The 72,089-nt window shown below is 41.9% G+C and overlaps 1 protein-coding gene across 1 annotated transcript; it reads left to right on the top strand.

Moving 5' to 3' along the window:
- The first annotated feature begins 9,934 nt into the window (after positions 1-9,934).
- MRPL18 (mitochondrial ribosomal protein L18) lies at positions 9,935-33,984 on the top strand. The gene is made up of 4 exons (XM_088443533.1): positions 9,935-10,140; positions 17,433-17,619; positions 18,639-18,870; positions 33,719-33,984. Exons 1-4 carry the CDS (start codon positions 10,104-10,106, stop codon positions 33,788-33,790), a joined length of 528 nt encoding a protein of 175 aa, XP_088299659.1. The 5' UTR covers positions 9,935-10,103; the 3' UTR covers positions 33,791-33,984.
- The last annotated feature ends 38,105 nt before the right edge of the window (positions 33,985-72,089 follow it).

Below are 72,089 nucleotides of genomic sequence, written 5' to 3' on the forward strand. Positions count from 1 at the left end.
GGTGCCTAACCCTAACCCCCACCTTCCCGCACCCTAAACCTAACCCTCCCGGGGGGTGCCTAACGCTAATCTCCCCCTGGGGGTGCCTAAACCTAACCCCCCCTTCCCCGGGGATAGAGCAGCTACAGTACTTACCCGTCCGGACGATCGGGATTCCTGCTCTTCGAGATGCCAATGTCAGTATCCTGTTCACTTTTAGGATATCGGTATCGTCATATTGCCGGGCGGCGGTATATCGACGCCTGGCATTCCGTCTGCCGGCAATCAGATTACATCCCCCCTAGTGTATATGTGTATATATGTAGTAGGGAATAAGCTCTGCTGGGGTAAGGACTGATGTGAATGACTAAATAGTCTCTGTTAAATACAGCATAATATGTATTCACTACATAAATATTAATAAAAATGAACAGTGTGGGCTCACTGCAATAGCCTCTACCAGCAAAAGACTGGGCTGGTTAAACTATACGCTATGACAGGGAAGCCTGCACTATAGGGCTACAATTTGCGAGTGGAATCTGGCATGCAAAAAACAAATACTCTCCTAGAAAAAAGCAGCTCTGGAGGGCTCCTCTTATCACCTATTGTAGACCTACAAGTGACAGCACACCATACTTGCCAACTCCCACTGATTGTCAGGGAGACTCCATTAAATAGTAGCAATCTCCCTGATTTCACCTTGCCCCTATTATGAAGCCGTTATATATAAATAAAACAGAGATATATACATTGAAATGGGATAATTAGTATCATTTCCCTGCATTGGTTATATGGCACAATGATCAATATGGCTACATACATTTTCTGAAAAGTATCAGTGTGTTCTCATCAAAAAATAGATCTTACTAACTGCTTTAGGTCTCATTTGCATTTGGATGTAAGTCAATTTTATGGTACGCCTCTCAGATGTAGCAGTGCTGCTTTCACAATCTCCCTGAAATGCTTTTTCAAAAGTAGGCAAGTGTGCAGAATACCCTGGAACACAGATGTTGGTAGGAATCTTTGTACGCTCAACACAGGGCATTTTAAGCTTAGGTGGCCCTGTATTTTTTTTTTTAGCCAGGGGATAGATGTACTAAGCTCTGGAAAGAAGCTTAGTACATCTATCCCCTGACAGGAGGTGATTAGTGGGTCGTTTATCACTCTCCAATTTATCATTTTCCAGAAATTTAGTACATCAGCCTCAGAGCCGGCCCTAGGTATAGACATTCTAAGCATATGCCTAGTGCGACTGGAATTCCTAGGGGCATTCCAGGGCTCTGCCGCTGCCCCCCAGAGCTGGATTAAGGGGAGAGCGCTGGGGGTAAGTATCCCATGCCCCCCTCTCTGATGGGGCCCCCTGCCACAGATCGGATCTCTATACTGATCCGATCTCCGGCGCCGCGCACGCACACCTCGTTGGAGCCGGTTCACTTCGGCTCCACCAACATAACATAAAAGCCACACGCCGCGGCCCGGACCCTTGTTATGAGTAACACTTCTGGATAGACACAGAAATTGTTTGATTAGGAAAATTCACATTTTGCCCTGCACAAAAACTTCTGTTACTATAAATTATCTAGTTATGATGATGACATTGGTTATATTTCTACGTAAACAGGCATCTTCCAGACAGTGTGATCTACATGAATAGTGTATATCGGCTGAAGACACTGCTCAGTGAGGCTTAGATTCTCCATGGCAGAGAAACCACCATATACTGTAGGTAAGAAAAGACTTCCAAACTGACTAGCCTGTACCTAGTGCAGAGGGATGGACGGTGAATCATTCACCAAGATTTCTGTTGCCAACCCTGCTTGCAAAAGCACTTCCAGGCCCTAAGAGGAGGGAGTATACTGCCCTCTTTAACAGACCCACCCCCTCAACAGACCCGCCCCCATAAGGGCTGCTTCAAGGGCAGGTTTTCCATCCCAATATGACCCTGGCATTGGGGTTGCTGTGCAAAGTGTGATAAAAAGGCTGGAGGGAGATGATGCGGTTTGAGGTGGTGAAAAAAAGACTGCAGCAGAGGGGGTTCTGGGGAATGTTGCAGTGTGATGAGGTGGTGAATAAAAGGCTGGGCAGCGGGGCGGGATGCTGCGGTGTGAGGTGGTAAAAAAAAGGCTGCGTTGTGGAGGGGGGAAGGCTCTGGGAGATGTGAAGAGGTGGTGAAAAAAAGGCAGCACAGGGGGGAGTGTAGCAGTGTGTGGTGGTGAAAAAACAAGGCTGGGTAGCAGGACTCAGGACAGACTGAATTTAAGACTGGGGGCAGTGAAAAAACAAGGCTGGGCAGCAGGAAAGACACTAGATTTAATTACTGGGGCGGGGGGGAGTGAGGAGTGGTGAAAAAATGTTGGGGTGCCAGGAATGGGCGAGGGGCCCAAAGCATATTCTTGCACCTGGGCCCACCACTCTCTAGTTTCGCCACTGGCTCAGCTGTCCAATGGCTTGTGAAGCTGCAGCCTGTGTCTCAGTGACTGGCAGGCTGCAGGGAAGGAGGAGATGGCAGGAAGGGAGGGTACAGCCGCAGCCCGGCCTCTAACCATGGAGGTGGATGACATTTGGTTTCTGAAGAGAGGAACGTGTAGTCTGTCAGCTAGGAAAGGTAAGACAGGCAGTTTATTCATTTACTCGTATTAATTCTACTAGTTATATTTAAAGGCACTGGGTCCTATGTGTACAATATATATATATATGTGTAGATTTATTGGATGTATATTAGGGGTGAGCGGGTTCGGATTTCTGAAATCCGAACCCCCCCGATCCAAGTCAGGCTCGACTTTTCCCACCTGACTCGGATCTGAAATCGAGGCAAAACGTCATCATCCCGCCTTCCGGGTCTCGCGGGTTTTGGATCCTATATAAGGTACCCGCGTCGGTGCCATTTTCTCACTCAGCTGTGGACAGTGAAGAGGGAGGGTGGGAGTTAGGGCTGGCTGGGCTGTGTAGTGTAGTGTTGTGCTGCTGTTGTCCATAGGGGCTGTGTCCACTCCTCCAAAGTCCATAGGGTCTGGCTGTGTTGTGCTGCTGTTGTCCATAGGGGCTGTGTCCACTCCTCCAAAGTCCATAGGGGCTGGCAGGACTGTGTTGTGCAGTCAGTTGTCCATAGGGGCTGTGTCCACTCCAAAGTCCTGTGCAGTGTCCCAGTCCTAAAGGGGTGCTGTAGTGTTGTCCAGGGGGTGCTCTGTCCATCAGGGGTGCTCCCCCCAAGTGCAAAAAAAATAAATATTTTTCTGTGTTTGTGAATTGTGTGCACTGTGGCTGCACGTGCATCAACAAAGGAGCAGCGCCAAGCGTGCGCCTGTGTCCCATAAGTAAGGGGCCGGATGGCTCATTTCTTAAAGGGTGGTGTAACCCACAAAGTGCACTAGTCTCCAACAAAAATAAAAAATTATTTTCTGTGTTTGTGTGCGCCTTAGCCGCACGTATATATCAATATAACATAAATGGAGGACCAAACTTTCTCCGATAAAAATAAAATAGGGAAAGATCAAGAACCACTTCCTCCTAGTGCTGTTGCTGCTGCTGGGAGTTGTTCATCATCCCAGAGAGGAAGTAGGAACACCACTACTTTTACTAAACAATTGACCCTCCAACAGTCCTTAGCGAGGAGGATGAAGTACGACAGCAGTCATCCTCAAGCAAAACGTATAACTGAGTCCTTGACTGCTATGTTGGTGTTAGACGTGCGTCCGGTATCCACCATTAGTGCAGTGGGATTTAGACAATTGATGGAGGTAGTGTGTCCCCGGTTTCAAATCCCATCTAGATTACACTTCACTAGGCAGGCGATACCGAGACTGTACAGAAACGTCAGAAAAAGTGTCCTGTGTCCTGAAAAATGCGGTTGTACCCAATGTCCACTTAACCACGGACATGTGGAACAGGGCAGACTAAGGACTATATGACTGTGACAGCCCACTGGGTAAATGTATCACCTTAAGCAGCAACAACAGCAGCGTCACCAGTAGCAGCATCTCAGACACGCCAGCTCGTTCCAAGGCAGGCTACGCTGTGTATCACCGGTTTCAGTAAGAGGTACACCACCGACAACCTCTTAGAGAAACTGAGGGAAATCATCGCCCAGTGGCTTACCCCACTTAGACTCTCCTGGGGATTTGTGATATCTGACAACGCCACCAATATTGTGCGGGCATTACATCTGGGCAAATTCCAGCACGTCCCATGTTTTGCTCACACAATAAACTTGGTGGTGCAGAATTTTCTGTAAAGCGACAGGGGCGTGCAGGAGACGCTTTGGGTGGCCCGAAAAATTTCTGCCCAAGTTTGCCATTCAGCGACTGCGTGCGCCTGTGTCATAAGTAAAGGGCCGGCTGGCTTGTCCGTTAAATGGTGCTGTAACCCCCAAAGTGCACTCCAAACTAGGGATGTGCAGGCTCGGATAGGTTCGAGTTTACACGTTGAGTTCGGATTTTTCCCTCCAAAAAAACGGAACTCAGAAAGAAGCTAAACGTCATCTTACATGGACGAACATGGACAACCTATCCGAGCCTGCACATCCCTACTCCAAACAAAATAAAAAATTCTTCTTTTTTTTCTGTCTTTGTGAATTGTGTGGGCTGTAGCCGCACCTGAATCCTCAAAGCAGCAGCGACAAGCGTGCGTCTGTCTGTTAAAGGGTGGTGTAACCCTCAAAGTGCGCTCCACAAACAATAAAAAAATTATTTTTTTATTCTGTCTTTGTGAATTGTGTGGGCTGTAGCCGCACCTGCATCCTCAAAGCAGCAGCGACAAGCATGCGTCTGTCTGTTAAAGGATTACATCAGTGACAGCATCCAAGTAGGCATGTCAGACAGTCCGTACCTGTACTGGCAGGAAAAAGAGGCAATTTGGAGGCCCCTGTACAAACTGGCTCGGCCCCTGTACAAACTGGCTCTATTTTACCTGAGTTGCCCCCCTCCAGTGTGTACTCCGAAAGAGTGTTTAGTGCAGCCGGGAACCTTGTCAGCAAAAGGCGTAGGAGGTTGCTTCCACAAAATGTGGAGATGATGTTCATAAAAATGAATTATCAACTCTTACAGGGAGACCAGCCTCCAGAACGTACAGAGGGACCTGTGGTGATGGATTCCAGCAGGGACGAGTTAATACTCTGTGAGGATGAACACAACACTGAAGAGGGTGAGGAATCGGTGGATGAGGACAACATCTTGCGTCCGTAGAGCCAGTTTGTGCAGGGACAGATTAATTGCCAGCTTGTTTTGTGGGGGCCCAAACGAACCAATCATTTCAGCCACAGTCATGTAGCAGACCCTGGCGCTGAAATGATTGGTTTGTTAAAGTGTGCATGTCCTGTTTATACAACATAAGGGTGGGTGGGAGGGCCCAAGGACAATTCCATCTTGCACCTCTTTTTTTTCTTTGCATTTGCATTATGTACTGTTTGGGGCCTAGTTTTTCAAACTGCCATCCTGTCTGCCACTGCAGTGTCACTCCTAGATGGGCCACGTGTTTGTGCCGGCCACTCGTGTCGCTTAGCATAGTCATCCAGCTAACTCGGTGCAACCTTTTGGACATAAAAACACTATTGTGAGGTGTTCAGAATAGACTGGAAATGAGTGGAAATTAAGGTTATTGAGGTTAATAATAGCATAGGAGCAGAAAAACCCACAAATTCTGTGATTATAGCTGTTTTTATGCTTTTTTAAAAAAAAAATACAGATCCAAAACACAAAACCCAGAACCCAAAACACAGAAGGGTGGTTTTGGCAGAACCAATTCAGATCCAAAACACGAAGAAAGATCCAGATCCAAAACACAAAAAGTGGCCGGTGCACACCCCTAATGTATATGTATGTATGTGTTATGTGTACAAAATATATGTGTGCGTGTATATATGTGTAAATATATATACATATATACACAAACACACACATACATATATATGAGCAGTAGGATATGCCGGCGGCTGAACAGACGGAAGCACGATCTCTAAAGATCCGGACGGGGGAAGTACCCTAACCCTCCCCCCCAACCCTCTCTTAGTGGTGACTAACCCTAACCTCCCCCAGTGGTGCCTAACCCTAACCCCCCTCTTCGAAGCCCAACCCTAATCCTCCCCGGAGGGTGCCTATCCCTAATCTCCCCCCGGGAGTGCCTAAACCTAACCCCCCCATCCCGGGGAAACCAACATACTTACCCGGGTCTGGACCTTAGGGAGTTTGGCGTTCGGGATGCCGATGCCAGTATCCTGATCTCCTTCGGGATATCGGTGTCAGCATTGCGGGCGGCGGGATTCTGGCGTTGGTATATGGACGGACGGCGGTGCCCCGTCCGACGGCAATATAACTACATACACGTATAATAACAGATTGCTGGTGGGATTATCTGCTAGGGGGCACCATCAAAATTTTGCCTAAGGCACCAAATTGGCTAGGGCCAGCTCTGATCTGCCTCCTGGTACTTCTAGGCAATTCAGCACAGGCACAGGCTAGGGATGCGTCACATTATGACATGTTGACTGAATGTTGCATACAGTGGGTCTGATTCCGCAAGGAATGCAGTTGCTTATACGCACGCAATCGGATGATTATTTCACACTGCGCATGTATATACATCACAGTGCGCAAACCAGACGCTGCGATCGGAACTGCGATCACAGTGGCGACGCAGGGTCATCACAGAGTGATTAAAAAAGGAAGTGCCGTTTGTGCGTGGTGCCAAAGTATACGGATGTGAGTAAGGGGAAGTGGACATCCTTATGTTAGGTTGCGATCACAATGCGAATGTAAACATTTGAATATCACCACTGATATTAGCAACTGCATTGCATGCGTATAAGCAGAATAGCGATCCTTGCTGAATCAGGCCCAATGTCACCAGTCCAACTTGCCAAAGCATAGTGCTGGCAGTGTTTCTTATAAAAACATAAAAAATGTGTATATATATAAATATATATAAACAACAAATCCTCAATGCGCTGATAAACTATGTACAACTAATTAACAACATGCTGTTGCTCCTTTACAAACCCTCCCAGCAGTGGATCTAAATGAGAAACATTAAATAAGACAATAAGGCGCTCATAGTGTAGTATGTACCAAAAACCAATTTTTGGATATTGAATAAATATTAAGTGTACTTATGGAAATAAAATCATGCACGCTCTGTATGTATAGCCACGTGGGGGTAGAATAATAAAAAGTCCTTCTCTCTGGGTACTTTTTCGTCCAGGGAAGTGGATATTCAATTACTGAAACTCCTCTTGGAATTGATGGGGGTTCTCAAATAGGCAACAATCCTTCATAATGTTTTCGTATCTCAAAGAAAGCGTGTTGGAGGTTCCTGTTTTTCATGTAGTCACCATGTATTCTTTGTAAAGCACTGCAGAATGTGTGCACTATATAAATAAAATGTAGCTGCAAATGTGTTGCAGAATTAGTACTGGGCCATCGACCCGCTTACGAGCGGGTCTGAATCAGGCCCAGAGTCTGAAAAATTTACTTTCTGTACCAAACATATTTTTCTCATATAAATAACAAGTGGTTAGGAAAAGATTAAACATCCCATAATAAATACACATACTTTACATAGTATAACCAATAGGAGGCAGAAATGAGCTTTCTAAACACACATTCCCCCACCTCAGGTTTAGATGTCTGTCTCTTCTTTCTGGTGGCTGCTCTTTGGGCATACGCAGCAACTCCATTGTGTGCCTTATACTGCATGATGTTGACGCTGTCCAGGCAGAGGCGAGGGAAGTATACAGGACACCACCCCCCTTCTCCCGGCGGTGGCCTATGCAGTTATACTAATTTTTCAACACTATATCTGATTAATTTCCCAAATTATTTAACAGACCATTGGGTTTATTTATTAAGCATCTTTCTACTGGAATTCATATGGATATAGCATAATTACCATTTAATAAAAGCTGAATGCAGGAAAATGATCTTCTGTGTTCACCAAAGTAGGTTAGAACAGTCCCATTTTTTTAGTTCAGAGGCTGCAGTCTTGTCCAATTTATCCGAATGCTTGATTCCTCAATAGCTAACACCAGTGTAAGATGGCATTAGCCACTGTAGCTTATAGGCTACAATATCACAGTATTGTATAGACAAGGATATTCGGAGCCCTCATCTGTAGTATATGCTTGCACTTTTGCGGCCCGATGGAAGTGGAGACTCAGTAGGCAAGCCTGGTCCGAACCAGACAATAAATTGATAGCTTAGGTTTTGCCATGACAGGCTGTTATCTGAGCCACTATCCTGACAAAATATATTTATTAGGACTGAAAAGGCATTCCTTATTGAAGCAATATTATTATTATGCGTTATTTATACGAGACCACAAGGGGTCCGCAGCACTTAACAAAGTACAAAAACAGAAACAATTTGAATAAAAGACAAAAATGAAAGTGATATACAATACAGAACATGGACATTGCTTATAATCATTGCTGCATTAGCAGTCATAAAACTCAGGGCCCCATTTATAAACAAACGTAAATATCACCGGCATTTTTCGTTTAGTATCAAAGTGATACAAACGAAAATAGCACTAATATTTATCAATACTTACCTCTCCGGCGAGGTCCAGTGAAGTCCACCTTGTCTGCAAGGTCCTCCGCTGGGCTGCTGGCAGCCTAACGCTGCCAGCGACGGGGTCTTGTGTAACGCGCATGCGCAATGGGAACCCAGCAGTACCTGGAAGGCTTTGCTGAAGCCGGTATGGCTGCTGCCGAGTCCCCATTGCCATCAATGGGGACCACATCGCTCTCACCATCTAAAAATAGCGAGAACAATGCAGTGACAAACAGCAGTAATCTAATACCCCTTTTACACCTAAATTCCGGGTCTGACCCGGAGTTGGAACAAAGTTCCTATCCGGATCAGACCCGGAATTTTGCCGGCGCTGACTCGGGATATTCCCGAGTCAGCGCCGCTCACACCGCAGTCGGGTCTGCATAGACCCGGCTTTTGCGGAGTGAAAGTGGACGCTTGGAGATGACGTAATCTCCAAGCGCCACTGAAGCCGGGCCAATCGGCCGGCTATCAGCGCACTCCAGGTCTTCGTGACCCGAAGTGCGCTGTTCCCATGGCAGGGTTTCACGGGCTACGCCCGTGTTAAACCCTGCTAGTTACCTAGGTTGGATTGCCGGGTCACTCAACCCGGCGATCCAACCCTCTCCCCTTTTACACCAGGGAGCTGCCCGGGTTAACCCTTCAAAAACCCGGGTTTTAGCTCCGATGTAAAAGGGGTATTAGATTACCGCTGTTTATTATATACAGAAAGGATGTCATATCCCCTTTAGCGAGCGCTAAAGGGGTTATGCTTAATTTACATATTGGGCCCTCAAGTAGGAGTGGCAGAACCCAAAGGTTGGGTGCAGTAGGCAGTGAGGATACGGTGGTAGAAGCAACAGAAGTAATAGCTATAAGAGGATAAGGAATGGTAATTATCATGACTATAACAGGAGTGTAAATAGACTACAGTATGTACTTAATAAGTTCTTGTAAGCAGATGAGTGATCATGAGCATAATTTATAGAAACTATAGTTTTCACCAGTTCCGATAGACACCTGATCAGTTGTTGATAAAAACTACTAGTTACATTGCCCTAACAAAATGACACAAGTTTGTCCAAATCACTGCAACAACTTGCAGCTGCCATATATGTAATTCTGTATTATTTACATCTGACCTCGATAATAGCAACTGCAGCCACTCGTCATCTTTATGTTTAATAAAAAAGCTAACTAAACTGTTTTCCAATAAAAGGACTGTCTGCTTGTACAACCTGCAGGTGATGATCTCATATAACTACACACTTTGCGTATTTTCAAATTGCGTCTAGTGTAGATGTTGCTCCATTATAATTACATAGTAAATACAATGACTGACGCCGCCATCATTTCCGTCATCACTCATCAGAAGCCGCTTGTATTTGTTGTTTATATAAGCATGAGCGGAAGCCGAAAGATGCCCATAACAAATATGGCCGTTTGTTACCTCTACGTAGTAAGGGCAGCGGAAGTTTCCCACATGAAATATGTCTGCGTCCTGTGTTGTCCCCGTGTCCTGTGAGCTACACTAATCCAGGCAGAAAGCACCAAATAACGTAACACCGATATCATATTTATGTTGAACGAAATTTTTATGTAACCATGTCCATGCTTAGGCGAAGCAGAAATTTCATTTTAGGTAAGAGGGCTCTATGCTGTTCATCATGGATTGCAAGTGTGTGTGTATAAGGTGGCAGTCGATACTTCTGTAGATGTAGCATTTTACAGTAGTTACCGTGTTTGCTACTTACTAAGGTTGTGTGTTTGTGTAAATAAATATATGGCAAAGGTCCGGCACTCAAACTGTGTCGTAAGTCAGCTGCCCGGGTGCTAGCGTAACTTGTAGTATAATGGTCGTAGGTGTTAGACCAGGCTTTCCTGCACCACACTGCACTCCAGGGACTTGATGAAAAATTGTTTATTGATGCAACTTTTGGAGCGTCATAGAAGCATGACGACGGGGCGTTAGTTGCTCCGAAGCGTTGAAACAATAATTTTTTTTTTTAGCAAGGTCCCTAGAGTGCAGTGTGGTGCAGGAAAGCCTGGTCGAACACCTACGACCATTATATATGTATGTATATATACACAAAGATAGATCCGGCACTCACTGACTTATAAAGCTTAGGACGGGTGCCCTCTGAAGAAGGTCAGTATTGCGCTGACCATCCACAAGATAATTATGTTGCTTGAAAAAAGCGCAATAAAGCGCTGAAACATTGCATCTAACAACATAAAGTAAGCGTCATTTGTACAGGAGTGCCGCCGTACTGGAAATATATATATATATATATATATATATATATATATATATATATATATATTCATTCCTCTAATGGTGGCACTCAGTGCAGAAATGATCCACTCCGGACAAATGAGATTGCTAAAGTGTTGATGCTCTTTAAAGCATTTTTGCCAGGGATATCCTACTCTCTAACACAGAGGTTCTCAAACTCTGTCCTCAGGACTCCACACAGTTCACATTTTCCAGGTCACCCAGCAGGTGCACAGGTATATTCATTACTCACTGACACATTTTAAAAGATCCACGGGTGGAGCTAATTATTTCACTTGTGATTCTGTGAAGAGACAAGGAAAACATGCACTGTTTGGGGACTTGAGGACCGAGTTTGAGAACCTGTGCTCTAACATGACCCATTCCATTGGGTACAAATTACTCCGCTCCTGGACTTCCCACCTAATGTATGATTGCAGACACCTGTGTTGAACTAGTTACAGTAGTTATTGACACAGGTGTTTCAGCACAGGTGTCTGCAATCCTAAATTAAGAGGGAAGTCCAGGAGCAGAGCATTTGTACTTAATGGAACGGGTCATGTTGGAGGGTCTGCTATAATATATATATATATATATATATATATATATATATATATATACACACACACGACAGGCTTAAACCACGGCACTCAACCATCTGGGGTGCCCTTGGCATGTGACTACACCATCTACATAAAAAATATCATACAAACTCTGCACTCACATGCTTTTCAAACTGCAACTCCTTTGAACATAGGGAATGTTGGTTCCAAAATATTGCAATAATTTGTTAAGCTGTCCACCGCTTTTTCTTTTTTTTTCTTTTTCCAGGTGCTTATTAACTGATAGCCCTGGGTGTGGTCTTGTCTCTTTAAGGCAGGACCCAGTTTCATGTTTAAAGTGTATGCAGCTTGAGCCAAAGGTGGCAGATCAAGTTCATTTATCTGAGAATCAGTGTAGGGACTTGCCCGATGGGAATGACCGTGAAGCGGTGGTCAACTTAACAAATTATTGCAATATTTTGGAACCAACATTCCCTATGTTCAAAGGAGTTGCAGTTTGAAAAGCATGTGAGGGCCGAGTTTCTATGATATTTTTTTATATATATATTTTATTTATTTATTTATTTTTTCAAGTTAAGCTCTTCTGTATTCAGGAGCATTCCCTCAGAATAGATGGACAGGAGACCACCCTCCAGGATCCTGCCCACTTAACTATGGCAGTTTTTGGGGCCTTGATGCGTTTTTTTACTCTTCCCACACTTACTCTTTGGACCTCACTTTGGGGATCTCCTGGAGTGGAGGTCCAAAATAAAAAAAATTTAAAAAGTAATGCTGGGTATACACTATACAATTATCTGTCCAATCTGGCTGGTTGGAATGAAAACCTGGTAATGTATGGGAGCAAATGACAGTCGATCATATGATTTTAAACACTGCAAAATGGTCAAAAAACAATTGTTCAAACTGGTAAAATTTGTGAGTTTTAACCAATTTGTCTGAACAACCATTTTTGTCTGTTTTCCAGTGTTAGTGAGCAAATAGTCGATTGCCATTTGCTCCCATGCTTTACCAGATATTCATTTCAACCAGTCAGATTGGACAGATATCTGACATATAATTGTATAGAGTATGCCCAGCATAAAGGTGCGTATCCACTTACAGACATAGAAACGAGTGCACGATTATGACATTGTAATCGTGCAGTCGTTTCTGTCTGTGATGTGCGGCTCATCAATCATCCCCGAACATGGGCAACCTGACGGCGTCGTCAGGTTGACCAGCATGTTCAGGTGATGATAGATGTAAAAAATGACCAGCAGGCGCGCATCCCTGGTCGTTTTTGACATTTACATGGCCGATTTGCGAGTGATTAACAAACGATTGCCGTTATCATTCAATCGGCCTGTTTATTCGCTAAGTGGATACGCACCATTAGGATTCATTATTGATCTTTTGTTACCCAAACAAAATTGTGCTTTGCTCTCACAGGCACTAACAGCAGCGCAGAATAGCAATGTGACTAGTCGCTGGTATCAGTGGGAACCAGGTCTAGTACTTCCCTAACAAGTGCATTGGGGCATAGGCTGTGATTCACATACTCCAGTCACCAGGGTGCAACATGGAAACCTGGCAATGGAAATTTGTCCAGACTTGGATTAAAAATATATTTGGCTTCACACATTTGGCTGAAAACATAGGAGTTCTGCCAAAGTAGATTGTGAAAAGTCTATAAAAATTGTCAAACAATTATGGTAGTTTTGATATTCTATAATTTCATGTGAACCTGAAATGCCCCACCACATTAAATCTATATTTGGCATTGCAAATTAAAGCCAAGTGTGTCATCCATGCATTTAACCTTCTCATGATCGTAAATGTTTTACTATGACCAGTCGTCAGCATTGAGATAATATGTGCACTTTTATTGAAGTTGTTAGGGGTCCAGAACATGGATATTTAATCTTAACTTTCCATTTTTACATTTCACAATTTGTATTTTTTTTGTATTTCTTTATAATCACAGGAGACCACCAGAAATCATAAGGAACTCATATATATCTCCATATGTTTTTCCCTAATATATTTGATGCAGACTGAATATAAAATTTTGCGCAAAAGTCTGGCACGCACACTACTGAGTCTGGCAGAGAGGCATCCTAAAGACCCTCTCCCCTGGCATTTTTTTTAAGCCTATAGGCTACAATGGCTAACACTGTCTGCAGATGATGTTCACTAATGGGACCAATCTACGAAAAGCTAAGGTTTTCAGAGTTTGGTAAATGGCTCCAGACAGCAGTCCCCATTGTGAATAATAGGGACAGCAGTATCTTGTGTTACTTAGCTGAACACCATTCCTGCATTCAGCCTTTGCAGTGATACTTAAAGCAATGGGGTCAGGTCAGTTTCTGCCACATGCCCCCAATTCAAAATAATATCATGCAATAGTGCCCCCTATTCATATTATGCCACACAGTAGGGTCCAAATTCATATTATGCCCCACAATAGGGCCCAAATTCATATTATGCCACACAGTAAGACCCAAAATTCATATTATTCCGCACACTGAGAATGGTAGAGTGTAAAGAAAAAACCACAGAGCTGGACTGATCAAAAGTTTAGATGTAAACACACACTAGGGCCATTTTGTCACGGGGAGAAAATATAACGTCCACACAGAGTGCCTTTTTCAGAATTGCATGCATGGCCCCAATGCTTCGAGACGCTACAACTCGTGTGTGGTGGGCAATATAAATTGCAAGCTCCAACAAAACAGTGACTGATGTGAAGGATTAAACACTATTATTAAAGTGCTTTGTAATATGTAGGCACTATATATATATATATATATATATATATATATATATATATATAATGTCTGTCTGTTTGTCCTTTATGCACGGCCATAGTTTTGGACCTAGCTCCACCAAATTTGGCAGGGTGGTGTAGTTTGACCAGGATAGCTTTTTGGCTAGGTTTGAACATCGTCAGAGTCACACAATCCCTAAAAATGGGGACACTCTTCAATTACACAGGTTGCAGGGCTGGTTCCAGTGGAAATTGACAGTCTGCCAAAAACTTGTGTGAAAGCTACAAAAGTTTCCTTTTAACCTCACAGTCAAACTTTGAGTCATTCAAGTTCATATTAAATATAGAATTAGTCCTTTTTAAAGTGACCATATACTGTATATTAGTCAGCCCTCTGTGTTTGCATGCACACTACACACTAATACCCCTTACACTTTATACCACACAGTAATGCCATTTAAAGATTATGCCACCTAGTAGTAGTGCCCCATATAACACATTATTCCACACAGTAGTAATGCCTCTTATAACATTATGCCACACAGTAATGCCCCTTACACATTATGCAACTCCCCGCCCAGTCTCCCTCCAGCAGCCTTTTGCCTCCCCCTGTGTACCATCTGCAGCCAGCAGTTGTGGATATGGGGCTGGGCTGCCAGCTAATTACAGCTGGTACATTGGCAGGCAGCTAATTACAGCTGATGCATCGGCAGACATGCACAGACAGAGCCGGCACAATTTGAATGTGGCATCGGTCGCCAGCCAATCGGAGCTCAGCTCACGAACCGGCAGCCATTCAGGAGCCGCCACTGCTGATTGGCTGCCAGTCCACGAGCTCTGATTGCTTTGCAACCGGTGGCACTGTTGTAGTGTTAGCTGTAATCAGCTGGTGGGCCAGCACCAAATCAACAGCCCTGATTGGACCGACCCACCTTGTGTGCGTGACTGGGTGCAGGGATAGCGGCGGGCCACAGAGACATCTCGAGCACCATAGAAGCCGCACCCCTTGCACCCACGGTAGTTACGCCACTGCTTGCATGTATGTTGGGGGTTACAGGCGAGGATAATGTAAACAAGTAAAGGCTGCAGGTCTACTTCAGGGTCCAGTCTTCAACCCGGGCAACGTCAGGTATCAAAACTCGTAAATAATTTTACTCAACAATTTGACTCTAAAATTTAGTGACATACTGAGATCAGTAGGTGGCAGCATTACACAAAAACTGTGAAGGTCATGTATTTAATTGTAGCAGGTAAACGTGTTTGAGTATGTGATGAAGGAAACCCTGCACTACTTGGATGTAGTCTTGTATATTTGACCAATATAATTTTTTCACCGCATAATGAGGGAGAAAAAAGTGCAACATAATTTTAGTAGCCATGTAAATAAGGAATTACAACTGGTGTTCAAGAAACAAAACTCATTAAGGCTACATAAAATGATCTCCCAGCTATGGCCACTGCATTCCTGCTGGTTCTCCCATATAGCCTATTCTACCTTTTGGAGAAACTTCTGCTTCAGAATGTCCAACTTATGTTTCCATTGCAGTAGTGCAAACTAATTTAATTAATGGTTAAAAAAATGTAAAAAAATAAAATAAAATTTTCTTAGTAAATGCGGTTGTTCACTCTTGTATTTGGACATCCTCCAGTCTCTTTTATGTTCTGCCAATAGCAGCCTGCAATGTTTCAAGTTGGAGACGGGGGTGCTGTTATTATCTGGGAGTCAGACCATGCTTTAAAGGTCAAAACCCTCCTGGGGTGTGGCAGCTGCCTTCTTCCGTCCAGTCGGATTCCATGGTGCAGACGTGAAGCATTCTGTTCTGTGGATTTGGGCTGGAAGTACTATATTGAGTATTCCTGTAATTTCATATAATCAGTACAGTCCAGCTCACAGCATTGGGCCATAGTGTGGATCTTCTGAGAGGGATCACAGGCTCCACGCTTCTGGCATATTGAGAAGGCATGCAGGGCATAAAAGCAGTAGTTTGCCCAGAAGTTGTCAAACTTAGATAACTTAAATGTGTGGTTGGTGTCCCCTCACAATATCCAGCTTTATTCTGCTGTGGACCATGACCTAGATGAATATGTCCGACTATTTTCAGCTATGGTCCATTAAGGTGAATATGTTTTTGTTTATTGGCTGGCTGACGCATTTGACTCTTTGTAGTTTTCCCATACATATCAGGTATGATGCATAATTTAAATGAGTGCCTATGAGGAAGGTGTTTCTCCATCACCAACACGCCCGCCGGGCCGATACTCCTTGAAGTCTAATATAATGGCTTATTAAGTACTTTTTTATACATTTTAATGTCACAATAAAATATTTTCTATTTAAAGCAGAGCGCTATCTCTCTGGTATATAGTCATATACTGGACTGTGTTGCTGGATTTTTGGTTATGACCAGGCGCCTGCGGATTCATGTGCGTTTGTGAGTGCAGAGCTTAGTGATAGGTCATCTTGAGATTGGAAAAATAGATTAAAGGGACTCCCCCCAAGTATAAACCGGGAAAGGGGGGTAAATCCAATAGTGTAATGCTGATTTAAAAAATATACAAATACACAAAATTTGGACATCCAGTATAATATACAATAGATCATAGTTTATTTATTATTTATTTATTAACAGTTTCTTATATAGCACAGCATATTCCATTGTGCTTTACAATTGTAAAAATTAATAGAACAAAACTGGGTAATAACAGACAGATATATAGGTAGGAAGGCCCTGCTCGCAAGCTTACAATCTATAGGGAAATAGGCACTGATACACAAGGATAGGTGCTATATATTGCATTTTGGTCCAGCCAGAATGCACAGTTTCTTGGTGGGCTGCCTGATCCAGTCACACAGGAATGTCGGCCAAATGTCATGAGAATGTGTGAGATTGTGTGTGGACTGTAAAAAGGGGATGTAATTAGATATGGAAGCTATGAAGGTTATGTGGGAGGTTCTGGAATTTGATAAGCTTGCCTGAAGAGGTGACTCCTACCAGATGTAAAATGTACTTCTAACAAGTAGACCTAAAAGGCATGGGTAGAATGGAACCAAGCGTCCCTCAATAAAGCTCCATGTCCAACCAGGTAGGTACCAAGTCCCACAGATATCTGAAAACTCTGCCTCGAGTTGCTGCACTTCGCCGGGCTAGAGGGGGTCCTACACGACACAAGGCATGTATCACATGACTTCTAGCACTTCAGTATGTATTATTGTGTCTATATTATACTTTCTATTTAAAGGAATAACTTTAGTTACCACATATTTCATGATTTGACTATGTTGATAGTAATTTTGTCATGTGGATTTTTGCATATTTACTAATGATTTTTGTTTGGCTTTTATTTAATAGCCATCCGTCCTGCAAGTACCTCTACCAGTGTTCAGACTTCACAAGTGCATGAAGTAGACACAGAAGAGAATGCAATTGTAAATCCAGATTTCACCAATAGGAACCCTCGTAATTTAGAGCGCCTTGCGCTGGCACTTAAAGATCGGGGTTGGGACACTGTGTGGCCAACAAGACAGTATTGGCATAGGTAAGAAATGAATGTCCCAAGTGTTAATCCACTTACAATTCCAAATGCAATTTATTTGATATTTAATTTGGAAAAAAGGTAAGCAACACAATATACCTTTTTCTTAGAACTTCTGAATCTTCTAAGTCTTTCAAAAACATGCTGCTGGATACAGTTGTACATGTAAATATGTACACTGGAGCCTTGTTGTATGGAGAAAAGTCTCAGAATTTCCAAAATGGATTTTTACCATCAATAGTGAAAGCAGAAATTCTGGGAACCAATGTAAGACGCTTTTCAAATTGCATGCAGTCACAAATCTGTCAGTGTGTTTCTGTACAGAACTAGAGCGATAGCTGGGCATGCATTGTCAGATGAAATGTCTAACAGACATTTTAGCTGACAGGTTGAAACCCATAAGATGTTGAGGACATATGCTGTGAGATATTTTACTGTGTGTGGCCACATGATATCCCCTTTCCTTCTGGGGAGAAAACCTTTCCCTGTTCCTCCCCTGTGAAGGAATAGGGGAAATGTCAGACGGCAGCGCATACAGTACTAAATGCGTCTGACCAATGATCGGATCAAACAAGGATGCAAGGAAAGAAAAAGGTTATGTCCTTTGAGTGGGGCACATAGAAATGATCGTATTGGATATAATAATAAAACTAAACATTTATTAGGTATGCTTTAAAAATGTCCTTTTATGTTTAGGACAAGAGCCAGCGAAATAATGGTTAAAAAATAGAGAGATAGTGATAAAGAATATAATGAAGAATTAAAATAAAATTAACCCTGCTGTGTCTGTTTTTATTTGGCTACGTGGTATATAAAGGGATATTAAGGTTAGACTCTAGGTCACATAGGTAATGGAAGAAGTAAAGATATATATTCCACTTGTTGTAGATATCGCTATTGAATTTTAGCGTTTATTAGGATTCAGTGTATTAATTAATCCTATTATAGTCTAACAGCATCTGCCATGCTGATTGTGAAGATCCAAGTACCATAGTTTTATTTGTTTTTTTTTTCCTTTTAAGGCTACGTCTGGAACGCAGTGGGCATCATGTAACTGCATTGGTGGAACATGCTAATGGCAATGTCGTGCTCTCTGCCTCCACCCGAGAGTGGGCAGTGAAGAAACATCTTTACAGCACGAAAGATGCCATGGCCTGCGAGAATATAGGTAGAATCTTGTCTCAACGCTGCCTAGAGGCCGGAATACATTACATGCTTTTTCGGGAGAACCCCTCGGTTTTCCGCTGTGAATCGGTAAGCTAGAAGCCCAGCTAATATAATTTCACAGAACAGCTGCCCTTTCCTAACTCTTAAATCATTATTAGCTGGGTAGTAAATGTTTATATAATGGTTCTGAAATAGTCCCCTGTGAAATAGTCTTATCATTATGGGTGACTATTCATGTCTCCGGAATAAAAGCAGAAGAGGGGTCTTTACTTTGCAGACAACAGTTGGAAAAGCTTCCGATCCGTCATTCACGACTGCTCTCTAGAGAAATGCCGGCACACTAACTGATCCATGCCTGCTCTCACTCCAGTTGTGCTTCATGTCTCCCTCAAAAATGGAAAATGCCTATAGCTGTAAGTTCAAAGCTTTGAAGTGTTACACAGAAAACATAATTTGTTTTAACAATTATATATTTTCTTAATTGTCACTGATGATACGATTTCTAATTAAATACAGAAATACATAGAAGACCTTATTTCATTATTTCACTGTTACAGAACTCCCTGTCAAATCAGTGACAAACATTCTTCTTAAATGGACCAGATCTGAATTTATAGGTCGTGGTGTATCTCAGGGGAATAAGATGGATTTCTTCCAACTATATATATGTTTATCTGGGTATAACATAGCATAGATGATGTGAAGATCGCAAAGCTTTACTACATTGCTGAAAGATCTGTGCAGAAGTTGTATCAGGGTGGAAAAGTCTAGGGAAAAACAAGTTGATATCCCAATACTGCATCCAGCCTCATTCCTGCATAAGGATTTTCTCCCAGTCTCTAAATGAGACAGCCAATGAAAGCTCTTAGGGGAGTGGTTAGGGGAATGCTTCTGGTTTTGCTGCTTAGGCCCGTATTCAATTTGAGAGGAAAAGCCGAGATCGGCGAAAAAGTTTCACCGATGACGTAATTTCGCCAGGCGAAAAAGTATCGCCGTATTCAATTTGAAATACTTTCCGCCTAGTTGGAAAGTCAATGCAATGTAATAGCAGGCGGAAAAAGTGCAGAATTGCGGTTTTGGGGTGCAACATTGCGGGAACCCCCGTGCAGTCTTAAGACAGTCCCTGATAAGTAAACTGTGTCAACATTTTTAAAAAAAGACTTTCAATTTGGGGGCGGAAAAATCAAAGTTGTGGGAAAAAGTTAAAAACTAGCGAAATAGGCTCCAGGGGGTCCCCAAGTATGCCCCAGGTGTCTTTTCGATTGCAGGTGCTTGCGAAAGGTGGATTTTTCACAATTTTTTTAACTACACATTAGCAACTTTTAAATATGCTCCCGCCATTTGCAAGTGCCCCAAATTAGCTGGGACTAGTTATTTTCTTCAAAAAACACTGCTAAATGGTATTCTTCACCACGTCTGCAAAAGCGCTAAATAGCACCTATTGAGACCATTTATAGTGGCCAAATACCTTCAGCAGGGCTATTCGGGGATACCCAGAGTGATCCCGATATCTGTGCATCTTTTGTGGGGTGTCAGGCTGAATTCCCCAAATCTGACAGCACTTTTCGCCTGTTTGTTTTGCCGGGTGCCGTTTTCGCGTCCTTTCAAATTGAATACTGGGATAAGCGGGGACACACACGATACCTTTTCGCCTACATCGCGTGTTTTGCAGGCGAAAAAATATCGCGACCGCAAAAAATATTGAATACAGGTTTTATTTGGAATTTTCTAAGACTGTCTCCATCGCAAGTAATTTAGAAGAGGCCCCAGAGTCTAATATTTCCACCAGTATAGACTCCATATCATCCTCAGACTCTTGACCGTCTGCTCTCTTGGGTAGTCTCCCTAAAGAGAGATTGTTTCTGCACTGCCTGCTGTCCATGTCTTCTAATTAGTTATGTATGGCATGGACCTGACTGACATACAGAATGTCACTAGGCTGGTCTCCTCTCGTGTCTGAGGTGGTGTGCACTTTGTCAGTAATACCTCTTTTCCACCAAAAACCCAGGTCCGACCTGGGTTTTTGGACATGGTTCCAACCCTTGTCAGACCCATTTACACTGCACCTTTGATCTGGGTTACTCCCAGGTCAGCCCTGTTCACACTGAACTCAGGTCTGCTCTGCTAAACCTGTGAGGTCATAAAAAGTGGGAGGTGAATGCTCCACAACCACCAATCAGCTAATTTTAGGCATGACCAAGGTCGGATAACCCGGGTTGCACCGTTTACACTGCACCATTACCTGGGTCCATCCTGGGTCCAACCCTGGTAGCTACCTAGGTTGGATTGCAGGGTCACTTGACCCAGGTTATTTTTCAGGGACCCTTTTACACTGAGCTGCGACCCGGGTAAACCCAGCAAAAACCCAGGTTTTTGCTCTGGTGTAAAAGGGGTATTACAGTAGGCCTCAGAAACTATTTGACTCCCCATTGGGTTGTGTTTTTAATCTGAGCTGACTGTCTGCTTTTTACATTTGAAAGCTCTACTCGCTTCCTCCGTTTCAGCAGTTCTCATTTAGGAAAATTGATTAATCGTTTACATTAAAATGCAAAACAGAAACAATTTAATTAGAAAATGGGAACATTTAGAAAGATTTCAAACCCTATGCTTCTAGGAATCATTGTTAGTCAATGTTTTTGAAACACCGTGTTTGACTAAATTGCTCAGGCTTATCCACAATATCTGTATGTGTTTTTATATGGATTAATGAGGATAATTATTCTCATGGTCTCTTGCATATAACCCACTATGGTTGTCACAGCGTTTTCATTTACTTTGGGTGCACAAACAAGCAGAGGACATTGCCATGTCAATATACACACAGGAGTGCCCATATTGTTTTGTCATGTTACCATTCATTTGTAGGCCTCTTTATTTGCTCTATTTCAGCTTAAAAGCATCTTTATTTATCTTGGAAGTAAAGAGTAGCAGTTCATAAATGTATTCATCAGTCTGACAGGCTTAGTTTGCGCTGATGATGAAGGCTATCTAAATAGTGTGGTTATATTGAAAGCTCATGTGTGCATTTGGAACTTGCATGGTCTGTGTTTGTTCCCGTTCTGTGATTAGGTAATTAAGGGAGGGTCGTGTAAGATCAGCTGTTTTCATCTTGTAAAGAGCAGCAATAATCCAAAACAGAAGAAAGCTACAGATGTTTCCTCATACATCTAGGCTCAATACGCCACGCAGCGTGACTTACCTGGCGTGAGTGAGCTCCCAGGTCCTGTGCAACTCTGCTAGCGTCAGGGCGTATTTTTTTGTGGAAAATGCGTCTTATGTCGCAATGCGATGTGAGTGGCACGCACCAGCAGACTGTGCACATGAGTCTGTATATGAACCACAACGGAACTTGGAATGAAAAATGCTGTGGCCGCTAATTCAGGGACTCGATCGCACTCTGATATACAAGTGTCGCATATCAAATTAACCAGCACAGTTTGCTGATGTGTATTTGTTGCATAGCATTGCAAATGATACCCCTTTTCCACCAAAATTCCGGGTCTGAGCCGGAGTTGGAACAAAGTTCCTATCCGGATCAGACCCGGAGTTTAGCTGGCGCCGACTCGGGATATTCCCGAGTCGGCTCCGCTCACACCGGAGTCGGGTCTGCATAGACCCGGCTTTCCCGGCGTGAAAGTAGACGCTTGGCAATTAAGTCATCTCCAAGCACCACTGAAGCCGGACCAATCGGCCGGCTTGCAGCGCACTTCAGGTCATCATGACCTGGAGGGCGCTGTTCTCACAGCAGGGTTTCACGGGCTATGCCCGTGTTAAACCCTGCTATTTTTACCTGGGTTGGATTGCTGGGTCACCAGACCTGGTGATCCAGCTCTCTCCCCTTTTACACCAGGGAGCTGCCCGGGTTAACCCTGCAATAACCCGGGTTTTAGCTCCGGTGTAAAAGGGGTATTAGATGCATTTTCGTCAAAAAAGACGCCAGGTGCTAACAGTCTCATGGGACCTGGCGCGCCAAGATGGACTTTTTAGCACGATTACAGCACAGATGTGTTAGGAAACATCTGTATTTCTATAATTTACTATAGTAAACATCTGCTATTTATTCTAATAAGCATAGTTTTCATTAAATCTCTAAAAACATAGAGGAATGTCAAAAGCCAATTTGCATTAATAAAATAATGCGCTGATTCAAGGCTAAATGTACTTGTATTACATTTAGATGTGTACACATTATCCTTTTTGTGCCATACTGTATGACGCAATTTCTGTGCTGTGCATTTTTGCCTCAATTTTGCATCTTATGCGGGCCATACATCTAAACACCAATTCCCCATAATAGCAATCGGATCAGTGGAAAAAACCATGTTAGCAATCCCTGACTCGCCAATTCCAAACATTGGGTAATTGATATTGTACAAAATGTTGGATTTTCACAGTCCCCTGGCCCAGGCATTGGCAGAAACGGGAATTGCCCCGATAGAAGCTAGATGTATGGGCCCCATAAGTTTGTATATGTACGTACACGCATGTATGTGCTAACTACGTAGGATTAGTTTTTTTTAGGGATGTGCAGGCTCGGTTCTACTCGGTTCTGTTCGGTTCTTTTTACCTAATCTTATTGGCTATCCAAAACTCGTGACAGCTGAAACCCAATAAGATTCGGTAAAAAGAACCGAACGGAACCGAGTAGAACCGAGCCTGCACATCCCTAGTTTTTTTTGTTGCAAAGGAATTTGTATAAAGTCACAGATAAAACAATAAAGATGCATGGCGCCAGTCACTCTTATTAGACCCGTCTTTTGCCTTTTTACAGACTTTACTTTTTTCTCAGTTTTGCATCCTACTTTGTTTATAGTGTACTATGTACAGTCAGGTGCATAAATATTGGGACATTGACAGAATTTTCATAATTTGGCCTCTATTCACCCCCACAATGGTTTTGAAATGAAACAAACAAGATGTGCTTTAACTTTAACTTTCAGATTTAATTTGAGGGTAATTACATCCAAATCAGGTGAACAGTGTAGGAATTACAACGGTTTCTATATGCGCCTCCCACTTTTTAAGGGGCCAAAAGTAATGGGACAAACTAAACAATCCTATATCTAACTTTCACTTTTTAATACTTTGTTGCAAATCCTTTGCAGGCAATTACAGCCTGAAGTCTGGAACGCATAGACATCACCAGGCGGCTGAGTTTCATCCCTGGTGATGCTCTGCCAGGCCTCTACTGCAAATGTCTTCAGTTCCTGCTTGTTCTTGGGGCATTTTCCCTTCAGTTTTGTCTTCATCAAGTGAAATGCATGCTCAATCAGATTCAGATAAGGGGATTGACTTGGCCATTGCATAACATTCCACTTTTTAGCCTTAAAAAACTCTTTGGTTGCTTTTGCAGTATGCTTGGGGTCATTGTCCATCTGCACTATGAAGTGCCGTCCAATGAGTTCTGAAGCATTTGACTAAATATGATCATATAATATTGCCCGAAACACTTCAGAATTCATTCTGCTGCTTATGTCAGCAGTCACATCATCAATAAATACAAGGGAACCAGTTCCATTGGCAGCCATACATGCCCACGCCATGACACTACCACCACCATGCTTCACTGATGAGGTGGTATGTTTTGGATCATGAACAGTTCCTTTCCTTCTCCATACTCTTCTCTTCACATCACTCTGGTACAAGTTAATCTTTGTCTCATCTGTCCATAGGATGTTGTTCCAGAACTGTAATGGCTTTTTTAGATGTTGTTTGGCAAACTCTATTCTGGTCTTCCTGTTTTTGTGGCTCACCAATGGTTTACATCTTGTGAACCCTCTATATTCACTCTTGTGAAGTCTTCTCTTGATTGTTGACTTTGACACATATACACCTACCTCCTGGAGAGTGTTCTTGATTTGGCCAAGTGTTGTGAAGGGGTTTTTCTTCACTAGGGAAATAATTCTTCTGTCATCCACCACAGTTGTTTTCCATGGTCTTCCAGGTCTTTTGGTGTTGCTGAACTCTCCGGTGCGTTCTTTCTTTTTAAGAATGTTCCAAACAGATGATTTGGCCACACCTAATGTTTTTGCTATCTCTCTGATGGGTTTGTTTTGATTTTTCAGCCTAATGATGGCTTGCTTCACTGATAGTGACAGCTCTTTGGATCTCATATTGAGAGTCGAGAGCAACTGATTCCAAATGCAAATGTCACACCTAGAATCAACTCCAGACCTTTTACCTGCTTAATTGATAATGAAATAACGAGGGAATAGCCCACACCTGTCCATGAAAAAGCTTTTGAGTTGATAGTCCCATTACTTTTGGTCCCTTAAAAAGTGGGAGGCACATGTAGAAACAGTTGTAATTCCTACACCGTTCACCTGATTTGGATGTAATTACCCTCAAATTAAATCTGAAAGTCTGCAGTTAAAGCACATCTTGTTTGTTTAATTTCAAAGCCATTGTGGTGGTGAATAGAGGCCAAAATAAGAAAATTCTGTCAATGTCCCAATATTTATGCACCTGACTGTATGTAGGATAGTATTTTTGTAGCAGAGTAATTGGTATAAAGTTGCATGGGTTACTCATATCGGACCTGTCTTTTGCCTTTTCACTGTAGATTGTCTACTTTTTCCGGCATTGTGCTACTTTTTCCTCAAATTTGCATCTAGTTTGATTATAGTGTACTAGGTACTTTAGCATTAGTGTTTTTGTGCAGCTAAGTCTCAATTCCATGGCTCGGTAAAATTGGCTGTTTGGCAGATATGTGTTAGGTGTATGTCGACGCATTTGTATATTCATATAAAAGTGGGTCTTTCATAACAAAATTAACCTATCAATTACTATGTAGTTCCCACACTTATATTTGAAAATATATAACTGGGTTGTAACACAAGCAAAGTTCGGTCAGGACGAGTCGATGCATCTGCAAGCAGTGCAGACCTGGATGTTAGTACACCTGTTTGGAGGTGTAGCTATAAAACAAATCACACTACTTTGTAGCAACATATGCTTGATTAACTACAAACTCTGCATCGGGAACATTCTGTGCATTCAAGTGTCCAGAGAAAACTCTATTTTGCTTTAATTGGCCTGCAAAATAGCTTGTGGTGCACCGAAAGATGATTCAATATCCCTTTTATATGCAAATAGAACCATAAATTGATGTGTAAGAGGCACATGTGAATTCCCTCCCCCCACCCACCCTCAATACATTTATAAACAACCATAGATGTTAATGATAACCCTTTTAGACATAAACCCCAGCTTTAACCCGACTCGGAACCCTGGACACTGAAGATAGTTCTTGATGATATTGGCTGTATATATGGGGTCGGTATTCTGCTGCAGAATAAATTTGGAGCAAATTGGACACTTCCTTGATTGTAGTGCATGATGGATAAGTACCTGCCTGTATTTCTCAGCATTGAGGACCTCATTAATACTAACCAAATCCCCAATTACATTTGCTGATATGCTGCCCCAAACTTGCAAGGAACCTCCACCATGCTTCACTGTTGCCTCCAGACACTCATTATTATACCTCTCTCCAGCCCTTCAGCGAACAAACTGCCTTCTGTTACAGCCAAATATTGCAAATTTTGACTCATCAGTCCAGAGCACCTGATGCCATTTTACTGCACCCCAGTTTCTTATGTTTTCGTGCATAGTACGTCGAAGGTATGGCTTTTTGGTTGCAATTCTTAAGAAGACCACTTCTTGCCAGACTTCTCCGAACTGTAGATAGGTGTACCTGGGTCCCACTGTTTTCTGGCAGTTTTGAGCTGATGGAACTGCTGGGCATCAACCGATTTCAAAGGGAAGTAAACATGATGTGCCTTTCATCTGATGTACTATGTTTCCTTGACCGATCACTGCGTTTACGGTTTTCAACGTTGCCCGTTTCTTTGTGCTTTTTCAAAAGAGCTTGAACAGAACATCTTTGTGCTTTTTAAAAAGAGCTTCTACAGAACATCTTGAAACACCAGTCTGCTTTGAAATCTTTGCTTGGGAGAGACCTTGCTGATGCTCAGTCTTGCCATGGTGTATGACCTGTGACATGAAACTGTCCTCCACAACCTCACCTTTGTAGCAGAGTTTGGCTGTTCCTCACCCAGTTTTAAGCCTCCTACACAGCTGCTTCAGTTAATTACTGTTTCAACCTACATATGAAAATGATGATCACTATTCTCTTTCCCCCCTCTCTCTCTTTCCCCCCTCTCTCTTTCCCCCCTCTCTCTCTTTCCCCCCTCTCTCTCTTTCCCCCCTCTCTCTCTTTCCCCCCTCTCTCTCTTTCCCCCCTCTCTCTCTTTCCCCCCTCTCTCTCTTTCCCCCCTCTCTCTCTTTCCCCCCCTCTCTCTCTTTCCCCCCCTCTCTCTCTTTCCCCCCCTCTCTCTCTTTCCCCCCCTCTCTCTCTTTCCCCCCCTCTCTCTCTTTCCCCCCCTCTCTCTCTTTCCCCCCCTCTCTCTCTTTCCCCCCCTCTCTCTCTTTCCCCCCCTCTCTCTCTTTCCCCCCCTCTCTCTCTTTCCCCCCCTCTCTCTCTTTCCCCCCCTCTCTCTCTTTCCCCCCCTCTCTCTCTTTCCCCCCCTCTCTCTCTTTCCCCCCCTCTCTCTCTTTCCCCCCCTCTCTCTCTTTCCCCCCCTCTCTCTCTTTCCCCCCCTCTCTCTCTTTCCCCCCCTCTCTCTCTTTCCCCCCCTCTCTCTCTTTCCCCCCCTCTCTCTCTTTCCCCCCCTCTCTCTCTTTCCCCCCCTCTCTCTCTTTCCCCCCTCTCTCTCTTTCCCCCCTCTCTCTCTTTCCCCCCTCTCTCTCTTTCCCCCCTCTCTCTCTTTCCCCCCTCTCTCTCTTTCCCCCCTCTCTCTCTTTCCCCCCTCTCTCTCTTTCCCCCCTCTCTCTCTTTCCCCCCTCTCTCTCTTTCCCCCCTCTCTCTCTTTCCCCCCTCTCTCTCTTTCCCCCCTCTCTCTCTTTCCCCCCTCTCTCTCTTTCCCCCCTCTCTCTCTTTCCCCCCTCTCTCTCTTTCCCCCCTCTCTCTCTTTCCCCCCTCTCTCTCTTTCCCCCCTCTCTCTCTTTCCCCCCTCTCTCTCTTTCCCCCCTCTCTCTCTTTCCCCCCTCTCTCTCTTTCCCCCCTCTCTCTCTTTCCCCCCTCTCTCTCTTTTCCCCCCTCTCTCTCTTTTCCCCCCTCTCTCTCTTTTCCCCCCTCTCTCTCTTTTCCCTCTCTCTCTTTTCCCTCTCTCTCTTTTCTCTCTCTCTCTTTTCTCTCTCTCTCTTTTCTCTCTCTCTCTCTGCGGTGCGGTATTGCAGGGTGTTCATTGCCTCACTATACAAGCATTTGTCTGCGAGGGGAGTCACATACACTCCGTTACACATCATATCTGAGAGTGAACGTGATTTTCCTCTTCAGCTAAAGTGTACCACATGCAATGTACCATTAGCGGAGGGTGATGGAAACTCTGAAGGGTTATGTAGGGCGTGTTATCTTATGTCATGCCCGATTTCTGTCACTGCGCCTGTGCAAGAACCGCCCTTGGCTTGTTTTGCTAAGACACTTACAACCCTTGTGGGCCAGCTAACGACGCCTCCTGCATTCCCCCAGATGGGGTTAACACAGCAGTCGGTGGTGTCGTCACCCATGCAGGGGTTCCTCAGAGAGTTGATGGTACCCCGGTGTCTTCCACTTCCCCCCCCCCCCAGGAGCCTGCGTGGGTGAATTCCTTGTCCAATACGGTGCAACACTTATCGGATGTTTTACAGGGAGAATCATCATTGCGGCCGTTAGTGTCTCAGACTGTGAAATTTTAGACCTTTCTGACCAGGAGCCCCTCTGTACTAAGGAGGCGGAGTCTAAGTATACGGTCTATATAACTGGCCTTATACGGGCAGTCCGTGCGGCCTTGGTTATTGAGGATGACTATCCCCCCCTTGGGTCAAATCCAAATATGCCTTCTTCTGATGCCACTGTATTTCCTCTATCTAGTCAGGTAGTGTATCATTTTGAGGAGGCGTGGAAAAATCCGGGTAAACGGTACCAGCCTCAAAAACGTTTGGCTTTTGCATACCCCTTTGCGTATAATTATTTCTCCAAGTGGGAATATCTGCAAGTGGATTCTCATGTAGCACGCCTAGTGAGGAGGGCTACTTTGCCCATGTCCTCCTTTTAAGGGATGCTACGGATCGCAAGGTTGAAATATGCCTGAAATCCATTTATTTCCTTGCTGGAGGGGCGTCCAGACCGGCTATGGCCGTGTGTTGGATGGCCAGAGCCATGGAGCGCTGGGCTGATAGTTTGGAGGAGTCTCTGGACTCTGACTTTTCTGCTGAGCAGGCGGAGTTAGTGGGCAATCTCAGAGACAGCCACGTACATTAATGAGGCTGCCTTGGCTATTGGTCTTCTCACCTCCAGAATCTCCTCAGCAGCTGTAGCCGCTCGTCGCACCCTATGGTTGCGCTCTTGGAAAGTGGATTTAGATTCCAAGAAGGGATTGGAATGCTTGCCTTTTAATGGACCGGTCCTGTTTGGCCCTGATGTGGACAAGATAGTGGCCACTCTGGCAGCAGCTAAGTCTGCGTGTCTGCCATCGGCTACTGTCCCATCGGGGTCTGGACTTCGTCCTTTTGGCCCTACAGAGCCCAGGGTAAGTCCAAAGTGCAGTCCTTTCCGAGACAGGCCGGGCTCAACAAATCTACCAAGCCCAAGAAACAGACTTGGAGTACAAGACGCTCCGCCCCCAAGTCGGACGATAAGCCTTCGGCCTGACGGACTGGGCCTCCCTTTGGAGGATCCCAGAGTGGGAGGCCGCCTGCTTCGGTTCGCTCAGTGTTGGTGTCTGACCACCAAGGACACTTTGGTACACAAGGTGGTCTCTTGGTGGTATGCCTTCTCCTTACAGCACAGACACCCCAGCAGGTTTTTCACCATATACCTTCCATCAGATCAGAACAAAGCCCTGGAACTACAGAAAGTGTTGCACTCTATGCTCCAGGCTGGAGTTATAGTACCTGTTCCATTCTCCCAGAAGGGCATGGGTTTCTATTCCAATCTTTCTGGTGCAGAAACCCAATGGGTCTTACCGAACCATCCTCCAACCTCAAATCACTCAACAAGTCCTTGAGGGTGCCTCGGTTCAGCATGGAGACCCTGCGTTTCATTATCCTAGCAATGGAGCCTGGGGATTTCATGGTGTCGTTGGACATTCAGGACGCTTACCTGCATGTCCCCATTGTCTTAATGCATCAGCAATTCCTCAGGTTTGCAGTGCTCGACAAACATTTTCAGTTCCAGGCACTGCTTTTTGGTCTGGCAACAGCGCCTTGTGTCTTTACCAAAGTCATGGCGGTAATGGCAGCCCATCTGTGGATGCAGGGGGTCCGCTTGTTGCCTTATCTGGACAACCTTCTGTTGATAGCCGGGTCTCCAGCAGTCCTCCAGCTTCATCTGCAACTGACAATCTCAGTATTGTAGAATCACGGCTGGTTAATAATCTGGAAGAAATCCACCCTGGTTCCCTCACAGAGGATGCTCCATCTCTGGGCCCTGTTGGACTCTCAACAACAGAGGATCTTTGTGACGGAGGAAAAGATCTCTGAATTACAGACAAGGGTATGCAGTTGCCTTCAGAGCCGCCGAGTGTTTATTCACTCAGCGATGAGGTTACTGGGCTCCATGGTGTCACCCTTCGACATGGTGGAATATGCCCAGTTTCATTCCAGACCTCTGCAGCAGTTGATCCTCTCCAGATGGAATGGGTTTCCCCATCGGATAAAGACACAGACCATGGTACTTTCTCCGGAGGTTCGCCTGTCTCTGGCCTGGTGGTTGTGAGCGACTCGCCTGAACAGGGCATATCCCTTTTGGGTGCAAACTGGGTCCTTTTGACGACGGACGCCAGTCTCCGAAGCTGGTGAGCAGTCACAGGTCCACACTTGTTCCAGGGCAGCTGGACCCCGGCAGAAGCTGCACTTCCGTTAAACATTTTGGAACTTTGCGCGGTATTCAGTGGTCTCCAGCAAGCAAAACATGTTCTCCACGGACAGGTACAATCGGACAACGCCACCTCTGTGGTTTACATAAACCGCCAAGGATCAACCTGAAGTTGGGCAGCGCTGGCAGAGGTGTCCCACATCCTGACTTGGGCGGAGGGCAATCTCCCTGCCATCTCGGCGGTGTTCACCCTGGGAGTGCTCAACTGGGGAGCGGACATTCTCAGCCATCAGGAACTGCATCCAGGAGAATGGTCTCTTCACCCGGAGGTGTTTCAACTCCTGGCGGACAAGTGGGGCCTTCCAGAGATAGACCTCATGGCATCCCAACACAACAACAAGCTGCCTGTGTACGGGTCAAGAACAAGAGACGCTGAGGCTCTTCTGGTTGACTCTCTGTCGGTCCGGTGGACCTTCCAGTTTGCTACCTCTTCCCTCCGTTCTCCCTTCCTCGAGTGGTTCGAAAATTCAAGCAAGAAGGCGGCACACTCCTGTTGATAGCTCCAGCGTGGCCCAGACATCACTAGTACTCAGACCTTCGGAGTCTCTACGTAGACACTCCGATGCTGTTGCCTCTACGTCCGGACCTGTTGTCACAGGGTCTTTGTCATTACCTGGACCAGAGTCGTCTGTCTTTGACGGCGTGGCTGTTGAGACAGCCCTCTTAAGGTCCAGGGGTTTTTACAGCTCTAGTTTTTACAGCTCTGTAGTTAACACCATGCTAAGAGCTCGGAAGCCTACGTCTGCAAAAATTTACCATAGAGTATGGCATATTTTCTTTGAGTGGTGTCGCCCTAGAGGCTATGATCCTTCGGTGTTCCGGATATCCAGAGTGTTGGCTTTCCTACAGGCGGGCTTAGATCACGGTCTTCGCCTTGCTTCTCTGAAGGTGCAGGTTTCTGCCCTGTCCGTGTGGTTTCAGCGTAGGATTGCTACTCTTCCTGATATCCGCACCTTTATGCAAGGTGTAATTCGTATTCAGCCTCCCTTTGTTCCACCATTGGCTCCTTGGGATCTGGCTGTGGTCCTGTGGGCTCTCCAAGGACCGCCATTTGAACCACTGGGCTCAGTGGATTTGAAATGGCTTACAGCTAAGACTGTATTCCTGCTGGTCATTGCTTCGGCCAGAAGGATCTCAGAATTGGGGGCTTTCTCATCTTTCATAGGGACAGGGCAGTGCTTCCCACTCGCCCTTGTTTTCTCCCGAAGGTGGTATCTAGTTTCCACTGAGGAAGTCATAGTGCCGGCCTTTAATTCACCAGACCTCTTGGTTGGTGAGGCCACCTTGGATGTGGTGCGGTCCCTAAGGATTTATGTTGACCGCACCAATTCTTTTAGGAAGTCGGACTCCTTGTTTGTCCTCTGACTTCCGTAAGAAGGGTTGGCCTGCCACTAAGCAAACTTTGGCTGGATGGATTCACATGGCAATTTCGGAAGCTTATATTCATGAAGGCCTTCCTGTTCCATCCTCTGTTAGGGCTCATTCCACTAGGACTGTGGGTCATTCGTGGGCAGCTCGATGTGGTGCCTTGGCTGTTCAGCTGTGATAGCCTACCACGTGGTCTTCTGTCCATACTTTTGTGAGGTATTATGCATTTGACACCTTCGCCTCTCAGGATGTTTCCTTCGGGCGGCGGATTCTCCTTTCAGCCCAGGAGAGTCCCCACCCTTAAAGGGTACTGCTTTGGGACATCCCCAAGGTATCCTGTGGATACCCTATGGACCCTGCAGTAGAAAATATGAGATATGGTAAGAACTTACCCTTGTTATCTCTATTTCTACGAAGTCCATAGGGTTCCACAGGACTCCTGCCCTGTCGCACCTGTACTGCAGATGGGCTTTCATCTGGTCACCATTTTTTTTCCCATCTCCTTCTGGTGAGAATATGTTTCTTGTGTGTTCCAGACTTTCTTCACTCTTTTTTTTTTTCTCCCCTCCTATGGCTTGTTGCGTAACTGGTTTGCCATGGCTCGGGGGCAGGGTATAGGAGGGGGACCCCAGTGCATCCTGGGAGGCTGAAAACTTAACTCTGTGGTGCCCGATGTCTGACGTCATCGCCTATACCCCAAGGTATCCTGTGGAACTCTATGGACTTTGTAGAAATAAAGATAACAAGGGTAAGTTCTTACCATTTCTCATATGTTACCCACTGCTGGATTTTCAGATAGAGGACCAAGGAGGGTGACCTCAGGCAGAACATTGACCTGAAAGATAATATATTAATGTAAGTGTATTGCCAAATCACTGTGAAACATTGGCAACCTTAATTTACTTTTAATATGCATCATTACATGATACCCAACATAACCCCAGACCAGTTGTCCCCTTTATCAGGCTTCTGAAATCAATCTTACGGTATCATTTTTTTTTTTTTAAATATACACTACCATGAAATATCAGTCATCTCCACTATGAGGTTATAAGTGCTTTTCATATCTGTCTTACATTCTAAGGGCTTTTTAGCTATTGCCACTATGTATGTAATACAGTTTGAGTACAGTCAGACCGTACCAATGGCATACCTAGCACACCACCCCCTACTTCTACCATAATGCATGCTAGTAACCACTCAGCAGGGAATGCAGATTACCCCTGTTCTTCTCTACTGCCGCCACTGGCATTCCTCCATCTCATTTAATTGTTTGGCAGAGCTTCTCGCAGTGGCTGTGTAGGAGGCAGTTGGTGATCAGTTCTGTGTACATGTAGTTATGAAGCTGTGACAATTATTTTACTTTTATACTTGATACCTGGTATCGGAAGTAGACAGAATTTGTGTTTTATTCTTTTGCACCTGGAGTCTTTCATTGGGTTCCATTATTTTCATCCTCATGTTTATTTTTAGGGACAATATTGTTTGTTCTTAATGATAAAAATGCTAAATGACTCACTGAAAACTTAGTTTATAATCCTGCAAATTACTTCTACCATTGCTGTATATAATTATTCATAATAGTTGTGTATTTTTCAGGTATTGTCGAGCATGATGTCTGTCTAATGGGGGATTTTTTGTTTATTTTAGGTACAAAGGTTTCGAGATGCAATGATTGATGGAGGAATATTGTTAACTGAACCACCACGCATTTATGAATAGTATTGCATAATGGATTTGATTACTGACAAGTTTCTTTTATTATTTTTTCCAAATCTCATTTACATGTTTGTAAGTCACTTTTGAATATTAATATTGCAAATCTGTCGAACCAGAAAGACAATTTTCTGGAAAATGTATTATTTAGAATTGAAACCCCATCTCTGAATATCATTATATTATACTTTGCGTATAGTTATAATAAAAGTTAATAATGAAACGGTAGTATTTTTTATATTTCTTCTATTTTTTTGAATTGTGTATGTTTTAAAATGGCTTTCAAAGTTTTACAATCACTTATGGTGAGAAACCTTGTCCTGAAGATGCTTATAAAAAGCAATAGTAATTATTTTTTTTTATGAAAACATACAGTGCATCAGGAAAGTATTCACAACGTTTCACTTTTTCCACATTTTGTTATGTTACAGCCTTATTCCAAAATGGAATAAATTCATTTTTGTCCTCAAAATTCTACACACAATACCCCATAATGACAACGTGTAAAGTTTTTTTGCGTCTTTTGCAAATTTAATGAAAAAAAAAATTAAGAAATCACATGTACATAAGTATTCACAACCTTTGCTCAATACTTTGTTGATGCACCTTTGGCAGCAATTACAGCCTCAAGTCTTTTTGATTGAGATGCCACAAGCTTGGCACACCTAACTTTGGGCAGTTTCGCCCATTCCTCTTTGCAGCACCTCTCAAGCTCTATCAGGTTGGATGGGAAGCGTCGGTGCACAGTCATTTTCAGATCTCTCCAGAGAATGTTCAATTGGATTTAAGTCTGGGCTCTGGCTGGGCCACTCAGACATTCACAGAGTTGTCCTGAAGCCACTCCTTTGATAGCTTGGCTGTGTGCTTAGGGTCTGTCGAAGTCGGATGATTGGCTGAGACCAAATCTTTTTTAAATTAATATCTGGCGACGCCATTTTGCGTCGCCTCTAACTGCACCATTTTGTGTTGTCAGCACGATACCATTGTGTACGACGCTATACTTGGTTATTAGCGTTGTGAGTCTGTTTTGCTACTGCATATTGTTGAAAGTCCAAACAAAACCTATACGCACATTAGATAATACATATAAAATATACAAGACGCACAACGCACATTTGCGCTGTACATGAAAGCCTACAGATAAGCACAAAACACATATACACACAACGCATACTAGCAAAAGTACACAATATTCTCACACTCACACATGCACACACTTCTAAAAAGGTTCCCTCACATTAAGCTTAATATTAGAGGTTTTATTAGCAAATGCTTATGTTGTGAAATGTAATGTATATGATATTTAAGGTACGGAAACTAATAGACAAGTCATGTTTGGTACCATTCTAAATCCCTGTTTATTCGCAGATCTCCAGTTCTATCGGCAAGGAGATCGCATCATGCGTCTGCAAGTTATGAAGTATAGGGAATTAGTGATTAGAATGTATACCTCTGTATGTAGTGTCTTTGGCTAGTTTAAACCAGTTCTTCGGCGGGAAAACCACACAAAAACTTCTGAGGTACTGGGACATACCCCTAGTGACACTGTATGAACTGACCTATTACCTGCATCGTACCAGAATGTCCAGGAGCAAGAACCAACGGAAATCTGTCAACTAGTTTCTTTGTTAGAGCTGTGACCTGTAAGGTATATAGGCTAGTGCTCTAGAAACCATAGGGAAGTCATTTCCCTTCTTAGATGACCACAGGCTTCAGGATTGATGACTGAGAACTGGAATCCAGAGCGCTAGCGTATGTATTGGCTGTACCTTGTATTTACTTGTTTTTTGCGCTAATTGTTTAGATCACAGCGCGTTATACTTTTCCTTGAATAATATAACTTTTTGTGCTTTGGAACCACAATTGTATTGGAAAGCAATTATTTCTTAAGCGACTTTGTCGCATAAGAGCGACAATTGGGCGATAGCGAGTAAGGGGTATCAATAGGTCATTGTCCTGCTGAAAGATGAACCGTTGCCCCAGTCTGAGCTCAAGAGCGCTCTGGAGCAGGCTTTCATCCAGGATGTTTCTGTACATTGCTGCATTCATCTTTCCCCTCTATCCTGACTAGTCTCCCAGTTCCTGCCACTGAAAAACATCCCCACAGCATGATTCTGCCACCACCATGCTTCACTGTAGAGATGGTATTGGCCTGGTGATGAGTGGTGCCTGGTTTCCTCCAAACATAACGCCTGGCATTCATGCCAAAGAGTTCAATCTTTGTCTCATCACGGTCTGAGAGTCCTTCAGGTGCTTTTTAGCAAACTCCAGGTGTGCTGCCATGTGCTTTTTACTAAGTAGTGGCTTCCTTCTGGCCACTCTAGCATACAGGCCTGATTGGTGGATTGCTGCAGAGTTGGTTGTCCTTCTGGAAGGTTCTCCACAGAGGAATGCTGTAGCTCAGTTTAGACGACCGGCCAACTCTAGGAAGAGTCCTGGTGGTTCCAAACTTCTTCCATTTACGGATGATGGAGACCACTCTGCTCATTGGGACCTTCAAAGCAGCAGATATTTTTCTGTACCCTTCCCCAGATTTGTGCCTCGAGACAATCCTGTCTCTGAGGTCTATAGACAATTCCTTGGACTTCATACTTGGTTTGTGCTCTGACATGCACTGTCAAGTGTGGGACCTTATATAGACAGGTGTATGCCTTTCAAAATCATGTCCAATCAACTCATTTTACCACAGGTGGACTCCAATTAAGCTGTAGGAACATCTCAAGGATGAAAAGTGGAAACAGAATGCACCTGAGCTCAAGTTTGAGTTTCATGGCAAAGGCCATGATTACTTACGTACATGTGATTTCTTAGTGTTTTTTTTATTTTTAATTACATTTACAAAAATCTCAAAAACTTTTTACACGTTGTCATTATGGGGTATTATGTGTAGAATTTTGAGGACAAAAATGGATTTTTTCCATTTTGGAATAAGGCTGTAACATAAAATGTGAAGCGTCGTGAATACTTTCCTGATGCACTGTATAGCTTTGAAGGATGGAAGCTCTTTGAGTGCTTTTGGGAGAAAGCTCTATATCAATAAAATTATTATAGCTATTACATTTAACTGTCTAGTTTTTATATGTGCTGCTAATGAGTATATGTTTATCCTTCATTTTTAATAATAAAAAAAAAAAATCTACATTGAGAAAGAGCGATGGAATACCTTAGTTTGGGTTCGGGATCACAGCAGTCAAAATTCCAACGCCGGCATCCTGACATGGTTAGGGTACTGACACCTGTCAGTATGTATCCTAACCTTCCCTCCCCGGTGCTTAAACTAAACCTCCTGCCCCCCCCCCCCCCAGAGCTTAAACCTATCCTCCCCGCACCCTAAACCTAACCCACCCCCTAGTGCCTAACCCTACCCTTAACCTCGCTACTTACCTTTCTAGGATGGGAATCTTCTAAACCTATTTTTAATGACCACAACATGGGGGTTATTTGAGGGTTGGACTCTAACTTTGTATGTGAGTATTGAAACAAAGAATGACCCCCATTTGTTGTCACTAAAAATATATTTAGCAAATAGTAGGCAGCTCTACTTTCCGTTGAAGCTCCATTGTGTTTCTGAATATTTTTAGTGATTGTCTGCCTCAAGCACCCATTATATGTTTTGCCCAGCATAAGGTTGAACAGAATTTCTCATCTCTTCTGTCTACTTTCAACCTCTACACAGCCTTCAGACCACCAAAATAATTAAAATGCTCTGGCACATTTTGATACTTTATTACACTTCACACCAATCATGGGATTTAAAAGAGCAAAAAATGTTAGAGAAAAATATTATGGATCTCTAGTCAAAACGGATCTTTTAAGTATCTATTAACTAGCTACTTTTTGCTCTCTTTCTGCAAGAAAAAGGCAATTTTTGTACCTGAATTGTTTAGCTTGTAGTTATTGGTCCCGCTTTCCCCTCCAGCATTAGGATAAAACCTATATTGTTCATGTTTTCTTTTTCTGTAATACAGATCATGACCTGCACTGGCTTATGGGATAAACCAGTGTTGAGGTATTTTTTTGGACCCTGCCAAGTCTTTATTATTGGTCAGGAAGCAGCAGGTGAGACAAAATCTACTAATCTAGTTAAATTTACTTAATAATTCATCTACAAACTCAAAGAACATGTGGGACTTGGATGTTTCAGATGACTGAGGTGGAGATGGCCTATGCATTTGAGTAAGGGGCACGTGTGTATTTTTACATTTTGTCCTATCAGAGTACTTGACTTTGTCATGTCCAAAGAGCTCCTGTAAATGTAGGCAAAAACTGTTTATGTTGCCAATTCATTCAGATTCCTCTTTATAATTTACCGTAAGGAGCAGTGGTGGCTCCAGAGGTGTGGCTGCAGCGCAGTCCAAAATTCAAATAGGGGAGCCACACAAACTACCCTTTCAAAAGCTGGCAAACATCTCTGGGTGGAACTAACTGGCAGTTGGTGCGGCATCCCTATTTGAATTTTGGACTGTGCTGCAGCCCCACCCCTGGAGTCGCCACTGGTAAGGAGTGTTTGGTCTGAATTTATGTATCTGGCATACATTTTCTACTGGAGATTGCGTTTGAGGAAATATATTATCCCCCATGCTTATTGTTATATGGGATTCCCCTCCTAGGATTTATTACACCTTTTTACTTGGGGCTCTCAGAATTTTCAAAATACAAACCAGGACACCCATGTCTTTAGAGGATTACTCAGGCTGTAAAATTGCTATGGAGTGCCATATACAGTAATAAGACTAATGGAACCAATTCCAACATATGCTGTAATGTGCATCAGGAGTTAGAGTTATGGGAGTATAAGATTAGGAAGTTACATTTTTCTAGTAGAAGAAAATAGGACTATTCAGGGTAAAGCAGGACACTTTTTTGCTTTTTAATAGTTTTCTCTGTATCAATGTAATGTAGTGTGTTACTAAATGGGGCTTGCTATGGAAATAGTTACACCATGGCATACATTTAGGTCCTGTTACATGAACACTGATTTAGAACCCCAACAATATTTTTACTGTTTTTTTTTTTTTTTTTTATACAACTAATTACTGTCCTACACGCAAAATTATTGGTACTTACCTTGCGTAACCTATATGCAAAGATTCCACTATTTTCTATGATTGTGCTCTTTTCCATCTAGGAATTCTAGACTGCTTGTTTACACAAATATTACTGGACTGGCACAGAAAATTTAATGTTCGGAAAATTAATAATTACTAGTTGAGTTATTATCTGACATTGTTTCCAATGCGCCTATTACAATTTTTTAAATACACAAAATATCAAACTGAAATCTAACTTTGCTATAATTATAAGAGGGTCATATTCAGAATTTGCCAGCATCATTTCTAGAGAGTTATTAAGTCAGAAGAAACTGTGCTTCAGTGTCAAAGGATGTTACGGTGATGCTAATTTGTTTTATGTTTTCCTTTAAACCTGAAACTAGAACTTCTTTTTGTGGAACACAGTCTACTAGTAGCACTCATGCATGCTAGTCTTGGTAATGAGGAATTGCTAATAATGGATAAATTGAAATGTGCAAATGCATCATTCAAAACACTGTGTTGAATTAGGGAACTGCTGTCAGCATGGTGCCACGGTCAAACACACAAAAAAAATGTATACACAAACACAGAACAGGTGGTCATAATTACTTGCCAATTACTCTTGACATAAATCCAAAGTGCAGCATGGAAGATATCAGCTTATTTATATTCAATGCAAGGCAACATTACCATTACAAAATAATTTAAAGGCACAGAAGTAAGGTTAAATAAATATTTTTACCAGTGTTTTTTGCAAGAAAATGATGGTCTTGTTGCAGATCTACACCTCCCCATATGAGACGGGTAATATTTAAATTTTTTTTATCAAGACCTTAAAAAAGAGAAAACAAATTAAAATCTGCCAAGGAGGACACCAACTCGTTAACAGAGGAGTCATTGTGTTCTATTTATTTTTATATTGCTGTGCTAAAAATAAAATTTTAGAGGAAGGGAAAGAATTTCACGGCATGGGGGTGAAGGGCAAAATATTTTCTTTTTTTACTTAAGGGAAAGGAGATAAAGAATTACTAACATTTATATAGCAACAGCATATTGCACTTACAATTGGGAACAAAATGGTAATAAAACAAAACAAGACTGGACAATAAAGACAGACATGCATTCACTTGCATGAAAGGGCAAATAATTGAGGGAAATTAATTGCATGAGGGTGGATTAGAAATTAATCTATACATAGTAAAAAAAAATCCCTGGTAGGTGTCTGTCTCTTCGGGATAATCTTGAGAACCACTGGATGGATTTTGCTGCTCCTCTCTGCATGACAGCTGGCTCCTTTACAGAGGTAGCCTCTCTTTCAATCCAAGATGGCTGATATTAAATTGCTCTGGGTGGATGGAGCAGTTTCACATCGACCATCTATCTTAGAGTCAGAACAAGGCTGCCTCTATCCTGGGATCCGGAGGAGTATAAGGCTAGAGCAGCAGCAGGGGCTGGCTGGCAAATTTTATCCTGGGGGGCAAGCATGCACCACTGGCCCATGAGGAGTGGCCTGTCCTTTAAAAATGGTTTAAGACACAGATCAGAAAGAATGATACTGTATATAAAATAGTACAAAGCCTTTTTTGTTATTGAAAATGGATGTTTTCGAGATCTTCTATTTATTAATAGAGTTACCGCCAGAAACATAGGTGTATCTATAATAGGTGCAAGGTGTGCAGTGCACATGGATCCTGGAGGGCCCCGCACTGTACACCCTGCACCCAGAGCATACTTCACACTGCTGCCGGCTAACGGGTAACTCTGAGGCTTGCGCCATCTTTGGAAAGATAGCACAACTTATAGAAAGCGCCATTTTCCCAAATATCACTGGGAAGATGGCACTGGCCACAGAACATAAGGGGTGCCGCACATATTTTGTTATCATATGCCCATGGCCATAGATAACCACTTGCCAAACACACTGGCAGTGCTGCGTGCTATTCTTTTAGGTGCAGACAGCTCTAGCTTTACAAGCGGATCTATGTGAAGCTGCACATACCTCTCAACTGTCCTTGCTGTTGCAATAATGCCCTGACTGGGTGGGACAGTCAATCAAAAATGGGGCTGCCCCAACAGAACCAGGACAGTTAGCAGAGTGTTCCGCTCGCTTCTACCTGTTCTTTCAGTTTTCACTACCTGATATTACTTGTATTCAATTTTTGAATGTCTGGAACCTGAAATGATGGAGAAAAATCAATTGCGCATTGGGTAGTATCAGAGCCAGATTTACAGATACATATATGAACCTGAGTGTTCATATGGACATTATATAAAGATGCAGCAGTATGTAGTGCTAGAAATTTGGTGTGTTTTGATCATGGATATGCAGAAAAGGTAGACAGGGGAGGCAGTGCCTCACGTGCCATACACTTTTTACTCCAGAGTCTTGACTACAAAAATTATTAGAATAATACAAAAGATATTTATCATAATAGTTTTTAATATATTTTTTTTAAAATTCTTATAATTTGTTATAGTCCAAACTGTGGAGTATGCATAAGTATGACAGGAAAGGCTCTGCCTCACCTCCCTGCACATCACTGCTATGTAGACAGTGACCGTGTCAATACACAGCGACTATGTTGATCTCTGATTGCTGGTGCCAGCATATCAACACAGTTAACTTGCTACTTGTAGCATGTCACACGGATCAGCAGTACAAATTGTAATGCCAACCCAGTTAACATGCTGTAAGTAGCATGTTAACCTTGATGACATGATGGCGCCTGCATTTTGGGACCAAAATATTCACTGTGGATCCCTTGTATCCAAAAAAAAAAAATCAATATTAGCTACTTGGGGGTGATCCTGCACCAGTTCTGGTTATATATTAATTTACAGAACCGTATATATTTTGTATCATCGACCTAGACTCAGTTGTTAAGAAATTATTATTATATTATTTAGTAATGATCTTGTAATTTCTTTATGTGGATCAACTGAAGTGTCACCACTCACTCTGTTTAAATATATAGCGGGTAAAATAAGTATTGAACACATCAAATTTTTTCTCAGTAAATATATTTGTAATGGGACTATTGTAATGACATTTTCACCAAATGTCAGCAACAACCCATGTAATCCACACATGCAAAGAAATAAAACCATAGATGTCCATAATTTACGGTAAGTTATATGTAATAATGTGAAATGAGACAGGGAAAAAGAACACATGAAGAAAGGGAGGTGCAAAAAGGCATGGGAAGCCAAGACACCAGCTGAAATCTATCAGTAATTAGAAAGCAATCCTGCCCCATGTCAGTGCAAATTAATATAAGCTGGTTCAGTCCCAACTGATGGCCTATAAAATTGTGTCTCATTACCAAGGTGTCACACTAGAAACATCTCTTGATAGGTAAAAGCAAAGAGCTCTCAAGACCTTTGCAACCTTATTGCTGCAAAACATACTGCTGGCATTGGTTACAGAAGGATTTCTAAACTTCTGAATGTTCCAGTGAGCACTGTTGGGGCCATAATCCTGAAGTGGAAAGAACATCATTTCACCATAAACCGGCCACGACCAGGTGCTCCTCGCAAGATTTCAGACAGAGGAGTGAAAATAATTATCAAAAGAGTTGTCAAAGAGCCAAGGACCACTTGTGGAGAGCTTCAGAAAGACCTGGAATTTGCAGGTACAATTGTTTCAAAGAAAACAATAAATAATGCACTCACCCGCCATGGCCTGTACGCACACTTACCACGCATTGCTGCATTGCTGAATAAAAGCATCTTGAAGCTCTTTTAAAGTTTGCTGCACAACATTCAGACAAGCCTGTGAAATACTGGGAGAATATGGTTTGGTCAGATGAGACCAAATCAACTCTTTTAATACCATAGTACATATCATGTTTGGAGGAGAAATGGCACTGCACATCACCCCAAAAACACCATACCAACTGTGCAGTTTGGAGGTGGGAACATTATGGTGTGGGTTTGTTTTTCAGCATACGGTACTGGCATACTACATATTATTGAAGGGAAGATGAATGGAAAAGTATACCAAGACATTCTTGATAAAAATCTGCTGCCATCTACCAGGATACTGAAGATGAAACGATGGTGGACATTTCAGCAAGACAATGCAATGATCCCAAACACACAGCCAAGGACACAAAGAAAATAAAGCTGCTAGAATGGCCCAGCCAATCACCTGACTTGAATCCAATTGAATATCTATGGAAAGAACTAAAGATCAGAGGAGCTCATGCAGACCCGCTCCCTAGATGCATATGCTCGCACCCAGCGTATGCAAATTCGGCTAAGTGACGGCACGGCAGGCGATCGAGCCATAAGTCATAAGCACGCCCACTATGTCTTCATGTGCGATCGCTCTGTGTATGCAGACGCCCACCAGCCAGTCTTAAGATGCCCACTTGCGTACGTCATCTCCAGGAAGTGTATGCAACCATCGGTACATCGGGTACCATCGGATGCGATCGCAGCGCTTGAGGTTGACTATACCCTGCCATAAGCACTGCGATCACTTCAGTGTGAAATACAACCAGGTGACATGTACTATGACGCTGCCTGTTAATTATGCATGCCTCTAAAATGGCGTTGAAACACTAAGGCACGCCTGCGTTCGCATCTCCACTCCCCCGTTTTTAACAGCTAGCCCTTGTCACCACCCACAAACGACTTCTCCTCTCACTCACTCTGCGGTGCAGTGTATGCACAATGAGCAACCGCTACCCGATCTCATGCGCACTGCGATGCATGCACAGAAAGCGACAATTGGCCAGCTACGAGCAAGTGCATCCTAGCGAGCGGGTCTGAATCGGGTCCAGAGTTCATAGAAGAGGCCCACGGAACCTTCAAAATTTGAAGACTGTTTGTGTTGAAGAATGGGCCAAAATCACACCTGAGCAATGCATGCGACTTGTTTCTCCATAGAGGAGGCGTCTTGAAGCTGTCATTACCAACTAATGCTGCCCATCCATTTAACGATGCGGGGGACGACGGCACGATTACGATGCCGTTGTCTCCCGCGGGGTGAACTGCATACACTGAATGTTCAGACGTTCACTGTATGCAGATCAATCATCCCCGAACATGGCAACCTGACGGCGGTCGTCAGGTTGACAGCCGTGTTCGGGCGATGATTGATGTTAAAAACGACCAGCGGGCGCGCGCATCGCTGGTCATTTTTAACCTTTTATTGCCCGATTTGCGGGCGATTACCAAGCGATGGAGCGATAACGACCGTCGTTATCGCTCCATCGCTAGGTATAATCGCCTAGTGGATGGGCAGGATAAGGGTTTTGTTAATTAAATTTCAGGGTACTCATCTTCTGTCTCCTACTCAGATGATACAACTCCAAATTCACAGACAGGAAATGTTGATTGATCTGCGCTCCCTTATCCCCAAATATCTGCTGAACAGAACTCTATCTTATCTAACCCTATCTCCGTAGAACAAGTTTCTTCAGCGATTAATCATCTGAAGCCCGCAATAGCCCCTGGACCTGATGGTCTTAGTGGGGAGTTCCATAAAATACTAGGTCCCAGAATCCATGATACCTTGACTTCTACCTTTAATCACATGCTCTCCCAAAGTTCTTGACCCGCCTGTTTTAATTCGGCTATAATTAAAGTAATACCCAAACCGGGGAGAGATTTAGCCCTTTCAGGCTCTTATAGGCCTATATCATTACTAAATCAGGATTACAAGATTCTCACCAAAATACTGGCTGAAAGGGTTAAATTAATCCTTTCCCATATCATCCACTCAGACCAAACAGGGTTCATCCAAGGGCGCCACTCAGTTGTGAATGTCCGCCGAGTAATCTCAGCTATTATTTCCCTGTCTAAATCTAATTCCCAAAACCATGGTGCCATTATTTCGTTAGATGCTGAAAAGGCATTTGACCTTATCTCTTGGCCACATTTGTTCCACTCCCTCACTAGTTTTGGTTTTCCTGATTGTTTTATCCGCCACCTTAACCTCTTATATTTAAACTCCCAATCTCAAATTTCTTGTAACGGTTTCCTATCCCCTCCCTTTCTCATAAATAAAGGTTCCAGACAAGGCTGTCCCCTATCACTTTTGCTATTTGCGGTTGCTATCGAACCCTTAGCAATTGCACTCCGTCTGTCCCCGTTGTTCCATGGTATCCAGATAGGTTCTATCTCCCTAAAATTATCACTTTTTGCAGATGACATGATCCTTTTTGTCTCAAACCCACATGTTTCATTCCCCGTTATTTTAGATATCATCTCTTCTTTTGGCTCCTTTTCTGGATACAGGATCAATTGGGATAAATCTGAGGTAATATACTTACCAGATTCCTTCCATCCTAATTTAGATGACCCAGTTATGTCCTCATTTAAACCCCCCACTAAACAGCTAAAATACTTAGGTATCCATATCCCTTCCGATATAACTTAACTATACATAATTAACTTTAAGCCATTAATTAGTAAGATAACTTCACTATTAGAATCTTGGACTCTCCTGCCTTTGTCCCTGTTAGGCCGCATAGCTGCTTTAAAGAGTGTGGTGTTTCCAAAAATATTTTACCTTATGCAAAGGGTGGTGGTTGCACTCTCTTTGTCAGACATTAAACACCTTCACTCCCTTATATCACGTTTTATATGGCAGAATAAACGACCCAGAATGATGACAAAAAAATTAATGCCACAACGCAGTAGTGGAGGCATGGGGAGTCCCAGATCTTGCATCATATTCCTTGTCAATATTTTGTAGATACATTCTTAACTGGCTAATGGGCTCCTCCTTTTATACGGAACCACTACTTGACATTGCTATGTGTTCCCCTTTCTCCCCAGGTGCTCTCTTACATACTAAATCCACGAATATCCCAACTCATCTTTTAACAAATATCTATTTTAGAGATCCTTATTTGGCTTGGGTTAGGATTAACAGGAAAATGGGAAGAAACCATCTTGTATCACCTTATTTTCCTATCTGGGGAAATCCAGAGTTTCCCCCATCTTTATCTAACTCACAATTTTCAACATGGAAGGAAAAGGGGCTGAGAACCACAGCTAAGGTTTTTGACTCGGGAGGCTCATTAACCACTTAACTGACAAATTCTTTTTCCAAAAACCGCTCCAAAATTGTCGGTTTCTTTTATGATTGAATTAGCTCACGAACATAATTTTAAACTTATCCATCACTATTTTATTTGAAAAAAATATTTTTTTAAAAACACAGTATACCATAAAAATAGCAATTTTTATATTATACTGTAGTGATGGTCATTGACGGCTGTACCATCGATGGTTCAACCATCGTTAGAAGCCATCAATTGTTTTGCGATTGGTCGAGGAGATCTGTGTACACCACAACTGCCGATGTTTCCTAAACATCGATTGAGGGTTGCCATCGATGGTGCAACATTGATGGCCACCAGCAATGGCAAACTACTTGTTTTCAGTCACACCATCGATGGTTTGCAATCAGTCGCCATCCCTAATCAGAGGCTCTGCGATATCGATCGATATATATATATATATATACACACATATACATATATATTTACACATACATATTATATATATATATATATATATATATATATATATACATATGTGTGTATATATATATATATATATATATATATATACACGTGTGTATATATATATATATATATATACATGCATATATATTTATATATATATATATTTTAACATTGTTCTATTTATTGCCCGATCACTGTGGCCAGCAGTGATCGGGCACATGGAGACGGGGAGGCGGAGCTGAGGCCGGGGGAAAATAGCAGCAGCCGTGGCTACCAGAGGCGCTGCTGCTGCTTCTACATGTAGAGCCGGAGCCGCAGCGGGAGCGTCTCCTGCTGGTGGCCCGGATACAGAGCAGCTGCGGCGGCTACCAGAGCCGCCGCCGCTGCTCCTTCACACACAGTGATCACTATAGTTCCGGAGCCGCAGCGGGAGGGTCTCCCGCTGGCGGCCCGGATACATAGCAGCGGTGGCTACCAGAGCCGCCGCCGCTGCTCCTTCACACATTGTGATCACTGTAGTTCCGGAGCCGCAGCGGGACGGTCTCCCGCTGGCGGCCCGGATAGATAGCAGCGGCAGGCTCCCAGAGCCACTGCTACCGATGTTCACTGAAGGGGGTGGAGATGGCTGCCCGATCATTGCTGGCCACCATGATCGGGTCACAGCAGCAGCACTGCTGCTTCTAATGGAGGGGGGCTGCCGACTATGCCCGATCACTGTGGCCAGCAGTGATCGGGACACACTGGAGAGGTGGCTGCGCTTGCAGAGGGACCAGAAGGTCCCTCTGATGTAGGCGGCTGCTGGAAGATTAGCTTCCCACAGCCGCCTAGTGGGCATTTCTGACTGGTCGTATCAGATACGACCATGTCAGGGAAAGCCCAGCCTGGTGCGGTCGTATCTGATACGACCGTGCCAGGCAAGTGGTTAATGCAATATTCAACTTTACAACAGTTACATATAAAACTGGTGATTAGGCAATTTATATATCTCCAATTGCGTCACTACATCGCCTCTTTACCTCAGGCTATGCCCATATCTAATCAATCCGATCCCTTAGAACCTCTTTTCAATTTCCTAACTCACAATCCTTTTCACTTAAAACTTCTTTATTCAGATCTAGTAAATAGCCCCTCTGTTAAATATAAACAACAATTATATAATTCTTGGATAAGAGATAGACCCACCCTTGTTGAAGCCGAAATACTCTTTAAGCGTTATAATTCTACTCTAAAAATTTTGCAATCATCCTATTTACAGGAAGTTCATATCCGCACCACCTATAGAATGTACATTTCCCCAGCTCAACGCAAACATATGACTCCTACAGAAGTAGGCTCCTGCCCAAAATGTCACGCGACATCCGCCAATTTCTTACATTGTTTCTGGGATTGTTGCAAAATTAAAAGATTTTGGAATAAACTGCTATCCTATCTAAATAATACCTTCTCTCTTACCCTCACCCCGGACAAGTTGGCATGTCTTTTAGCCAACTTCTCCAATTGGGACCTAAGAGAGCGGAAGAAGCAATTCCACTACTCACACTGTTTGTCACGATTGCTAAGAAGACCATCCTAATTCATTGGATATCCCACTCATCACCATCTCTGGCTGAAGTTCAGCAAAAAATTATTCAGGTGTTATATTTTGACAGAAGATCTACTATCCCCAACATACATTCTGGAATTGATAGTTTCTACCGGAAATGGGGATTATATATTGATAGTTTAGACGAACCTTCTCGATCCAAAATCTACAAATTACATGAATCAACCGACTGGTACCTACGCCGTCAGCTACAGTTAGATTATCAAACAGCGTTCTAGTACTCTATTAGATATACATTTTTATCATCTCACCTTCTGTTCTCCACCTCCACTATATAACGAGATATCAACTTGTATCTTAATTTCTTCAAACTCTGAAGCTTCACCAATGTTCTAGGTTTAGTTATGTATATTATTACCTTCTCCTTTGTCATCATTTATCTCTGACCTGGTCCTTCAACATTTTAATGTTTTCATTCCAATACTCTATATCATTCTCCCCCCCACCCCCCTGGATTTTCTCCCTCCTGTTTTTTCCCCTCTGTAGTCTTGTCTTGTCTTGTTCTGTGTTTTACTGTAAATTGAATTTATCCTCTTTTCTATTTTTACCGAACCCCTAGGTACTTTTTTGGGTCTCTGATTACATTTGATAGGAAAATACAGTAATTATTGTGACCTAGGATTGTTTTAATAATATCTGATCCCATAGTTAATGGTTAGCCAAATTTTGTTTCCATTGACTCTTGGCAAGGTTATGTCTGTATTCGTAATAATTTTAGTCCAACTGATGATACAATACCTATGCCCTATATTTATGTTGAATATGTAGTATTGTATTGTTTTTCAACCAAGATATCTATTCTACTTTCAGAAATACTAATAAAAATGTGTTTTTTTTTTTAAATAAATAAATAAATTTCAGTAAGCTTTTTCAATACTTTTTCCCTGTCATTTCACATTATTACACATACTGTAACTTAATTTATGGACATCTATGGTTTGACTTCTTTGCATGTGTGGATTGTACGGGTTGTTGCTGACATTTGATAAAAATTTCATTACAATACCCTAATTACAAATATATTTACTGAGAAAAATGTTGATGTGTTCAAGACTTATTTTACCTGCTGTAAATAAATTAAAAGCCAAGAAAGCAAGAAGTGTTATTTCTTGTGCACTTACTAGATCATACATCAAAATTGCAAAATATTTCTGAAAAATATAATTTTAACATAAAAAAAAATCTTTGTTTCTGTTTTAAAATAATGTGTATGGAAACTAGTATATTAAGGCAAAATATGTTAGAAATTCACAAAAGATAAATAGAATAAATTGTACAAAAGGAAATAAAATATGTGCATTAAAAGTGTCATTTTGCCACTGTTCTGATATTTGTATTCATTTGTTTTGTTATATTGTTTTTTGTGTTCTTGTTGAATCGGTTGTCCGTGTCTGTTCATTCTTTTTTTTTTTTTTTAAATAAATATTTATAATTGGAAATACCTATATTCAGGTTATTTTTTCAGTGTGTTTTCCTCTTCTGTGATTTACTGCATTGAAATGTATCAGTAATTAGACTGCTTATAAATTCGTATCTGTACTTGGTTACAAAATGTAGTCTAGATCTGATTATTGTTGCAATCTAACATATTCATATTCTTATGCAGAACAAAATATAATTGCAATTACATGCTGTAAAAGGAAGTTTAAGCTTTATCCTTTTATAGATGGCTCATATTCAGAATTAAGGCAGTCTGCTGAGCTAGTTTTGTTATTATTTATAATGGTATCACAGAGTTTTTTTTACTTGCCGCTGTAGAAATGATAATATCTATCTCCGGTTGTAACTAAATAATTTCAGAGAGTAGCAGTATTTGATACTGTGTTAATAGTGTGCTTGTAACTGTATCCATGTAGCTAAAATATAGCATATTTTGATAATGGATAGTTACATGCATTAAATAACATTTGCAGTTACTGCTTTTTTTTGTTTCAGTGCAGCACAGAGTATCTAATTAGCTGGTATCTATATCCTCCATAGCAATTTTTTTTATTTAGCATATTTTATTGTAAGACTGCAATAAACATTACAATATAGCAGTCAAGAAATAACATGACATCAAAAAGTAGACAGAGATTATCCAAAACAGAGTCCATGGGGAACGTAGAGTCACAAAACCACACAACCAGGCACGATAAGGCCAGCTAAAATCAAACAAAATAATGCAGCAGTGGAGTACAGAGAGAATTATATATACTTTATTAAATTTTTTAAAAGGGGGGGAGCACCTGTGGTCAAAATGTCTTCATTATACCAAGCTGTAAGTTGGACTGCAGCACGGAGCGTATCTTTGACCTGAGAAGACAATGTGTGAACATAGGGAAGCCAAATGATAAAAAAAACTTCTCTGCCCCATTACATTTATTAAGAGATAATTCCAACCAGTCCATGTGGAACAAATACGCTATTCTGGGTTGTAAAAGAGTGAGTATCAGAGTATCAGCTGAGATCCATTGAGATTGGATGGTTTTCTTTGTAACTCCTGCCCGTCCACTTCGCTCAACAAATGCTTTCCGCCTCTCTTGCCAACTGATTACATCTTCCCACCTCTTCCTTTCCCTACCAGACTCTCCACTTCTCTTCAAATTTTCAAACAAGCTCTCAAGACCCATTACTTTGTCAAAGCCTTCCAGCTCTCCTCCTAACCTACTGCTCCATGATTCTTCCTCACTGTCTTCCCCATCTGGACCCCTGTCTGTCTGCCCTTCCCCTTTAGAATGTAAGCTCTCATGAGAAAGGCCCTCTTTCCTAATGTGCTTCTCCTTCCCTTACTCATACAATCATCTACTCCAAACTCCCCACAAGGTCACCTAACACTTGGTTGCTGATGCCCTGCTGCTTTTTAATGTTAGGCTCGCTATTGCAGCAATGTTTATAAACTATATCCTTGTCCTGCATTGTTTTGTACTGTAAGTCGCTATTTTCGTGTTTGCTCAATTGTTCGTGTACTTTGTGAGGCACTGCAAAACCCTTGTGGTGCCATATAAATAAAGGATAATTATAATACTGTGCCAACAAAGGTCACATTGCTCATTCCCGCCCTAACAAGTCGGAAAAAGACCAAGCCTGTTGGAAAGAAGGGGCTAATTTATGCGCACAATACATCTGTTCCAATAATTATTTTCTTGTACCAGCTCAAATCCACCACTTAGGCCCGTATTCAATAAGGTGCGAAAAGTCCCGGACTTTTCGCATGTTGGAGTTTCCGCCATCATCTCTGGTTTTGTATGTGGAAAAGTATCGCGCTCGTCCCCGCTTATCCCCTTATTCAATTCAAAATTGACGAAAACGGAACCTGGCGAATTCGAACCTGGCGAAAAGTCCTGTCAGATTTGGGGAAATAAGTCTGACAGCCCCCAAAAGATGCACTGACATTGGGGATCACTATAGATACCCCCGAATAGGCCTGCTGAAGGTATTTGGGGTACTTAAATGCTCTCAATAGCTGCTATTTAGCGTTTTTGCATAAGTGGTGAATATTAGCATTCAGCAGTTATTTTTGCAGGAAATAAGTAGTCCCAGCAAATTTAGGGTACATAAAAATGGGTGCTAGCATATTTTTAAGTTGCTAAAGTGTCGTTTTAAAAATGTTTAAAAATCCACCTGCCCCAAACACCAGCAATCTTAAAAACACCTGAGGCATACTTGGGGACCTCCGCGTGTCTATTTTGCTAGTTTTAAGTTTGTCCCCCAACTTTGTACTTTTTCGCCCCTTTTTCAAAGTCATTTTTTGGGGTGTTCTTAAGGTTTTTTAAAACTTTTTTTGACACAGTTTACCTATGGGGGACTGTCCCAAGGGTGCTGGGTGGTTCCCGCAAGTTTGCACCCCAAAACCCCAATTCTGCACTTTTTTTCGACAGGTTTCAAAGGCGAATCTTTTTTGCCTATTCCAATGCTTTGACTTTCTGCACTGGTGAAAGTCTTTGGAATTGAATACGGGGATAAGTTTTCACCTGGCGAAATGATGTCACCGGCGATACTTTTCCGCAGAAACTGACTTTTCGCACCTAATTGAATACCCCCAAAAGAGTCTTCCACCGACATCTCAGCCTTTATTGATAGTGGTGCAGCTGTTAGCTTCTCTGCAAAACCGATGTCCAAGAAACTAAGCATTTCATCAGTCAAACGAAATCCAGCCATTACTGTTTGTGGCCTCAATGGGAGTCCCTTGGTTGGCAATAAGATCACACATTGTGCTCCAACTAAAACAATTGCTGGAGCACCTTCACGCCATAATTGAGAAGCAGGAGCAACATTATGCAGTGCTTACAAACACTCTAGCAAAGGGATGATATTGCACAGGCACCGACAGTAAAACCTGCACCACCTCCTGCTGTGTCGATGCAAGATGCATGAGCTTCAGTCCCAATAAGGATTCCAAATCCCTCAAAATTTGACAGGGATCCTAAGAGTTGTAAGGGATTTCTGAATCAATGTTCGATCCAGTTTAATATTTATGCCGCAAATTTTCCCACGGACAGAACGAAACTGACATACATAATTTCCTTGCTATGTGGCCAGGCTTTGGCATGGGCTTCTCCACTGTTGGAGAATAACGATCTTTGGGTTATTAATTGTGCCAGCTTCTTGGAAGCCTTTAAGAAGGTGTTTGACAAACCCGGACACGTGTCTTCAGCAGCATTAGCAATCTTTCATCGGAAGCAAGGCACCCATTATGTGGGTCAGTACGTCAGAACTCTTGTCTCTGAGCTCGGTCCAATGAAGCCTTGGTTGCCACTTTCATGCAAGGACTATTGGAACGGATTAAAGGTGAATTAGCATCAAGAGATCTTCCCTCATCTCTGGATATCCCTGTGTATTCGGGTAGAGAAAAGGCCCAGGAAAGAGGACACTCCCGTCGCTATAGCTTCAAGCTTGCAACTCACTTCTCGACTCCAGTAGTTCCGCAGGAGGAACCCATGCAAGTCAGGAAATCTCACCTTCCTGCTGAGGAGAGAGAGAGAAGGTTCAAAAATAAACTATGCCGCTATTGCTGGGAACCAGATCATCTACTTTCCATTTGCCCTAAGCATCTGGGAAAAGTGAGGGCCTAAACCGATCATGAGGACCTAAACTGATTTTTGATCCATGTGACCCTACTGCTAAATCAATCTGCTGAAACTGAAGAGCTTCCTAGATTCAAGTACTGACGGCAATTTTATTATTGTTAAAAAGGTCAAGGAGTGGATGGGAATAAACTCCCTTCGGCTTCCCTTGCGTCACCATGCAATTCAACGCTCTCCATAAAGAGTTAATTTCTTTTTACATACTCCCATCACCCAAATGTTCGATAATCCTGGGTCTTCCATGATTACGGGAGCATGCTCACACTCTGGACTGGCAAATCTTGTCTTGGGGTCCTCAGTTTCAACAGAGGTGTTTGACAGTTATCAGACCTCCATTCCGTGCTATCCAGAGTTTGTCTGTCTATCTGGATGACTCTATGCCAATACCATATCAGTGTTTTGAGATGTTTTTTCAGTAAAAAGGCTGCTAAGTCTCTTCCCACTCATCGGGAATGGGACTGTTGAATTTATTTGATGCCTGGGAAAGTACCCTCCCCAAGAAAGGGCCTACCCTCTGTCTATTTCAGAGACTCAGGCTATGACTGACTATATTAGCGATAATCTGGAAGAGGGTTTTCTCAAGAACTCTATTGCTGGCCATACACCAGGCAAACTTTCCTCCAACCATCCAACTGGTTGGTTGGAATGAAAATCTGGTAATGCTTGGGAGCAAATGACTGCTCCCAAACACCGGAAAATAGACAAAAGCTGTTTTTCAGACAAGTTGTTTAAATCAAACCGACTTGCCTGAATTACCTTTTTCATGTTTTCTGGTGTTTGAGAGCAAATTGCTGATTGTCATTTGCTCCCATGCATTACCAGATTTTCATTCCAACCAACCAACTAGTTGGATGGTTGGAGGAAAGTGTCTGGTGTATGGCCACCTTTAGTCCTCAGCTGGTGTGGGACTCTTCTTTGTTAAAAAGAAGGTTGGAGGTCTCAGATCCTTTATTAATTACCGAGGTACCCATGATTCCGAAGCTGTTTGATAGAGTTAAGGGGCCAAAATTCTTCACCAAATTAGACTTTCTTGGATCTTATCATTTAATTAGGATCAGACCCATAGATGAATAGAAGACTGCTTTCAACACTTGTGATTGGCATTACGAATACCTGGTGATACCATTCGGGTTATGTCATGCACCATCTGTCTTCCAAAGATTCATGAATGCCATTTTCCGAGATCTTTTATACAAATTTGCCATGGTTTATATTGATGACATCTTAATATTTTCTAAAGATTTGACAAGTCATCGAAAACATGTTTGTGAGGTCCTGTTTCAGCTTTGAGAAAATCAAATGTTCTGTTAACTGATGAAGTGTTAATTTGGGCAGGAAGAAATAGCATTCCTGGGGTATATCGTATCAGGTTCCAGTCTTCGTATGGATACGGAGAAGCTTGCTGCCATCACTATTTGGCCTCGACCATCTAGGTGGAAGGTGATCCAACATTTCATGGGATTCTGAAATTTCTACAGGTAGTTTTTTAGGAATTATTCATCAGTTGTAGCTCCTATCACAACATTTACCAGGAAGGGCCAGGATACCAAGAATTGGTCACTTGAATCTGAAGAGGCAGTCTCTCACTTAAAGCAATGTTTTCATATATACACCTATTCTGAGACAACCTAACCCTGATTTACCCTTTGTTCTAGAGCTGGATGCTTCTACCCTTGGGGTAGGTGCAGTTCTGTCACAGAAAGATTCTGCCGGGAAGTGGTACTCCTGCGGCTTATTTTCCCATAAGTTCTCAGTTCCAGAGAGAAACAACGCTGTTGGGTACTACCATCAGGCCAGGTGGTCTTTGTTCTTTGATAGGTGATGACGAGATTGAATCTATCGATCAGGCGACAAAAATATTAAGGAGTATTGATCCACCATACGTGAAGGATTATTCAGTATTCAGAAGTAGGTGTTGATAGTACACCTAATACTTAAACACACACCTCTTAATACCCCTTCGGTATTAAGGTTACCTTACAGTTTTCCTCAGAGAAAGAGGATTCAACAGCATATGTTTCAATAAATTCTTTTATTACAGCTCCAAGATGTGATTTCCAGGTAATGTTTCATATACCAAAAAAGGAAAAATAGAAATGAATAGCATAATACTGCTTCAATCTATTTTATTAAAAATATATCACACAGGGTATCAAAAAAACACAGAACCTAAATACTCAGAAAGGAGTCCTCTGTACAGAGAAAGCAGACACTTAGGCTCATTAGGTATGAATGCCTACTAGCTCGCAAAATGGTCTGACAGGATTCAGACAAGCGAACAAAGTTTGGAATCCCGGTTACTCCTATCAACTCAGCTGAGAATCGCTCACACAGGTGACAGCATCCACTTCCATACAAAATTCCCCGGAGCCCGCTGCTGGCAGCCTCTGATTCCAGCCCTATTCTTCCTCTCCCACGTCGGGTCCAGAACACAGAAGGCCACGACTCCCATAGGGACGCATGCCGTCCTGTGTAAAATTTGAAGGGGCAGGCAGTGATGACACATTTGGCATGAATTTTCAATAGACAGGTTATATAAGGGGGTTCCTGTACACAATTCAGTGCCTCTCAACCATACTCCTACATGTACTCCACTGGTACTGCACCTGAGATTCCATTTTTAAGCTTGGCTACTCTACCTGTTTACTTCTGATCCTTGGTACCACCTTGTTCGTTTGGTCCCGACCCGTCTCGTCGACTATGCTTCTGTGTACATTGCTCTATTTCAGAATACACCAGCACCTGTATTAGAGAGGCAAGTCTGAGGGCACATCTAAGACCAAACCCCCTTGCGGGGGTCCCTGGTGAATACTGCTGGCACGTTATACTCTGTGCCTCAATACTGGGTCTGGCCAATCCCAAAATAGGGGCTAGCATCCATTATACATCCTGGGAAATGTAACAATATATCTACCGTTCTATTGATAACTGTTTAGAGAAATGAAAACCTCTTATTGTTCCTATGTCCTATTGTTTGTTGCACTCATTATCTTTAGGTGCAAGTCAGATTTAATTTATTTACAGTGTATGCAAAGTCATCCCATCTGTAATTAATGTACCATGGTGGCCTGTGCAGCAGCTTTGTGTGATCTATTTCTGTTACATTTATGGGCTCCTTAACATTTAAGGGCTTCCTTAAATCTCCCCTTGGTGTTTGTAATCTTGAAAAAATGGCCATGTTTCAAAATTTGGGTGTAGGCACTGAAATCAAGTAAGAAGGTGAGATCGCACCTCAGCACATTTGGTTACACACCATCGTCCCAAGACCCAAATAAATTGGTGTTACATTTCAACCCTGGTTCACTTGTAAATCTACGCAGCCACCTTGTTAGTCCAAGTGATTACAATAAGCAGCAATAACATCATGTGGAATATGTTTAACTAGCCCTATGAATAAACTGAAAAGACCAGTTTTAAATAAATATCGCTCACCAAATTCTGCATAGCAGAATAAATTCTTATTACGATATATATTTAGAGAGATTTTCTTGGAAGAAAATTGCAGAATTCCATTTAAATACAAACATAAAAGCTGTATAAATTTAGATCGCCAGTTCTGCTTTGCTCCAAGAGCTGTGTTGACCTAGAGAACAAAAATATTCCCCAGATACTCAGTTTAAATGTAAGGGCTTTACCAACATTAGATGTTGAGGAGCGGCAGACTAGATTGATGTGTATCAGTGATTACACTGAATCCCACATATCACAAAGGGAAACATATATACATATTAAAATGATCAAATACTGAATCAAATGGCGATCTGTAGAAAAACAGGTAAGCCAAAAGAACTTCCTTTCAAGTCTATGAATCAGAAATAATATAACCAAAAACAGCTGTACAATAAATTATAGACACTAGCTGTGATAAATCCAAAGGGTAAAACATCGACTTTAAAAATTGAATATTCAGTTTACATACAAACTTTAATTTCCTCCACTCTATACTCACTATGATGAAAATAAGCTGCAGCACAGTGATGCCAGCAAGTAGTTAACTTTCACGTTCCATGTTCAATTTTAGCTCAGTGTATGCATGATTTTTGTTTGTCTCATTGGAGTAGCTGCTGATTCAGTCTACAGAATGATAATATTTATCCCTCTTTTTCTCGGTGTTTACTTGTACACTTTACACATTGTAAACCATTTTGGGAACTAGATCATTTATTTTTCCATATTTAACAAGACTGTGTGATCAGCAGGCAATGAATTAGTTTTGTGTTCTGCGTTGCTTCTTATCGCTGCTCACATGTTTGAAGGTGCATCAAAGAAAATTCTCTTTTTTGCTGCTGTGCGAAGAATTTTAATATTTTTTTTAATTATTATTTTGAGTGAGGAGATCTGTAGCCAAATAATGCTAATGTGTATACAGAAGGTGGTGATACTTGCTCCTAATATATGATGCAACAGAAGATAGCATAGACTACAAAGAGCTGGAGAGAATATTCCTGGCTACACAGATAAACAAGGTAAGTGCCTGTTTGAGTTGATGTATTGATACTATGATGATGATTAAGTGTGTGGTGCTGAAAATGATAGCCAGCTTATGTCACTTTCTGTTCCTGCTTAAAGCAGATAATGGTTTAATACAGATAATAGGAACATGATAAACCAGTCACAGGAAGCTTCTCATCATCTGCCCCTCTTATATTTCTTTTAACAAAATGCAATTCTTCAAAAGGTATTGAGGAAATGCTGTTGAATACACATCATATTTAATTTAACTTAATGTATTGTGACAGCCAACCCACGGAAGAGCACATTGTAAATGATTATTGGTTTAAGGCATTATCATAGTTACTACTTTGACAATATACTTTACCAGCATATTTGGAAATTTTATCTCTTGAAATTAGAACATTTTATTTCTATGTTTTAATATATATATATATATATATATATATATATATATATATATATATATTAACAATACACTTGCAAGCTAACATTTTTCTCTCTATTTTATTAAATTGGATTGTATGTACTGTACTGTCAGCCAGATCTAAGGATAAGCTACTTGTTGCTCCATTAGTTCATGAAGTTGGATTCAGGCAATTAGTTTACAGATCAAGTGCCAGTATGCATTCAATCCAATCTAGGTAGCATTTGCTTATACTGTGATTAAAATTAGCTATTTTAACTAAAATTAGCAATAATATTGCCTTCTACTAGCTTTTTCTTTCAGGTCTGGATACCTGGTCGCTTTTCACAAAAACTCCAAATATAACATACAAACAATTGTATATTTAGTTATTTTGTAAATTGACCGATTCATTTATGTATTATTATTTTTTTTAAGAAATGTACAACTTCAACACATTTACATGTCCTTTTCTAGTTATACCCCATGCTGTAGATTGAAGCAATAGTGTGTTTAAAACCTATATAGGTATGAGTAGAAGTAAAAATATATGAAATAAAATTGATACAAAAAGAAAAATCTTTTCAAGTTTTAAAAGTTGCTAGTTATATGGAGGAGACTGTAATTGCAAATAAATCGGTGTTAATGGCCAATTAAATAAATGTAGGGGTTATAGTCTCACAGTGGCCGATGGAAACTGAGCACTAAGTAAACCACATGAACTGTATGTTCCTGAAATGTGTGACCTAATGGAAAATAGAACAATTAGTAGATTTGGCTTTTTTGCAAAAAGTGTTTCTGAATGTTTTCAAAGACATTTTGGTACAAAACATCAAAAACTTGTATAGCCATAATAAATAATGTTTAGAAAAGCATAGATCGTAAAGTTGTATCAGATAATGACAGAACTTGTCTTCTCCTCTAACACAGGCAGCAAACATTTCTATTGATGTAAGCTGAAGTGGGACAAAACTGTAGAAAACTATTTTTGTTCTTTTCATTAGATATGATAAATCTATGAATGTTTTTCTATCAGTAAATGAACTTCCCTGTTAGTATCTGTGTATGCTACAGTTGATTAAAAATAGTCTATATCACAACAAAAAATTCTACTATTATACATTTTTACAATCATAAATATAAATAATTGCTTTGTTGTCTAGCATGCTCAGTAATCAGTGGCGTCCCTCCCCGCGGTGACACCCGGTGCGGGGAGGGACACCATGCGCGTCGCAACCGCCAAAAGAGGGTGTGGTCTTCGGGAAGTGTGTGTCGGGGGCGTGGTCTTGCATATCGGACCTTTGGGAGAGGCGTGGCCATGCGGCGTTTACCCTGCCGTGGCCGCAGTAAAAAAAAAATGTATGATACATTATGTATCAATGGGGTGGGGGGAGCAGGAGGTGCGGGCATGGACAGTGCCGGCTCCCTCACTGACAGGAGCCGAGCGCTGCATTTAATGCTATAGTGCAGCTTCCACCTCCCGTCACTGAGGGTGAGCCTGCACCTTGGTGTCACCCCTCGGCGGGTGACACCCGGGTGCGGGCCGCACCCCCCGCACCCACCTTGTGACGCCACTGTCAGTAATTACACTGGATGAAGAAACAGAGTGGGTGGGGTAAGAATCTTCTTTGCTATGTGTCTGAGTCAGAACTGTACACAATGCCGATATTTACGCAGTTGAGAGATTATCATTAAACCGTGCATGTGTCTAAGTCACACAGCGCATGCGTAAAGCAACATTACCGTAGTCAGTTGCAGCAACAAGTTACTTGCAGTGTGATTGACAGTAAGGGAGCATTTGGGAGAGGTAATGTGTAGTGGTGGCAAAGAAAGCAGGCAAGTAGTGCCCATTTTGGGGGGTATTTCACAGCCTGTGACTGCGATCCCATAGACAAGAAATATGGCTCTGGCATCTCAGTTACCACGGCCATTCTGCGGGACTATAAACTTTCTCATGACAGCAACAATCCAATGATCTGCGGCAGATGCTAAGACAATTTATGTAGATGCTTGGATTTTCGAAACTGCAGGTTTTTAAATGTGTATAATATATATATATATATATATATATATATATGTGTGTGTGTGTGTGTAAATAAATATATATATATATATATATACACACATTTAAAATATATGGATATTTGTTTATACACCCTGTTTTCGGGCACGCGCGCCTGTCTGGCACACTTGGTCCTGATTTGAACAATCCATTTGTTGGGAGGTATAAAATATTAATACAGCCTAAAACCTATTGCGTATATGTTTGTCTATATTACATGTGTGTGTATACATTTTTAACAACCAATTAGGATTTAGTTGAAACGGCCGCAAGGCGGGCTGCTGCTGCTGCTGACTATTGGACGCTGTATTTTTCATATGTGACCTTCACAATAAATCTACTAAACGTGAGTGCTGGATCTTTGTTGCTTTTTTCTCCCCCCAAAAAGTGAGTGCATATATATATATATATATATATATATATATATTATAGTCCAAAAAAAGACAATCTGCACTCCATGTTTATATGCAAAAAATAACATTCTTTATAGCCAACATACAGTCAGGTGCATAAATATTGGGACATTGACAGAATTTTCATATTTTGGCCTCTATTCACCACCACAATGGCTTTGAAATGAAACAAACAAGATGTGCTTTAACTGCAGACTTTCTGATTTAATTTGAGGGTAATTACATCCAAATCAGGTGAACTTTGTAGGAATTACAACGGTTTCTATATGTGCCTCCCACTTTTTAAGGGGCCAAAAGTAATGGGACTATCAACTCAAAAGCTATTTCATGGACAGGTGTGGGCTATTCCCTCATTATTTCATTATCAATTAAGCAGGTAAAAGGTCTGGAGTTGATTCTAGGTGTGACATTTGCATTTGGAATCAGTTGCTGTCGACTCTCAATATGAGATCCAAAGAGCTGTCACTATCAGTGAAGCAAGCCATCATTAGGCTGAAAAATCAAAACAAACCCATCAGAGAAATATCAAAAACATTAGGTGTGGCCAAATCAACTGTTTGGAACATTCTTAAAAAGAAAGAATGCACCGGAGAGCTCAGCAACACCAAAAGACCCGGAAGACCACGGAAAACAACTGTGGTGGATGACAGAAGAATTATTTCCCTGGTGAAGAAAAACCCCTTCACAACAGTTGGCCAAATCAAGAACACTGTCCAGGAGGTAGGTGTATATGTGTCAAAGTCAACAATCAAGAGAAGACTTCACAAGAGTGAATATAGAGGGTTCACCACAAGATGTAAACCATTGGTGAGCCTCAAAAACAGGAAGACCACATTAGAGTTTGCCAAACAACATCTGAAAAAGCCATTACAGTTCTGGAACAACGTCCTATGCACAGATGAGACAAAGATCAACTTGTACCAGAGTGATAGGAAGAGAAGAGTATGGAGAAGGAAAGGAACTGCTCATGATCCAAAACATACCACCTCATCAGTGAAGCATGGTGGTGGTAGGGTCATGGCGTGGGCATGTATGGCTGCCAATGGAACTGATTCCCTTGTATTTATTTATGATGTGACTGCTGACAAAAGCAGCAGAATGAATTCTGCAGCTGACCTTCCCTTCCCTAACCCCCTACTCCAGCCAGCCTTCTCCTGCCCTGTGCTTCCCTTGTCCAGACAGCCTTCTCTGCACTGTGCCCCCCCAGTCCAGCCAGCCTTTCCTGCCCTGTGCTCCCTCTAATCAAGCCAGCCTTCCCTTCCCTGTGCTTCCCCTAATCAAGCCAGCCTTCCCTGCCCTGTGCTCATCCTAAACCAGCCATCCTTTCCTGCCATGTGCCCTCTAATCCTGCCAGTCTTCTCTGCCTTGTCCCCTCTTCACAGTCCAGCCTTCCCTGCCCTGTGCCTCCCCCCTAGTACATCTAGCCTTCCCTGCCCTGTCCCCCTCTAGTCCAGCCAGCTTTCCTTGCCCTGTGCCCCCCAATTAAGGTCCAGCCTTCCCTGCCCTGTGCACCCCCAGTTCAGCCTTTTCTGTGCCCTCCTAGTCCAGGCTTCCCAGCCATGTGTCCCCATGTCCATCCTTCCTTTCCAACCCCAAACTTTGAGAATTTTGAAACTGGTTTAATCACCAATTGACGTCCCACCCCCCCAGTGTAACTCCACCCACATTATACACAGCTCCGCCCACCTCTGTGCCATCCCACAGGGGGCCCTGCCTATTTTGTCAGTACCGGGCCCCACGATTTCTGATGGAAGCCCTGCTCCAGATACTCAACTAGCTCAAAGGAAGGCCAGTTTTATAGCCTCTCTAACGAGCAAACCCGTTTTCAGCTGTGCTAACATAATTGCACAAGGGTTTTCAAGGGTTTCTAATCATCCATTAGTCTTCTAACGCGCTTAGCAAACACATTGTACCATTAGAACACTGGAGTGATGGTTGCTGGAAATGGGCCTCTATACACCTATGCAGATATTCCTTTAAAAAACAGACATTTGCACCTAATATAGTCATTTACCACATTAACAATGTATAGAATGCATTTCTGATTAATTTAATGTTATCTGCATTGAAAAAAACAGTGCTTTTCTTTCAAAAATAAGGAAATTTCTAAGTGACCCCAAACTTTGAACGGTAGTGTGTGTGTGTGTATATATATGTATATATATATATATATATATATATATAGTCATATATGGGTGTGTGGTGTGGGCTCCCAGGGGCCCATGTACAACGCCCACTCTGCACCTTTTAAAGAAATGCCACTGATAGAGATTAATTTAAGGTAGACAAATATATGCGACATAAGTTCACAAAGGAATTGACACACAGCAGAAAAAGTGTCCATATGCAGAGTCTGATGCATCTTACAATGCTAATAACACAAAAGGAGTCTTACTACAGGCGTATAACAGGTGTTCCAGTTTATGTATATGTACAGTATAGCTGACAGAAGTATAGGACATATGCTGTAGGACATAAAACTGTTAGGCATATAGGATAGTACTGATTATAGAATTGCCATTGCCCTATTTATACACAGCCTAATAATGTAAGAAAAACTAATAGGGTACTACTGTCAGATACACAAAGCAGAATAATTACTTATTAATAAGTATGAAAATCACGTTCACTGTATATATATATAGAGAGAGAGAGAGAGAGAGAGAGCTAATATGGGTTCAAAAAGGCGCTTTGATAGGCATCAGGTGGTGACTATCCTTTAATTTAACACATATGTAAACTCTTTCATATATAAAATCTCATGTGTTGTTCATATACTTTTAATCTATATCCGATTTGATACGTGATACATAAAAATATTACAAATTTATTAAAAAGTTTTCCACAATACAGATCACAGTCATTGTTACATATGCACTATTAGCTGGAGATCTGATACCACTTTGACTGCTTGATGAAATAATGCCACTCTTTGTACCATCCCAAAAAGAACGTGATCTCATACCAATTATTGTGGACACAGATTTCGTACAACCAACATGTTATGTCTTTGTTGACTTCATCAGGGCCAGAGCTTAATTGAAACAAAAATGGGTATATCTTAAAATATGGGAACTTGCTATAACATATCTATTATAGTGGTAATATTGATAAAAGAATTGCTGGAATTACACAAAATTGGTAATGAGCCTTTTGGGCAATAGATGAATACATACCAATAATGGAGAATGTTATAAAATCTCCATTATCATATAAAAAACTAGATAACAATCTGGTCGATGGTAAATCTGGAATAATATAAACCATAATAAATATACTAATCTTATATTGGCACCAAGATTAAGCTGTCATAATAAATAGGACTTTGTGTGGCCATTTAACACATACAATCATATAAAAATACAATTGCAACATAATTTCAAAACAAAACATTAATACATTCCACTTGTGATAAAGCGTGAAATTATTTCCAGCTCTTTTTAAGTGTCAAGTGCATCATACGATACTCTATTGTAGAAATATACATGCAAATAATATATAGTAAATATTTAAATCCATTAAATATATAATATATAGTGTATTAATAAATATATATATATATATATATATATATACTGTATATGTATTATGTATATATATATGTATATATTATTTGAAGGATTTAGACAGCGCCACAGTACAACAGTCTTTATCACACAATTAACACAGCAGAACTCAGTTGTTTTTGACACTCCAAATGGATATATTGGGCGTCAACTCAACCCTAAGTAAAATAGGCTATGGTAAGTAGCATATATATACAATTAAAGAAAAACAATAGAATTCTGCGCTATAGGATGTTACTGTTTTAGCAGCTCCACAGAAATAAATGATCAATAAAATGTAAAATACAGAGCGCTTGTAAGTCTGATATAAATGTGCAAATGCAATACCTGTGGGAATACATAAATAGTAAGTATAAGCAAAGTTTATAGCTCTTTTGAATATTTAAAGTCTGTACAAATTTGAAGGGTTCCGATATAAAGCCATGCAGTGCGGTGTATGATTAGAGACAGATCGGGTGCTCTAACTAACTCTCCCTGATACTGCCTACCTTGCGACTTCTGTTTATCGCTCCATACGGCTGGTTCCCTCTGATAGTGTCCGTCTTGTTCATCCATGTCAAACGGCGCAATGCTGTGATGTCACTGTCAGTACAGTGTGCGCTATATACAATTGGCAGGACAAAAAATAGGGTGACAGCGACCTCTGGTGTCCCAATCCCGTAAAATTATGACTGAGAAGGGTGTTCAAAATATAACATCAGTTTTATTTAGTAAAAACAAATCAGGCATAAATATATTCCATAAAATATCACTGTAAAAGTTGGCTAGAAATAGGTGGAATAATAAAACAGCACTAAGATAAAATCAGATGCTGCTGTACCGGCAGTCAAATAAAAACGGCACTTTTTAAAAAAAAGATAAAAAATATAAGTGATGGTAAGATGCTTATCTTTAAGGAGAGGTGCAGTCTGGGAAGGCCCAATGCATTTCGTCAGATAGACTTTATCAAAGGTGGGCACACCCTTGAGAAAGTCTATCTGACGAAACGCGTTTTTATCTTTAAAAAAAAAAGGAAGGGTTAGGCACTAAGGGAGAGGGGCAGGTTTAGGCACAAAGGGGGAAGGGTTAGATTTTGGCACTAATGGGAAGGGTTAGGGTGCGGGGTGGGGAGGGTTAGGGGGAGAAGGGGGGAGGGTATGTATACTTACCCCACCCCTGTTGGGATACCAACCATCAGGATGCTGCTGACGGTATATTGACAGGAGGCATCCCGACAGCTGGCATTACATACCGATTCCTTTTGAAAAGTATCAGTGTGTTTTCATCAATAAGTAGAACTTACTAACTGCTTTGGGGTTCATTTATACTTGGATGTAAATCAATTTTGTGGCACACCCCACATATGCAGCTGTACACGTCCACTTTACCTCTACGCTTATAGGTGTTGCTTTCACAATCTCCTTGAAATGCTTTTTCAAAAGTAGGCAAGTATCATATCTATATATTTATTTTTATACTCACTCTATAAAGGACAATTCTGTGCTCCCTGCAGTTATGCAGTCATGGCTGGTAGCCTAATTCTTATTATTCATCACTGACACAAAAAAAAATTTAAGATAAATTCTTCATATATTACAATGGTGCACATTTTGAAGCCAAAATGTTATTTCCTATATAATATTCTTTTCAAACACTTATATCAACTTTAAACACACACATAACTGAAAAACTATTACGGGATACTGATTGAATGTTTGTATTTTTGAGACAATATAAACACCTTATCAATTATGGATTGCTTGTCTTTGTTTTCCTATTACTAGGACCCTGTTTCTATAATGACAGTAGGTTACAGATAACCAAGTTGTGATGTAATAAAAAATGCAGGGTAAAGATTGGAGGTAAAGATACCTAGATTGTATTCTAAGACTAGTAATTGTAAGATATACAATTAAAAACATTTCTAATAATTAAATTGTGAATTTTCAAGGGGCTTTTTGGCATTGTAGTTTCCTGGGATACATGTTTGCTGCATACAAATTCAGTCACAGTCCAGAAATGTTAGTGCTGCTTGTATTTACCCATTCAGAGGGTAAGACATAATATTATCAAATAAATCCTGTGCTTGTCCAGCATTTAATGTACAGTTGCTCATTGTCCCTGACTAGAAAATAAGGGACTCTGTGACTAGCCCACAAAACGCAATTCACTCGGCACCCAAAACTCAAAAATGCACAAAGCACCAGGCCCCTTCTCATTGTTTCAGTTCCAAAATTAGAGCTGTTTGTGCTATTTTTTGGGAGTATAGTTTGTAGGTTGGGATCTAGAAGGAGGATGTTCCAGTATTTAGATATGACTTTTTTGATGTTGAAAGACTGGTTATTGAACTGTGTGATGAAATATGTCTAATGCAACCTAAGCTTAACTGGAGAGGAGGGGACCATATCTGCACAATAAACAGAGCAGAAATGAAATGGATTTTTCTACTTAAAACCATGACCCCTGACTGGTCTGAAAATAGATTTCAACCAAGGAGCTTTAGCTTGCTCCACCTAATACACTCTTTCATTCTGATAAGATCAAGGTTTATAATCTGAGAGTTAGACCACCATATTACAAACCAGCCAGCATGTGCTATATCAAACATCACCTTTATTTTTTCTGCTCAGGTACCACAAGAACACTATTTAGTAGATTGCATCCTTCAGTCATGTGACCTCTCAAAAGTGAACAGAATACACACCCACCTCCCTCCCCCCTCGCCTGATTGGTTCCCTTCTCTATATAATACACCAGAACTTTGGGAACCACAACATCCTTGACAAAGGCCTCTCAGAAGGCTGAAACGCGTTGGACATCCTGGACTCATTCCACTTTTGAAACATCTTACTTCCAGCATGCTACATCCTACCTCCAGAAGTCTCCCTGGTATCCCGACTGAGCGGAGCCACTGCCTAGGAGGCTGAGCCCGAAGACCACAAGATCTCGCGAGATCGTGGGACCCAGAAGTCTTGCACCCTCACAGTGTGGAGCAACCTTCCCAACGGCACACAGACGGAGCGCTGCTTCATACAGGGACACAGGACTGCAGGCACGAAGACTTCGATCTGGACACCAGAGTCCACCAGGAGGTTGACGAAAAGGACATAGAGGGTGAGTTCAGAGCACCTGGGGGATACAGGACTCCACCCCACCAGACACGACCCACTTACCTCGCGTATCCTCATATAAACATTGACTGAGTTACAGACCATTCCCGTCATTTAATACCTTATTCATTAGTATCCTATGTGCTTACAGAACCAATTCTTGGTCATTTTCAGTTCAGCCACTATCCTATACTATTTTGATTTTACACTTGTGCTATTTTGATACTGGAGCACTGTGACTCTTTTTTTAGAAGTTAAATAAATGACACATTATTCTTCATAAACAACCGTATATGGTTATTTTTGGCATCATCACTGTCTACTAAGATATACACTCAGCTAGAGTGTGCATTCTAACTCACACCCACATGAGGGTGGGTGTGCCGGTGTTTTTTTGCACACATATGCACCCATTCACTGGTTCATATATGTGCACACAGATTTTCTTGATATAACATAGGACAATGGGAAATTTGAAACAATGAATTAACATTAGACCATCCAGCTAGCTAATAGCCAGATAGCCATTCAGGGATATACAGTCAGGTGCATAAATATTGGGACATTGACAGAATTTTCATATTTTGGCCTCTATTCACCACCACAATGGCTTTGAAATGAAACAAACAAGATGTGCTTTAACTGCAGACTTTCAGATTTAATTTGAGGGTAATTACATCCAAATCAGGTGAACGGTGTAGGAATTACAACGGTTTCTATATGTGCCTCCCACTTTTTAAGGGGCCAAAAGTAATGGGACTATCAACTCAAAAGCTATTTCATGGGCAGGTGTGGGCTATTCCCTTGTTATTTAATTATCAATTAAGCAGGTAAAAGGTCTGGAGTTGATTGTAGGTGTGACATTTGCATTTGGAATCAGTTGCTGTCGATTCTCAATATGAGATCCAAAGAGCTGTCGCTATCAGTGAAGCAAGCCATCATTAGGCTGAAAAATCAAAACAAACCCATCAGAGAGATAGCAAAAACATTAGGTGTGGCCAAATCAACTGTTTGGAACATTCTTAAAAAGAAAGAACGCACCGGAGAGCTCAGCAACACCAAAAGACCCGGAAGACCACGGAAAACAACTGTGGTGGATGACAGAAGAATTATTTCCCTAGTGAAGAAAAACCCATTCACAACAGTTGGCCAAATCAAGAACACTGTCCAGGAGGTAGGTGTATATGTGTCAAAGTCAACAATCAAGAGAAGACTTCACAAGAGTGAATATAGAGGGTTCCCCACAAGATGTAAACCATTGGTGAGCCTCAAAAACAGGAAGACCACATTAGAGTTTGCCAAACAACATCTGAAAAAGCCATTACAGTTCTGGAACAACGTCCTATGCACAGATGAGACAAAGATCAACTTGTACCAGAGTGACGGGAAGAGAAGAGTATGGAGAAGGAAAGGAACTGCTCATGATCCAAAACATACCACCTCATCAGTGAAGCATGGTGGTGGTAGGGTCATGGCGTGGGCATGTATGGCTGCCAATGGAACTGATTCCCTTGTATTTATTGATGATGTGACTGCTGACAAAAGCAGCAGAATTAATTCTGAAGTGTTTCGGGCAATATTATAGGCTCATATTCAGTCAAATGCTTCAGAACTCATTGGACGGCGCTTCACAGTGCAGATGGACAATGACCCGAAGCATACTGTAAAAGCAACCAAAGAGTTTTTTAAGGCTAAAAAGTGGAATGTTATGCAATGGTCAAGTCAATCCCCTGACCTGAATCCGATTGAGCATGCATTTCACTTGATGAAGACAAAACTGAAGGGAAAATGCCCCAAGAACAAGCAGGAACTGAAGACATTTGCAGTAGAGGCCTGGCAGAGAATCACCAGGGATGAAACCTAGCGTCTGGTGATGGCTATGCGTTCCAGACTTCAGGCTGTAATTGCCTGCAAAGGATTTGCAACAAAGTATTAAAGAGTGAAAGTTAGATTTAGGATTGTTTAGTTTGTCCAATTTCTTTTGGCCCCTTAAAAAGTGGGAGACACATATAGAAACCGTTGTAATTCCTACACCGTTCACCTGATGTGGATGGAATTACCCTCAAATTAAATCTGAAAGTCTGCAGTTAAAGCATATCTTGTTTGTTTCATTTCAAAGCCATTGTGGTGGTGAATAGAGGCCAAAATATGAAAATTCTGTCAATGTCCCAATATTTATGCACCTGATTGTATCTTATCTTCAAGACAAGTCACAGCTAATCAGGAGCATATGACTTAAGCATATGAGATGTTACCTGCTCATAAAACCTCCATTTTGGAATAAATACATATTTTTAGAAGAGATATACCTTTGTTGGACCATTTACCAGGGCCGTAACTAGGGTAGTGCGCCGTGCCATGGCACAGGGCACCGCAGGGCAGGGGGCACTGTTTGGCCTTGTCTATTTTCCAGCTTATCGTCATTCTCACTTGTAGCTTCTTCTTTCATCCCCAGCGTCTCCTGGTCTCCCCTATCTCTTCCTTGGCCCTTCCCCATGAGGCCATGGCCCTTTTTCATGTGCATCTTATGTCCCTATTTAAAAAATATGGGGTGGGGGGCAATGCTCTCTCTGGCACAGGGCACCAACATGTCTAGTTATGGCTCTGCCATTTATTTTCACTTTTACCACTATTGGACTATTGGCCCTAACATAGAAAGACAGCTCTCAGGAAAATTGTTATTCAACCTGCACCCTAGAGTTAATATCTTTTTTACAGTCATTCTCCCCCATAGTGCATGTGTGCCTCTGGCCTTTAATTTAAATTAACTTAAACTATGTATTAGGGTCCATATTTAGAGTAGGCATCTTCCTGAATTTGTTCATTATCATCCTCATTAATGGTAGCAACAAGGTCAAGGTTATCACTAAATAAATGCTATTTTCAACTGAAATCACCTTTTACAGAGGCCAGTGTACAGTTCATGCCATAGTCAGGAAGTAATATAATTACATTTTCCATTAATAATATTTTGACTATTCACAAATGAGAAATTGTATATTTAAATTGTTTTTGTTTTGTTTTATGTAAAGTTATTGAAGGCAGAGCAAAAGGTGACCTGCCTGATTTTTACATCATCTGCCATCTGCTTAGTAAATGCTGTGTAGTAGAATGCTAAGATAAGTAAGGAAAAGGAAATAGAAAGAGTGCCCAGTCTTCCCACTTTATGATTTATGAGCTGCATAATCCTTAAACACATCTGTTATTAAATTGTATAGCGTGTGCTTTGAATTGGTAAAATGAGGGTAGTCAGTTTAGCTGGATTGGTATAACATATTTTATCTGGAGCGGGGTTGAAGGTAAGTTTTTTTTTCTGTACATATGTGCGTGCGCGCGGGGGGGGCACTACAGGGGGCTTAATACTGGGGAGCACTAGAGGGGGCTTACTACTGGGGGCATTACAGGGGGCTTACTACTGGGGGCTTACTACTGGGGGCATTACAGGGGGCTTACTACTACGGGCACTACAGGGGGCTTACTACTAGGTGCACTACAGGGGGCTTACTACTGGTGGCATCATATGGGGGCATTGCAGGGGCCTTACTACTTTGGGCATCATATGGGGGCACTACAGTGGCAATTCTACTGGGAGCATCATATGGGAGCACTACAGGGGCCTATCTATTGGGGGCACTACAGGAGCCTTACTATTGGGAGCACTACAGGGGCCTTACTACTGGGGGCACTGCGAAGGGGGACCACTACTGGAGGCACTGCATAGGGGGACTTCTACTGAGGGTACTGCATAGGGGGACCACTACTGGGGGCATTGTATAAAAGGGACTGGATAGGGTGGCGGCGGTGGAAGCTGGGGGGTGGTCAATTTTAATTTGGGGTGGGGGGCACCAAAATTTATTTTGCCACCGGGCACCTGGGATGAAGTTACGCCACTGTATGGAAAATCAATAATAGCAATGAACTCACACTTCTTGGTGCTTGTCATAAGAGAAGTCTTTGTTTCTGCCTTTATTAGAGAGTTGGTTTGTAGATCATTTAATGCATCAATGCTTTTACCATAGTGCATGTAAATAGCCCTTACAGCTTTCAGTTTTGTTGTCCATCTGTCTAGTTATATGAGGGTAATAGTTATATGTTTTTCTAAGACTTCCAATCTGAAAGTGGAGTCAACACAGAACAAGTACAGACAATTAGTACAGACAATTGAGTGCGCTACAGTAGGTAACTGTCTCTGAAGTTACACTAGCAGCATTTACTCCAGCCAAGATAAGGGAATATCTGCAGAAGGTACAAAATATGCAAACCTATTTACTGTAAGCACTCGTAATTAAACCTCCTTTATGTTTGCAGCATTATCATATGACTACCTTCTACATTTATTAAGATCTGAGCCATCTTTCTATTATTGTTCATAGGATTTATTCAGTAAGGGCAAGGCCGGTCTTCTCATGGTAGAAAAATCAATAAAGCTTTGCATCGAGTTGCCACATTCAATACAATTGATATATCTAATGACCTCAGATACCTGTGCCAAATGGCTTTCATCAGGTGTGCAGTAAAACATCATAAATCCTTAAGTATCTGATCCCTTATCTTCCCAGCAATGGTGTCTAAAATAAAATATTGAATATCACATGAAAATTAGCTGACTTGACCTTTCTCATGGTGGTACAAATGTTCAAGCAGATGGGTGTTATAGAGTAGAAAAAGTTTTAAAAAATTACAGTTTTAGGATTTCTAAAGTCAAGATTTTTAACTGATCTTCGCAGTAGACTACCTTGCTCAGCCACACAATAGTAAGTGTAGTATTTGGTCCTGGAGTTCTTTTTCAATGCCACTTTTACCTTTTTTACTTTTGCCATTGAGTGGAACTATTCTCTTTAACCAGAGAAGATAGCTTTGGTTCTGAAATTAGATAAGAAAACAATCTGCATGGTATGCAGTATAAACTATTTTTTACTTTCTATATGTCAACTATGATTAACTTATTCTCTGCCCATTTGGCAGCTTTTTAATTTGAAATCTTTCTTGAGATTTATGCTATCCATGAACTGTTAATCAGATCAAACCATACCTTTGTTTCTGCCCTCCATATGTGTCACAAAGCATCTCTCTGTATCACTACATTTGGCTAACCATGTTCCTTGATTTTGGAATTCATAGTCCAATTCAG

Source organism: Taudactylus pleione, unplaced genomic scaffold, assembly GCF_031769625.1.
Source record: "Taudactylus pleione unplaced genomic scaffold, aTauple2 ptg000019l, whole genome shotgun sequence".
NCBI lineage: Eukaryota > Metazoa > Chordata > Amphibia > Anura > Myobatrachidae > Taudactylus > Taudactylus pleione.

What these genes read in the sequence shown, in the direction of transcription:
- MRPL18 (XM_088443533.1), top strand. Translation starts at nt 10,104, where the DNA reads ATGTCCATGCTTAGGCGAAGCAGAAATTTCATTTTAG. An exon ending in AAGCAGAAATTTCATTTTAG is followed by an intron (nt 10,141 to 17,432) that starts GTAAGAGGGCTC and finishes TTTATTTAATAG; the next exon opens with CCATCCGTCCTGCAAGTACC. An exon ending in ACAAGACAGTATTGGCATAG is followed by an intron (nt 17,620 to 18,638) that starts GTAAGAAATGAA and finishes TTTCCTTTTAAG; the next exon opens with GCTACGTCTGGAACGCAGTG.